This window comes from Spinacia oleracea, chromosome 4, assembly GCF_020520425.1.
Source record: "Spinacia oleracea cultivar Varoflay chromosome 4, BTI_SOV_V1, whole genome shotgun sequence".
Classification (NCBI taxonomy): domain Eukaryota; kingdom Viridiplantae; phylum Streptophyta; class Magnoliopsida; order Caryophyllales; family Amaranthaceae; genus Spinacia; species Spinacia oleracea.
This window is the reverse complement of record NC_079490.1, coordinates 166,052,379-166,124,467: the sequence shown is the minus strand read 5'-3', so window position 1 is coordinate 166,124,467 and position 72,089 is coordinate 166,052,379. Positions and strand designations below refer to the sequence as shown.

Genomic DNA, 72,089 nt, shown 5'->3' with positions numbered 1-72,089 from the left:
TTTGAGGGCATCAAGCATCATCACATTAGTTGAGCTGTCGTTGTCGACGAGGACGCGTTTGATCATGCAATTCCCAACTGGAATGGAGATCACTAGGCCATCGTGATGTTTATCCGAGATGTCCCCTGCATCAGATTCGTCAAAGGATATAGGGGTTAGATACTTGGCGGCTACGGATCGGGCCGGTCTATCTATCTCGTTCTCTCGAGCGTGTCTCTTCGCTGCGGAATAAGTTAAACCACAAATGTCAGAACCTCCAGCAATAAAATTCACAGTTTTAGTATGAGGAGGAGGTGGAGGAGGTCTAGATGGAGAGTTAGAATTGTTTTTGTTGACGACTCCACGAGCTTTGTCTGACATGACGTCCTTTAGCTGTCCGTTCTTTAATAGATAAGCCACTTCTCTCCTTAATGCGACGCAATCGTTGGTTGTGTGGCCGATGTCAGCATGGAAGTCGCACCATTTCGAGGGATCCTTCTTCGACTCAGGTTTGCTAGACTTTGGCGGCCATTGCACTGCTTTCCCCATCTTTGAAAGGTGGTTCATTAGACCTATAGTGTCAACACAAAAAGAGTATTCGTTAATTTTTGGAGGTAGATCCGGGCTGTTCTTCCAGTCGGAGTCGTCATCATCTTCCACCACTGCTACGTGCTGAGGTCGGGAATAAGGAGCAGGACGATCATTGCTTCTCTTGGGGTAGGGAAATCGTCTTTCCGTCTTCGAGTAGTCGTTGCCCCCTTTCCGAGAATAAAGAGTCTCTTCCAGTCTCACTTGGGCCATTGCTTTAGCTTGAGCATATTCGAACGTCTTGCAGGGGTATTTGATTAGATCCCTCCAGAGGTCGGTTTCTCCATATAACCCTTGTCTGAATGCTTCGATAGCTGTTGGGACATCACATTCAGGGACGGTCACTTTCTCCCTAATGAAACGGGCTATGTAGTCCTTCAGAGGTTCGTCGGGGCGTTGAATTATTTGGTACAAGTCACTTGTTTGCTTCTCTAGGCACCTGCTGCTGGCGAATTGTTGATTGAACATATTGTCGAGATGAGCAAAAGAGGTGATGCATCCATTTGGTAGGCTGGTTAACCATTTCAAGGCGGGCCCAACTAGCGTCGAACCGAACCCTTTGCAGAGGCTGGCTTCTCTCATTTGTTTTGGAACTGGAATGGTCATCATCCGTTGTTTATAGGTCAGGATATGTTCTCTTGGATCGGAAGTCCCGTCATACATAGGCATATTGGGTGGACTGAACCGTTTAGGGATGTCTATTGCATCAATGGGGTCAGCGTACGGCGAGTCGGCATAACTGTCTAGGCTGGCTTCTTTGATTGGTGTTGGTACTCCTGGAATTTTGTTTATCATGGTCATAATTTGTTAGAGTTGGTAATTGGTGTTCTCGCAGATGCTGTTGAGCACCGGCACAAGTGGGCTGAAGGTTTCGGGAATACTGGCGTGGAGATGCTGATAATAGGTATTTTGGGGGTATACGCCATGAGGCTGGTGGGGAGTAAACTGCGGTACCACTTGCTGCATATATTGGGGCGTTCCTTGATTCGCGTGGGTACCTGCAACATAAGGGAAAGGCGTTACAAAGCCATGACTAACCGGAGCGACTGACCTGTTAAGAGGAGTGTATGGAGAATAGTTTCGAGAAGAGTCAGGTCGCATTAGTGCCCTTGGCAACACTGTTTGTGGCGCCTGGCTGGCTGGGGGAGCTGTCATCAACTGGGGGAGCGTCCCTGGTGCCGAAGCGACTACGTTGACAACGGGTTGGACGACTTGCTGGGAGAGGATCTGGTCCCGTTGCATCTGAGCTACCGGCGCCAATCCTGGTGTTGGGAGTGAAACGGGTAGAGGCATCGACATGGTCACCATTGGGGGAGGTAACGGTCGGGATGCTGGAGCGGAGGTAGGGATCGACATCATGGCGGATGTCGTCGTGCCGGCCTGAGATGGGATGACCCGAGCAGCCGTCGTGGTGACGGTTGTCGTCGATGTTCCTGCGCAAAATGGTTGAGTTGGAGGTGGGGGAAGCCGACTCGGGTTAGAGCGGGGATGATTCGGTAGTGGATCGAACTCGCGGATCTGCTGGAGAACAGGACCTCCAGGTTCGCCAAAGGGTACGTGGAGGGGGTGATCCGGGGCAGCATCGAGATCCAAGCGGCGGTTCAGCCCGGAGGTGTCGCGTCGGTATTGGAACCTGGATCCGGTGGCGATGGAGACGGTAGACCTGACTTGGGATTGCAGCGCTTCGTTTTCCCTTTGGAGGATGCTGATGCGCTGCTCCATGGCTTCGAAGCGGCGAGTGATGTCGTCGGATGAACTAGCGTTTCCGGCCATGGTGATTGGAATGGTATTATCGAGCTGCTTTTGATTGTCAGCCCCACGGTGGGCGCCAAATTGTTTTGGACAAATTCAACTTAGGGATGAACTTGTCTTGATGATGGTGCTAACAATCGATCGAGCTAGATAATTGAATATGGTGAGAACAAGTTGTAAAAGCATAAGGTAATTGTAAGTTTATTGCTTGAGAGTTGCGTATATAAAACAAACACGACTAAGCCATTTTATAGGCATTTACAACATGAGTGTAACGTTTATGGAATAATTGCCCATAATTAGATAATAAATCCGTAATGAAATCCGGCTCCATCAACGGTTGTAACGTCCGTTTTGAGCCCAGCAGTTGGGAAGACCGTTCGAATAGCACCACCTCACGCCTTGTTGGCATCCACGCACACAATTTTTGCCACGTATGCCCACGTCACCAAGAGGGTATTTTCCCCCCTAACAGTAGTCATTTCCCTTCTCCTGGATAAAACAAAAGACTAACTTTAACAACTAAGGTTGAACACTGCCTTACTAACACATTGCACTAGCTAGTCATTCAATTGGTGCACATACACAAAATTTTCGGACCCTCAGTAGGATAGGCGCCTGTTTATGGGCCGCTTTTCCCTTAGTCCGCATCACAAAATTCAAGTGGTGAAAGATTGGACCACCTTGCAAGTACAATTTCATTGAAGAAATGCATAAAATTCCTTTTGCGATAATCGCTCAAAGATAGTATAGACTTAGAATTAAGGATATAAGAAGGAATTCTAGATTTTATTGCTTCAATGGAAAAATAATACATCCTTTGGATCGTACTTTATTCGGAAAACCACAAAACTGAACTACTAAAACCATAAATAGTAGTGTACTACTTTATTGCTTCACTAAATCTAGGCACTAGCTATTACAAAGCTTAAAATGCTACTCAACTATCCAGCCACCCTTACAAACAGGTGAAGAGGGCTCATTGTCTTCAAAAGTCATCAAAATCTTCCTCTAGATCAGACTCATACTCCATATCCTCGTTGTTTTGCTGTTGCACACTGTTTGCCTCATCATTGTCGACTTCAGGTTCAATTTCTGTGTCACTGGAGATCTCAATAGTGGGTTCAGGAATGATAGGGTTAGGGTTCTCAATCTCAACAACATCATCATCAATATCCTCATCCATCTGAGTCTTTGTATCATGATCTAATCCTGTAAGGTTGATGTTCTCTACCGTCTTACCATCATCAAAGCATTATTCCGCAAGTTCTATATTTGTAGTCATAATCTCCAAATCATATCTCCATCTACCATCTGGAGTACCATACTTGTAGTAATTAGGAATACCATTTTCAATATGCATATCCCGAAATCGATTCTTAAGCTCTATGTATGGGTTCTTGGAAGGTAAGAAATGAATAACCATCTCTGCCATAACATCTTTCTTTCTCAACTCAGGTAGGTTCTGCACTGAAGCAAAGTAATTGCAGGCAAACTCAATCTTCTTGACATAAATGTGTGGGGTCACACAGTCTAGCTTCTCTAGGTTTCCTAGATTTGCGTACTTTGAAATCAACATCTTAATCCTGAAAGTTAACAACTACAAAGTCTTACTAAAAGTGTTCCAAAACAAAGTAAGTTCGTTGAGCCATACAATTTTCAATGCACAAGTACATGCTTAATCATGATTCGTAATGCAATTAATCACATAAAGCAACCAAAACATGATCAAACTTTAATTAAAAGATTATAACATCAAGGCATAAACACATAAACACTTGATTAGCAATGCATACTTAACTTAAACACATACTTAGTCTAATTATACCCTTCTTAATCTACCCTTTCCTCACTTAGAGTAAATAAAAAATTTCGAAATTAATTTAAATAAATAACTTCAAATATACGCGAAATTATTGGAAATTAAAATCGAAAATTTAAAATAATTAATCGAATAATTTAATTAATTCGATTATTTTCAAAAAATACTTTAAAAGAATTAAATAAATAATTAAATAATTAATTCAGAATTTTCGAAAGAATACATTATTTTATTTTATTTTATTTTGAAATTCGGAAAATCCGAAAGAAAACTAAGAATTTTTTTTATTTTTTTTTTGAAGAATCCGAAAATATTTCGGAAATTCGAAGAATAATTCGAAATTTAAAATAATTTTCAAACACTAGAATAATTGGTATTTGGATTTTCAAAATTTTGAGTACTCATAAATAACGTTTTGACTTTAGGAAAATAGTTTTCGAAAATCCTAAAGTTCCGCAATCGTAGTTTAAGGATTTACCACTTTGCACTATTAATTAATGCAAAGCAGCTCTCAAACTAGAGCTCTGCAAATACCACTTTGTAACACCCTAATAATTCCTTGCTTTTTATAAAACATTTTCCGACTTAAAACACAGGAATTACTAAGATATTACCGCCACCGTGATAACGGCTAATGCTATTTACTAGAATTACGCAGCGGAATTAACTAACTTTCAAAACATATTAAATAAATAGTTAATGGTAATTAAAACAAGTTGGAACCGTTGAGGCCCAAATTAAACAAACCGTTTGAAAATCCATTAACTGAAAATAGTAGTATTAGTCATGACTATAAATAGAAATAGAGTTTATAAATTACGGAAGCATAAAACTCTCAACTCGAATCCCATGATAACTTCTCCCGCAAGTTATCTCTACAAACCTGCTTTATTAGAAATCTACTCCCCAACAACGCAAATGCAATTGATGGATCATCATAGGGTCATTAGGGCAAAGGCCATGACTAGAAGACATGAAGCACGAAGTCAGCGAAAGCTGAGTACGGACAAGCTAGAATAACATTCTATCCTAACATGCTTCACTCGACAATTAAATAATCCACATGCAAAAGCCATAAAATAAACAAGTAAACATGGAGACAAGACTCGACACGAGACACGACTCTTGACTCATAGTTTAATAAAAAGTAGCTTCGAACGGGTAAAGTAAAGTATCCTCAAAAGGAAAGAAAGGGTGATGGGAGCCAACCACACACCAAAAATAAGTCGGGCAACTACCGACAGTCGGGCCATACCGACAGGAATTCCAATGCACAACGGCATAAAAGAGAATGAAACAACGTCTTGTATCATTCTAGGAGTACAAGTTTTCCGGCAAGACTCCCCCCATTGTTCATACTCAAGGTATATACGTTCCAAGAGTTTTGAAGCTCTTTGGGTTACACTTTACGTTAATTAGTATATTATGTTCAAGGCGACTCGAGACTCTACTCAAGACACAACATACAAACAACTCAACAATCAAACAATTCAACAATGACTCTTTAATATTTTACTTCTTTAGGACTTGTGATCAAACAAGACTCAAGTGAAATTACTCCCATTGTTCCTTCTCAAAAACATTGTTTGAGATAACCCGACATTTCCTATTAACAAGCGGGGTGTGCCCTTAGCACGAATTGTCCTTAATTCAATTCACATAGACTCTCTAACATATTCTACCCCTTGGTAGAATATATATTGCTCACTGGCAATATTCGACTGGCTCAATAATTATGCTAGACATCCTGTACTATAGCATAATAATATTAACAACTTGCATGCGCAATACTCATGCATGCAAACCAACTTTAACAACATGCTTGACATAATTCAATGATTATAAAAGTCCATAACATGATAGTTCAACAGAATCTATAAAGCATAATTCAATTAATAACATGCTCGTTCACATAGATTCAACAATAATAATAACATGCTCGTTCTCAACATTAAACATGAATTCATAATAACATATTCATTCCCAATCATCAAACATGAATTTCCAACATATAAGTTCACATGATTCACATTTAAAACACTTCACAAAGTCCTCAAGGGATGGGTGGTCACCCTAGTCTTGTACGTACCTGGAATACCTAAGTACGGGGGCCACTGTGCGAATCACGACTCACTAGAAATCAACTCCGATAAAACAAATAAGAGAACTAAATTATTATCCATGTTTACTAAATTTTCAGCAACTATTTAAGAAACTAAAACCCTTAGTTTAATTAAAATTCATTCATTAATTGGTAATTTAATAGTCTCAAATAGTCAACTCAAGTCCTAGCATCAAAACATTGACTTTTTAGCTTTAAAACTCTTAAAAACCATCCTTTTAAAGCTAATAAACATTCTGAAAATTTTGATTGATTCCCATAATTTAAATTGTCATTAAATTATGTAAATCAATTGCTTAATTAATTTAAAACCAAAACCCTAGCAATAGTTTAATCTGAAAACATGTTTAGACTTCAAAAATCCACACTTTATAACATATAAAATCTGAAAATCATAATTTAAATCATCAAAACCAATCTCTTTAATTAAAACACAATACTAACCCAAGACGGTGTTCATAACCGTTTTAATTAATCTAAACAATCCAATAATTAAATTTAATCACAATAATTAAATCAATTTAAAACTGAAAATTAATATTTTTGAAAACATAATTTGATTGTCCCAATTCAACAACACACACGCACACAACAATTAATTGTGTTGTGTGCGTGTGCGTCGAACAATCAACGCCACAACACAACAACACACGCACACGCACCGCAGCAGTGCAGCGCGCAGCGAGGGGCGACGAGAGGGACGCACGCGAGTGCTCGGCGAGGGCAACAGCAGCAGCAACAACACAAGGCTGGGCTGCGGGCTGCGAGGTGAAGCGAGGCAGAGGCACAGCACGCGGCTGCGAGGCGAGGCGGGGCAGGGCACGACACGCGGGCAAGCCACAAGCCAAGCAACACGTTGCTTGGGGCCGAAGGCAAAGACGGGGGAGAGGGGTGTGGCGAGCGAGAGAGCAAGGGGTGTGCGGTGTGCGTGAGGCGCGGCTGGGCCACGAGCAAGGCACTCGTGCCTTAGGGCTGAAGCAAGGGCGGACGAACAAGAGAGAGGGAGGAGAGAAAATTCAGAAATTTTAGGTTGGGGATCTCATGAAGGGGAGGGGTATTTATAGGTTCTCATCCCTTCATGGGTTAGGTATTAGGGTTTAAGGTTGGGCTTGCTTTTTGGGCTTAGTTGAATTTAATCCTTGCAAGCTTTGTTGGGTTTAATTAAAACAAAACGACCGGGCTTTAGTTTATTAAATTTGTTTTTGAAATACGACCCAACAATTCCCGACAAAATAAATTCCTTGAATTTATTTAATAAAATACGGTTTTTGAAATAATTAATATTTAAATTAATTAAAAATAAAAAGCGCATTTAATTCTCATTAAATGAAATTACTTTGGTGGGTATGGAGCGGGCACTAGCGGTTATGGTGGTCGAGGTGGTGATGATGGTGATGATGGTGATGGTGTTCAAGGCCATCAGTGATGCTGAGGAGGATTGAGATGGTCCGATACCCCTTGAGCCAATGAGGACATTGTCTGATTTAGCTTGGGGGGTGTTTGTAACACCCCGGCCTCTAAATCACTTATTAAGGAATAATTAGCAGCGGAATTAACCTAATTCGGTCGGGACATTACTGCCGTAACTCCCTCTTGGGAATTACAAGGCAACTATCAATCTTAAGCTATTAAACTCCAAAATTAACATAATCATCCTTCTCAATTCCTTAATAAAAGTACGTAACTTAATCAAGAATCTTTACTTAAACTTGTTAAAACTTAACATTAACTTAGGTGAACTTTGTAATAGTGAAATCCTCGCCACTACTCGTTTCCGTGGTCCCCAGCAGTACCTAAAACGGAAAACAAAACGGTGAGCCGAAGACTGAGTAACGAGTTACCCTAGCATCGTAACATCATTTCAATTCATTTTATTTAATAAACAGGGAGAATAGAATATAGTAAAACATTTAATAAATCATCATTTCAGAAGCATCACCATTTCCGAAACATAATTTTAGAAATGTCATTTCAGAAACATCATTTCAGGAATATCATTTCAGGAACATTATTTCAGGAACATCATTTCATTAATCTTTTTCCTTTTAACAGTATTATTCTGGTCGTCAGGACTTTACAGGAAACATGGTAGGACGTCTCCTACGAACAGGGGAAGCCAGTGCTTCATAACAGGGGGAGTCAATGCTCCATAACAGGGGAAGCCAGTGCTTCATTTTAGGGGGAACCTTGGTTCCATATCAGGGGAAGCCAGTGCTTCTTATCAGGGGGAACCTTGGTTCCATATCAGGGGAAGCCAATGCTTCTTATCAGGGGGAGCCTGGGCTCCATAACAGGGGAACTTGACCAGTTCTTACACTTTCATTTATCATGTTTACATTTCTTTTAATAGAACATCAATCAGGAAAATCTCATTCATTCAGGATATTTCAGTAAAATCATTAAATCTCATTATTTCGTAAAATCATTTCTTTCAGGAATAATAATTAATTCATGAAATCAATACTTTGCATAAAGTTGCATTATCATAAAATAATTCAATCAAATCATACTTGTAATCCCGCAAAACATAAAACATCATTATAAAACATTAATCATTCATAACATCATTCATAAATACATTTCGAAGGGATTGCGGGTACTAGCAATAACCGTTACCTCAATTCCACGATTTGACAGGCCTTTTTCCTTGGTTCGTTCGTCCTGAGCTCCGAGTCCGATTTCTTTCAAATTATCAAATTATTGAATTAATTACTAAAACGATAAATTTCTTTAAAACAAATACGATTTTAAAATAATGAATATGTATTTTATAATTTCGGAATTAATGAAATATTATTTATTTCCAAAAATCTGTCAAATTATATCTTAAATCATTATTAAAAATTTATTTTATTGAAATGTTTAAGTAACTATTTATTTTCATAAAACATTTAGATTGATAAATTTATAAATAATAATTTTATAAATAGTTAATTTTGAAATGATGAATTTAATAAAAATATGAACGTTTATAATTTCTTGAAAATATTATTAAATGAAATTTCAATCAAAACATATATATACATTTCTTAAATCGATTTACATGAAATGTTATTTAATTTCATGAATCAATGAAAATATTATTTAAATCCAACTTTTCAGCCCAAAATATAAACATTTTAATTATCATTTAAAACCCTTATAATTAATATACGAGAAAATAGCAACAAATAATTAGAGCTTAAATAAATAGTAAAACTCACTTTGAAAAGAATTTGGGCCAATTTGTTTTGGGCTTGGGCGTGGGAAATAAAGGAAACAAGGTTCCAATTTGGAACCTGTTTCATTCGAAAGGGAAGCACGAAAAAAAGGGGGAAGGGGCACGAAGGAAACAGGGGAGGGAGAGGAGAGGAGAGGAGAGGAGAGGAGAGAGAGGGGGGGTTGGGGCTGCGCTCGGGTTCTGGACGGCGCACAGGCGCGGAATCGCGCCGGTAAGGTGATGGTGGTGGTGAGGTTCCGCGGCGGTGGAGAAACAAGGAAGGGGGAGAGGGAGGCCGAACAAAGCAGGGGTTGTTGAGGGTGTTTATGGGCGGCGTCTCACCGGAGATTGGGGACGTAGGGGAGTTCACACGGTGGAGAGGGTGGTTGGGTGCGGTGGTGCGACAGGCGAAAGGGAGGAGGGAGCAGGGGAGTGCGTGAGAGGGAAGAGCAGGGGAGGGGGGAGAGTTGCGACGAAGGAGGAGGAGAGCAAGGACAGAGGGTGCGATGGTGGTGCTGAGTGGGTGAGGTGTTGTCGAACGGTGAGGGACGGTGGTGGTCAATGGTGGATGCAGTGGTGGCCTAGTGGTTGCTGGTGGTTCGAACAAAGGAGCAAGGGAGTGAGAGTTTCAGTTTTTGGTAATTGATTTTTGATGTTGAATGTCTGAAATTGGAAGGGAATTTGTATACAGGAAGAGTGAAGAACAAGATGAGGTGCTTGGGGTCCAAGTATCTGAATTTGGACTGATTTGAGGGAATGAAGGAATGAAGAATTTTTCTTCATTCTTGCTTTGTACGTGGAGAGCAAGGAGAGGAAGTGAAATGGAATTTTGCTCTTCAAGGGCATTTTCGTAATTTCACAATATTAGGCCAAAATTCAGAAAATTGATTTATATTATTAGGAAATTAATTAGAATAGAAATGGTTAATTAAAACTAAGTTTCGAAATAATCTTTTTTTAAAAAATATCGTTAACAAAAAATAAATTTGTTTTCGAATAAAATAAGAACGTTTCGAAATTATTTAAAATCTGAAAATATTAAGATTAGGCTCGTAAATATGAAATTAAATTATAAAATCTAAAATTAGTAATTCGTGTAACAATATTAAAAATTCAAGCGAAATAAAACTTCGTTAATTAAAATAGAGTTCAAAATTTAGGACTTAAAACGTTTTTAAAAAAACAATTAAGCATAATTAATCGAGTTTTAAAAATTCGGGGTATTACACTCTTACCCCCTTAGAAAAAAGTTTCGTCCTCGAAACTTAAAAATTTGATTTATAAAATGTTTGTTGAAAATTGTAAACGCTCGAATAAAAGTATGTTGTTTTATTTTAAAACCAAGATCTCACAATTCCAATTCTTACAATGTCTAGCCTCCATTCCGCCATCATCTTTTAGGAATCCGCTTCAACTCGAGACCTAGAATTGAAAAGTAAAGAATACAAAAGGAGCAAAATTATATATTAATCCTTAATCGTCATTAAGGTCAATTACATTCCGCCATCGTCTTTCGTATCTCCACTTTACTTCATAAAATAGGATCGAGGAGCAAAGAACATAAAAGGGGCAAATTGTTAGCTTAGACTAGGCTCCCATTTTACTTTGTGATATCTTGTTTGAAAATATTTTCTACCAAAATAGTAACTTTTAATGAAAAATTAAATTATAGTTCTGAAAATATATGTAGATGTAGTGAAAATAAATATTTATCAACCAATTTCAAGACACGAATAATTTGTAAAAATATATCAATCTCGTACTCTGAGCTCAGGAGAACTTCCATCGGAGGCGGCTTCCATGTATAACAATTAGACTACTAGTACATGTTAGGTTATGATTCATATGACAAAACATAAATCATGCGGAAAAACCATAAAGCCAGGAAAGCATATTATTTACACATAATCATTTAGCATAGTTTAGATGCATACACTTTGTTGCGTGCCCTCCCTAGCTGCGCCCGAACCGAACAAGAACACGTCTTTAGGACTCCAAATGTCGTCCCTCCGTAGATAGTCCACAGCACGTCCGGATCCGCCTTAAGCTTGACCAACTAGGATCGCCCTTAAGGTACTTAGAATTTTCGGCTATTGTAGGCAATTATATGACTGAATTTTTGCTCTCAAAAATCACTTTGAATACTTGAATACTCTATGCAAATAATGACCCTAGGCCCTTATTTATAGAGGTATGGAAAGGGAATTGTAATCCTACTAGGATGTGGATTTGTTAATTAGAACTTCATTAGGACTCTAAATAACAAAGCAAATCTAATAGGATTAGGATTTTAATCTTCGCACGAATCCTAATAGGATTAGGATTTCCCGCACACGCATCGTACAAGCCGTGCACCCGCGCAGGCCTTGCGGCCCACGACAAGCGCACAGCCCATGTGCGGTGCTGCGCGCGCGCGCGCCCTTGGCTGGGCATGGCCTTGCGCTGGGCCTGGTCGAGGCGTGCGTTGCTGCGTGCGGCTCGCTGGGCGATGGCTTGGCTTCGTGCTGGGCCTTCGTCTAGCGGGCCTCGTCCGATGCTAATTCGTACGATACGCTTCCGATTAAATTCCCGATTCCGGAATTCATTTCCGATACGAACAACATTTAATATTTCCGATTCCGGAATTAATTTCCGTTTCGAACAAATATTTAATATTTCCGTTTCCGGAATTATTTTCCGATTCCGATAATATTTTCGATTCTGACAATATTTTCGTTTCCGGCAATATTTCCGATTCCGGCAATATTTCCATTTCCGATAATATTTTCCGATACGTACCATGTTTCCGTTTCCGGCAACATCTACGACTTGGATAATATTTATATTTCCGATACGATCCATATTTCCGTTTCCGGCAATATCATCGTTTCCGGAGTATTCATTTCTTGCCTGTGACGATCTCAGCTCCCACTGAAACCAAGATCCGTCGATTCCGAATATCCATAGATGGAGTATTTAATGCCATTAAATACTTGATCCGTTTACGTACTATTTGTGTGACCCTACGGGTTCAGTCAAGAGTAAGCTGTGGATTAATATAATTAATTCCACTTGAACTGAAGCGGCCTCTAGTCAGGCATTCAGCTCACTTGATCTCACTGAATTATTAACTTGTTAATTAATACTGAACCGCACTTATTAGACTTAATATTATATGCATACTTGGACCAAGGGCACTATTTCCTTCAGTCTCCCACTTGTCCTTAGGGACAAGTGTGCATTTCCTAATTCCTTTGTCGCTCGATGCTTGCTCTTGAACATAAGGTAAGAGTTGTCATCCTTATTATGTCCAGAGGTGTTCCTCGGTTTCAGAGTTCAACTGATCAAATAAACAGATAATCATAGCCTATGATTCATCCGAGCACGGCCATGCATTTCACAGTTTCTAGCTCTCCGAGTGGCCTTGTACAACTTTTAAGCATCTCATCCCGATTTATGGGAGGACAATCCCAATCTTGCGATCTTGAGATTAGACTTCGTTTGATAGGTGATTACCTGAGCGTTGCCTTTATAGCCTCCTTTTACGGTGCGACGGTTGGTCAACGTCAAAGCAACCAGTTCTCAAACAAGTAATCTCAAATCACTCAGGTATTGAGGATTTAGTGTCTAATAATTTTAATGAAATTTACTTATGACAGATTTTCATCTCTTACAGTAAAGTTTCATAGGTCTTGTCCGATACTAGTCTTCCCAAAGTAAGTATCTATGCAAATGATTATGACATTGCCATGTCCACATAGTTCAAGAAACAGAACTACTAGTCATCTTGCATTCTAGTCGTCTAACGTTTTCTATTCGTCCAATTTTATAGAAAACTCCGACCAGGGACCCTTTTCAACTTTTGACATTCAAGTTCACTTGATAGACATTTCTTAGTCACAGGACAGGTCCTGACAGTCTATCTTGAATATATCGTCAAATTGAAGGGACTCATCATTTAATACTAAACCAAGACTAAATGGAATATGAAAATACATTTCATATATGATAAATGTTCAACCCCATTGTTTTACAACCATGGGCCTCAAACCCATCTTTAAAACAGTTCATGGAATTCAAAGCTATGCTTGATTTCCAGTGCTACAACGTGAGTGTTGCTTCTCACTTGTTGCATAGGTTTAGTTATCACGCTTTGCCAATCTTAACATCCTTTTCATCGAATGTTCTTCGAGATATGATGATAAGAACTTTTGAGTATGTTTATTTTGTGATCTAGTTTTTCTTGCTACATTAGTGGTTCTACGCATTTTGCAATGAAGAACCATTAAGTCAACAGACATGTGATCTTCCCAAGTTCAATGAAGAACTCATATAAACAACTCTATTTTATTGCTTCTTAGGCAATAATTACTTTTACTTCAACTGTATAGGTTGCTAGTGATGCTTTGTTTGGATCTACTTATCCAAGCAGTTCACAGATATGTGGAAGACTCTCCAACTATATCTTAGAACATAGAAATTATTATTTTAATTTCCCACGCAACAACTCATGGTCTTCAATCCATGTTGCCATTTCAAAACACGATGCTCTTTAGCTCGTCCTTGTCAATGGTTAACTCCAAAGGGTCTTGCTTGATCCTTTGCCAGTGTTTATGCGTGTAGCATCAATATTTAGCATATCTTTATTTCCTTGAATCAAGAACTATTCCTATGTACCTTTTCAAGTACCATAAGTGTTCTTGATCTCAATCTAGTTGATCTTCACTTAGATCAATAGAGATTGGTATATGTTCGTCATACCTAAAGTCATACGATAGGTTTTTGGCGATCCTCATATTATATTATATACATGATAAATTCTTTTGCAGAATAATTCCCAATTGAATTCTATTCATGTAACTTTAGCTCATTCAGTTACAGTAGATACTGAATCCAACTAAATTCTTTGACATATAATATAGGTGAAGAATCTCATTAGATTCTTTGATGTTTAACTTAGTAAATGCTTATACATAGTTCAAACATTCATTACTTAGATTTATTCATATGGATCGAATATCTCCAATGGAGTCTTTCGTGTTTGATTTTAGTAAATGCCATTACTAAACAATATCATAAGATCTTTGTAAATAGATCTTAATACCCAGTATGTACTAAGTTTCGCCTTGGTCCATCATTGATGAATAATTTCAAACCTAAGTCATTAGCATTCGAATGTTATTTTACAATAGAGAGATATGTGTGATACACATAGGACCAAATAAGTTTTATGTACTCCCACTAAAATTCTTATATATCTATAAGAATCATGTACATTTTATGAAACTAAAATGCTTATTAGCTTTACTAAAATACAGTTCCAATTCCCAATTGCTTGCTTAAATCTGTACTTAGATTTCATAAGTTAGCATTCCTTTTCAAGCATTTATTTGAATCCACAAATCCTATGACATACCATGTACATAGTTTCTTCCAACATTTGACTGAGGAAGATGTTTTGTCATCCAATTGCCATATGTACCAATATGCAATCATTGCTTGAATTATAGACTTGAGCATTACGATTATGCATGAGGTTTCAACACAATCCATTCCATGAATTTGCTTGTAACCTTTAGCAACTAATCTAGCTTTGTGTGTGAACACAATTCCATGTTTGATGGTTTTTATCCTTAAAACAAACTTGCAACCAATAGGTGTGAAACTATTCTTGCAAATCAACAAAATTTCAATTTTGTCATCAAAACATTGGTTATGTTTTATGGCCTCTAACCATTTAAAACATTTGAGTCTATATATGGCCTCTAACCATTTTAGGGAATCTGGGTTTCGTCATAGCTTTCTTACAGGTTACAAACTCATTAATCTACATGATAATAGTTTGACTGTAAGTTGTAGGTTTCTTCACTATCTAATAGAAGAATTGCATAGTTTCAGTGACCTGAACTCCATGTTTCTTCACTATCTAATAGAAGAATCTCATAGTTTCAGTGATTTGAATTCTATGCCTACTTGGGTATAGAACATCAAACAATAGAATATCAACAGCCACTTGAAAGTCCTTTGAATATTCTGTTCTCCTTGAAGCACTTGTAAAGTCTTCTAAGAGATGTCTACTCTTTAAAGCCACTTCTAAAGTCCTTAAAGAATAAGTTCGGATTTTCTGAAGCACTTCGAAAAGCCTCCTGAATGTCCGTTTATGTTTGTTGTTCGCCTCGAAAACTTTCGAGGTCTATTTTCTCCCACTTGTCATTTTGGAAACGAATCTCCAAAAGGACATTATTTCGAGCAAACAAACATTATGTTCTCAAAAATTCGTGGTAGAAACAATACCCTTGTGTCTCATTTGAATAAATCACTATGAAACATATATCTATACTTGGGCCTTAGTTTGTCGAATGACAAACACTAAGCTCCCACCGAGTTTTGCAACTCTCTAGATATATTTTATGAAAAGTTATTCTGAAATTACTTTTCAATAGCTTTGACGAATTTGGTTTAGTTTGGTGGTAGTTGAGCATTTTGTTTTAGAAAGATTCATCATTAATCGAATCAAGTACTAATTGACTTCGATTATTCCAACTAAGATATGCCATATCTTATGGACCTAGATTGTGAAATTACAACACACAATCATTGATGATCATATTTGGTCTCAAGTAATCATCAACATGATCTAACCTAGATCTTTATGATTTCTTGCCAAGTGGGATTTATACTTCTGAATCTTTGAACTAGCCAAACAGATTCAAACTTATATCACATTGAGTAAATAAACCTATATTCACTCAAATCTGTGTGAAATAATAAAGTCATAAAACCTTTCTTTAGCTTTGAACTCTATCGTCTAGGCGTTCTAACAATAGTTCATATCTTTTGTTACTTTCAACAAGTAAGACTAGTTGTCTTAAATTGATCTAGGAATCAATCAACTTTCAAAAGTCCATCAAAATAGAGCTTTTGAATGTTAACTTGTTGATATGGTCTAAGCAACAATGCCAAAGATTAGTGGAACTCAAATCAAGGGGTTGATTTGAACCTAGTAAAGTTTTATTGTTAAAGAGTTGTTTGTTTTAATCAAGCATATTGACTCAACCCGTAATTGACCATTTTATTCAAATAAACAAACAAACATTGTTTTTGTTTTCTTGAATGTGAGTCTTTCTGTGTTTGAAAACAGAAATTTAGGTATGCTGATTATGGAACAAAATAGCCATTAAGTTCCAGCCTTGAAGGACTTAAAACAAACTAGATGACCCTACAACTAATGTAGCATTGCCATGCTTCATTTTTCACTTGTAGGCCATTAGTGTAGCCTAGCTTCCATTATTTGAGTTATTACCGAAGTAAGAACCTCAAGCGGTATATGATACCAAGGAAGTTTGATTGCTAGGTCACTTCTCTTTAAACATAAGTAGAAACGAAATCGTAAAATTTCTTTCATTTGTTCCTTATTTTCCTATTTCTTGTACCCTTTCTTATAGTCTTAAGAATTGAATTCTTTAGTGTTGACTTTTATACATTGTCTAGACATGTTCAATGTCACTCCAACAAAGTTCTTACCATTTTAATTTATGTTGAATATTTTGTTTCAACTAGATGATCTTACCAGAAGCTTCTAAAGTTCTCTAAGCATCGATCTATTCAAATGTCTAGGGACTAGACTCATTCGAGAATTAAATGGACAGAGATATTAGGTTGTTAACCATTGGTAAAGCTGAGCGTTTAAACTCAATGCTTTATGATCTCAAAACTACATCGTATTTTTGAATCCACAAGCACCAATCGGTTCGCCATTCGATTTTGATATTCGAAAACAACCATAAAAGTCATTAAAAGAAATGTACATTTAAATTGCTCATTTTCTCTCATTTCCGTGAATCGTTCTTGGATTCATTACCAATCAAGGAAATTTACTGTTACCTTTCTAAAAGGATTTATTGCAGTGCAAGATATTTAATTATAAACAATAATTAAAACATACATTGAAGCATGCAAAGTCTAAACATTTATCATGAGTAATAACTTGAAAATTAAAGCAATCATGCAATTTCAACAAGTTATTAGCATTTTATTCGAATTTATTGTTCCGGCAGGTGTGAATAAAATGATTCCAAGATCCTAAAATCATTGAAGAATTAAGCATAGTTTGTCGACTTAATCCTAAAACATCTTAGGTAAGCAAAAGCCTTTTGCTAATAGTCTAGAAACTATTCTTGGTTGATAGGTACGTCTAAGAACTTATTAGGTAAACCTATCGATTTTGCCACGACATAAAAGGACTCCTTACTTATATCGTTGAGTTTCACCAAAACTAACATGTACTCACAATTATTTGTGTACCTTGCCCCTTTAGGACCAATAAGTAACACCTCGCTGAGCGAAAACTATTACTAGATTGATGTAAAAGATATCCAAGCAAGTGTATATTTTGGCATGGCACCTTTTAACTCAATTTTTAAGTTTGGAACTTAAGGCTCTTACTATGTTGGTTAGATTTTAAGTGAACTAAAATCCTTAATCATGCAACATAATCAAGCTTTGATCTCATGCATTTTAAGACATATTTAAAAGCAATAAATAACTTAAAACATGCATAAGATAAATGTGATCTAGTATGGCCCGACTTCATCTTGAAGCTTTAACTTCAAAGTCCGTCTTGAAAATCTCCGTGGGAGGCACCATTTTCTTCAAATAGGATAAGCTATAATTAAAACTAATTACAACTATTTGATGGTACGCAGACCATATTTGAATTGAAAAACAACTTTGGTACTTTAGACCAATTACATTCAAATTAATGGTACGCAGACCATATTTTCTATCCTATTTGGGCCATACTAGTCACTTCATAACCTGCAAAACAGTACATATACAATATATACCATTCACCCATTCATTAACATGAATGGCCCACATAGCTGGTTAGTAAAACACATTATGCATCACATAAACATTTGCAACAATTAATCAAGGGCACCAATAATCTACAAATTATTCAGTCCTTATTAATTATAATCAAGTTGTTTTAACCTTAAGGATTTGTAGACCTAATCAAGAGTATATGACTAAAAGCGCTCCCACTTAAACCAATAAATTCATATGCTTTACTAATTTTAAACATAAAAATGTATTTCTAGTCTAACCGGAAACATACAAATTTAATTAAAATTTAAAGCTCATATAAATTTATAATTGAATCCAAAAAGTTTAATTTAATTTCAGTCGTATTTAAATTAATTCATGATTTTAATTTCAGTAAAATAATTAGAATAAATAAAATTTATTATAATTACATTATTCAAAATTAAAATCCAAGAAATTAATTTAAATTATTAATTTTAAAATTAATTAAAATTACGTAAACTGAAAATTTCAAATTAAAATTTCAAAACGATCTAATCGCATCGCAACAACCCCACGCAACGCACGCCCATGGGCCACACGCACACAGCCATCGCTGGCCATGTGCTCGCAGCCCATGCGCTGCGTCGCATCGCTGCTGCTCCCCATCGCAAGGCATCAATCGATGCACGCGAGCCAGCGCTCGCTGCGCTCGCTTTCCAGCGCTCGATCCATGCGAGCCATCGCTCGCTGCGCGCCTTCCTTTCCTGCACGCGAGCTTGCGCTCATCGCACGAGGCAGGAGTATGCGAGCTGGCGCTCGCTGCGCGCGAGCTATCGACGCTGTGCGCGAGCTATCGACGCTGTGCGTAGCGCTCGTGGCACGCGAGCTTGCGCTCGCTGCGCGCGAGGCTCCGCATGCTTGCGCGAGGCAGTGCGTGCTGTGGCGCAGCACGCTTGCTGCCCACACGCGACTGCTCGTGCCTTGCTCTTGCCCCTGCCCACACGCCCATTGCTCACAGCCCACGACACAAGGCAGGGCTGCTGCCTTGTGCTCGTGCACCATGCCCTTGCTCGCTGCATTCGTACCGCATGGGCGACGAGCTCCCTTGCTCGTCGTCGCATGCCCGCACTATACAACACCCCTTAAGGGTAACACGTAGCGTCCATTGCTTTGTGCGTGCAAGTTATATGAGCGAGTCGCATAAAAATTAAAAATTTATATTCAAAATTAATGACAAATTAATAAATAATATTAATTTCATAATTTTAGGGCGAAAAATCGAAAATTTATTATTTAATTGATTTCCGATTAACATGGATTCAAGTCTAGGTCATAAAAATTTAAAATTTAACATAAATTTACAATTTTTATGGTGGTTTTTAATCATAGGTATCTAATTAAATTATAACTAATTATGAAAATCAAATTAATTCTAAATTATTCCAATTTTCAACAAATTAATCATAATTACAAATTAGATTGCATAATTAACAAGGCTAAGCATTCAAACTTGTTAAACATATACAGTAGGTCAATCAAAAATTCAAGATTTATCAACAAGAATCGCAAATATTTAATTTAACATCTTAAATTTACGAAATTTTGCATTCGAAAAACTTAAACCTCCGAAAAGTCATAGTTAGGCTTCGAATTTGAGAATTCTGAATTTGTCAAAATTTTAGAATGCCTTTTACATGCGGAATTGACACAAAAATCACTCGATTTGGATGAGTAACGAAGAAACTGCCGAAAAACTGCGTACGTATAATTAAATAAACGCAATTTGCAATTAATTAACAATTACGAAAATTAATCACCCCTTTTTAATTCTTGCAAATTTGTAATATTTAACCATGTTTATGCAATTTAGATTATGAAAATAATAAGAGGCTCGTGATACCACTGTTAGGTTATGATTCATATGACAAAACATAAATCATGCGAAAAAACCATAAAGCCAGGAAAGCATATTATTTACACATAATCATTTAGCATAGTTTAGATGCATACACTTTGTTGCGTGCCCTCCCTACCTGCGCCCGAACCGAACAAGAACAAGTCTTTAAGACTCCAAATGTCGTCCCTCCGTAGATAGTCCACAGCACGTCCGGATCCGCCTTAAGCTTGACCAACTAGGATCGCCCTTAAGGTACTTAGAATTTTCGGCTATTGTAGGCAATTATATGACTGAATTTTTGCTCTCAAAAATCACTTTGAATACTTGAATACTCTATGCAAATAATGACCCTATGCCCTTATTTATAGAGGTATGGAAAGGGAATTGTAATCCTACTAGGATGTGGATTTGTTAATTAGAACTTCATTAGGACTCTAAATAACAAAGCAAATCTAATAGGATTAGGATTTTAATCTTCGCACGAATCCTAATAGGATTAGGATTTCCCGCACACGCATCATACAAGCCGTGCACCCGCGCAGGCCTTGCGGCCCACGACAAGCGCACAGCCCATGTGCGGTGCTGCGCGCGCGCGCGCCCTTGGCTGGGCCTGGCCTTGCGCTGGGCCTGGTCGAGGCGTGCATTGCTGCGTGCGGCTCGTTGGGCGATGGCCTGGCTTCGTGCTGGGCCTTCGTCTAGCGGGCCTCGTCCGATGCTAATTCGTACGATACGCTTCCGATTAAATTCCCGATTCCGGAATTCATTTCCGATACGAACAACATTTAATATTTCCGATTCCGGAATTAATTTCCGTTTCGAACAAATATTTAATATTTCCGTTTCCGGAATTATTTTCCGATTCCGATAATATTTTCGATTCTAACAATATTTCCGTTTCCGGCAATATTTCCGATTCCGGCAATATTTCCATTTCCGATAATATTTTCCGATACGTACCATGTTTCCGTTTCCGGCAACATCTACGACTTGGATAATATTTATATTTCCGATACGATCCATATTTCCGTTTCCGGCAATATCATCGTTTCCGGAGTATTCATTTCTTGCCTGTGACGATCTCAGCTCCCACTGAAACCAAGATCCGTCGATTCCGAATATCCATAGATGGAGTATTTAATGCCATTAAATACTTGATCCGTTTACGTACTATTTGTGTGACCCTACGGGTTCAGTCAAGAGTAAGCTGTGGATTAATATAATTAATTCCACTTGAACTGAAGCGGCCTCTAGTCAGGCATTCAGCTCACTTGATCTCACTGAATTATTAACTTGTTAATTAATACTGAACCGCACTTATTAGACTTAATATTATATGCATACTTGGACCAAGGGCACTATTTCCTTCAGTACAATCATGTGAGCATAAACATAATCCATATCATAGAGACATAATTCATATGAAAATTTCAAATTCAACATAAGCGTAACATTCATAATCATTTGATCTAACACACGAGCATGGTTGACCATAACATAATCATTAAGAGAAAACATAGTCATTCATACATCATATCATTCACGGGCGAATAATTAGAGGCATTTCACTTTCATTTGCCATTGGGCTTCTTTGCCGCAGGAATCTTGTCGTTGAATTTCGTTATTCGATTCGTTTTGATTTCGATCTCCGACCTTTTCTTATGCGTCAAATAACTTTGTGGACTACGTTCGTTGCGGGGGTTTGAGTCCAATCACGTGACAGGAACTACATCATTAGACATGCGACTTCGTTCCTTAGTATTTTAAGTCGACAGAACTTGGGTTTTGGAGGATAATTCTAAGCCATCACACGTGCCTTTATCAGAAACAATCTAGGTTCCAGAAACTTAGTTCAGACTACCTGGTTTTACAGACACGTCATTTTGTCGATTTCTTTTCTTAACTCCGTTGCATTCCTCAATCATTCATAATTCTTTTCGAACTTCATAGCATCCGTTGATATCATCAACCTCGTAGAAAGACTAATTCTCAATAACTTATTTTGGTAAGATCCTTAAAGCTTTATATGCAAACTCAATTCCATATTTTCACCATAAATCATGTTTTCCACATAACATTTTGCAAAACTTTAAATTATTTCGCTTAGCTTTCTTTATGGAGATTATCAAGCATCCTTTCATATAAATACATAAAAACAATCCTTATAAGGTATGCGGAAAGGTAATCTAAGAATCGATTTCAATCATAACTTCAATACTTTAAACCTCAATTTAATTGTTGATTCGCCACTTAGGAAATACAAACTCATGCTCTTTCGATACTCTACCATTCAACCTTTTTTCTAACTAATTCTTGATAACTCATTTTGATAACATCCTCAAGATCTTATTCATGCTTCAACTCAAACGGGGTTTTTACCATAACTCATGGGGTTCATAACATTCATGTATAACTTCTTAGCTTCCTTAATAAAGGCATATCAATCATTTTTCAGATACTAGACTTGTGTACTTATAAACACCAAAACATTCATCGGAAAGGTAACCCAAGAATCACTTTTATTCATAACTTTAACACTTTAAACTTCGAATAATCTTAACTTAATTAGCGAATCCACCAGTCATGAAATACAACCTTATGCTCGCTTGGTACTCTTAACATTTATACTATCCTTAAAAATTTCATAACCATAAAAATTCCTCGAAACGATTCATATCCACAAAATCTTGAGTTCGAGCCGTGCTTACCTTGACTTCTTCCAAGAAAACAGTAATGCTTAAACTTTGCCTTGTCTGTCTAGGGTAAAAAACTTATAACATGACATGTGACGATAAATATGAAATCAAGGGAAGTTCGATTCTAAAGCGAGAGAGAGCTAAATCAAAATAATATCAGCGTTGGCATCATCTTTGTCCTTTATCATGTAAGCTCTTGCATATGTCGTAATCGTGTTGGATTATGATTAACCCTAGAATTATTGTTGTTTCGTTCATGATTGGTCGAGGTTGACGAAATTCTCTTTCCCTCCACGTATTCGTTCCTACACGACATTAGTTTCTTATTCGTCAGGGCATTGCAAAGTCTCCCATAGTTGATCCATCTTGTTGGTCCATTCTTCAAATTCCATCGAATCGGCTTGCCGTCATAGATTGGTGGATTCCAGGGTGAATTTTCCTCAAATAGTGATGCATTTTTGTTCGATTTCGTTTTTCGAGAATATTTGACCGATTAAGTTGACATTGTACTTGCAGTTCCTAATCGTTTCATCATCTCCTCGTGGTCTTCTATAAATTGTTCGTCACAGGAATCATCAAGGAAAACATCATTGTGGAAGACGTCATCGTGAATATTGCGCTTGTTGTGAGCTTCGTTCGTGGCATCATTAGTAACCTCGATAATCGATATTTCTCATAACATATTCAATCAGGAAAACATAAATAACATGAGAATAAATCCCTTTAATCCCGTTCCTACACTCACACTCATTCCATTTTAACTTGACTTGATTTTAACATATTCTTTTTAACTTATTCCCTAACACTCTTTTCTTAAAGCCTAATGAATTCTATTTCGTGCAAAAACCCGTAAGGTTTAGCACTTATGGTCCAGAACCTTGGCTCTGATACCAAATTGTAACACCCCGACCTCTAAATCACTTATTAAGGAATAATTAGCAGCGGAATTAACCTAATTCGGTCGGGACATTACTGCCGTAACTCCCTCTTGGGAATTACAAGGCAACTATCAATCTTAAACTATTAAACTCCAAAATTAACATAATCATCCTTCTCAATTCCTTAATAAAAGTACGTAACTTAATCAAGAATCTTTACTTAAACTTGTTACAACTTAACATTAACTTAGGTGAACTTTGTAATAGTGAAATCCTCGCCACTACTCGTTTCCGTGGTCCCCAGCAGTACCTAAAACGGAAAACAAAACGGTGAGCCGAAGACTCAGTAACGAGTTACCCTAGCATCGTAACATCATTTCAATTCATTTTATTTAATAAACAGGGAGAATAGAATATAGTAAAACATTTAATAAATCATCATTTCAGAAGCATCATCATTTCAGAAACATAATTTTAGAAATGTCATTTCAGAAACATTTTTTCAGGAATATCATTTCAGGAACATTATTTCAGGAACATCATTTCATTAATCTTTTTCCTTTTAAGTATTATTCTGGTCGTCAGGACTTTACAGGAAACATGGTAGGACGTCTCCTACGAACAGGGGAAGCCAGTGCTTCATAACAGGGGGAGTCAATGCTCCATAACAGGGGAAGCCAGTGCTTCATTTCAGGGGGAACCTTGGTTCCATATCAGGGGAAGCCAGTGCTTCTTATCAGGGGGAACCTTGGTTCCATATCAGGGGAAGCCAGTGCTTCTTATCAGGGGGAGCCTGGGCTCCATAACAGGGGAACTTGACCAGTTCTTACACTTTCATTTATCATGTTTACATTTCTTTTAATAGAACATCAATCAGGAAAATCTCATTCATTTAGGATATTTCAGTAAAATCATTAAATCTCATTATTTCGTAAAATCATTTCTTTCAGGAATAATAATTCATGAAATCAATACTTTGCATAAAGCTGCATTATCATAAAATAATTCAATCAAATCATACTTGTAATCCCGCAAATCATAAAACATCATTATAAAACATCATCATTCATAACATCATTCATAAATACATTTCGAAGGGATTTCGGGTACTAGCAATAACCGTTACCTCAATTCCACGATTTGACAGGCCTTTTTCCTTGGTTCGTTCGTCCTGAGCTCCGAGTCCGATTTCTTTCAAAGTATCAAATTATTGAATTAATTACTAAAACGATATATTTCTTTAAAACTAATACGATTTTAAAATAATGAATATGTATTTTATAATTTCGGAATTAATGAAATATTATTTATTTCCAAAAATCTGTCAAATTATATCTTAAATCATTATTAATAATTTATTTTATTGAAATGTTTAAGTAACTATTTATTTTCATAAAACATTTAGATTGATAAATTTATAAATAATAATTTTATAAATAGTTAATTTTGAAATGATGAATTTAATAAAAATATGAACATTTATAATTTCTTGAAAATATTATTAAATGAAATTTCAATCAAAACATATATATACATTTCTTAAATCGATTTACATGAAATGTTATTTAATTTCATGAATCAACGAAAATATTATTTAAATCCAACTTTTCAGCCCAAAATATAAACATTTTAATTATCATTTAAAATCCTTATAATTAATATACGAGAAAATAGCAACAATTAATTAGAGCTTAAATAAATAGTAAAAATCACTTTGAAAAGAATTTGGGCCAATTTGTTTTGGGCTTGGGCGTGGGAAACAAAGGAAACAAGGTTCCAATTTGGAACCTGTTTCATTCGAAAGGGAAACACGAAAAAAAGGGGGAAGGGGCACGAAGGAAACAGGGGAGGGAGAGGAGAGGAGAGAGAGGGGGGGTTGGGGCTGCGCTCGGGTTCTAGACGGCGCACAGGCGCGGAATCGCGCCGGTAAGGTGATGGTGGTGGTGAGGTTCCGCGGTGGTGGAGAAACAAGGAAGGGGGAGAGGGAGGCCGAACAAAGCAGGGGTTGTTGAGGGTGTTTATGGGCGGCGTCTCACCGGAGATTGGGGACGTAGGGGAGTTCACACGGTGGAGAGGGTGGTTGGGTGCGGTGGTGCGACAGGCAAAAGGGAGGAGGGAGCAGGGGAGTGCGTGAGAGGGAAGAGCAGGGGAGGGGGAGAGTTGCGACGAAGGAGGAGGAGAGCAAGGACAGAGGGTGCGATGGTGGTGCTGAGTGGGTGAGGTGTTGTCGAACGGTGAGGGACGGTGGTGGTCAATGGTGGATGCAGTGGTGGCCTAGTGGTGGCTGGTGGTTCGAACAAAGGAGCAAGGGAGTGAGAGTTTCAGTTTTTGGTAATTGATTTTTGATGTTGAATGTCTGAAATTGGAAGGGAATTTGTATACAGGAAGAGTGAAGAACAAGATGAGGTGCTTGGGGTCCAAGTATTTGAATTTGGACTGATTTGAGGGAAGGAAGGAATGAAGAATTTTTCTTCATTCTTGCTTTGTACGTGGAGAGCAAGGAGAGGAAGTGAAATGGAATTTTGCTCTTCAAGGGCATTTTCGTAATTTCACAATATTAGGCCAAAATTCAGAAAATTGATTTATATTATTAGGAAATTAATTAGAATAGAAATGGTTAATTAAAACTAAGTTTCGAAATAATCTTTTTTTAAAAAATATCGTTAACGAAAAATAAATTTGTTTTCGAATAAAATAAGAACGTTTCGAAATTATTTTAAATCTGAAAATATTAAGATTAAGTTCGTAAATATGAAATTAAATTATAAAATCTAAAATTAGTAATTCGTGTAACAATATTAAAAATTCAAGCGAAATAAAACTTCGTTAATTAAAATAGAGTTCAAAATTTAGGTTTTAAAACGTTTTTAAAAAAAACAATTAAGCATAATTAATCCAGTTTTAAAAATTCGGGGTATTACAGTGTTTCACTCACTTGTACATATTAGGTATGTTTTCCTTTTATTTTTGCATTTACTTATTTTTGTGTGTTTATTTTGGTGTGTTTACTGTTTTCTAGAGTAGTTTATTGCTTTGGAAAAAAAAAATACAAAAATACGTTCCGATGAATACAAAATCATGCTTCCCTGTGCCCCTTGATTGGAAATTGTTTTGATTCTTGGTAGTTGATGATGAGCAATATAGATATGTTAGCCATGATTTGATATTCGATTGCTTTGATGCCTTAGCATGAGTCAACTCTGACTAACTATTTGTGGACTTGGTGCTTGACTAGTTAACTTGGTTAGGATGCGTGATAGCTTCCTGGTGTGTCTTTGATTGTGAGTATTGGTTTGCAACTGTTAGTAGCGTTTTATGACTCATATATATGCACATTGTGGAGGACGAAGGCATTTTTCTATTTAGGTAGCCTTCAGATGAATTTAGATACATTTGTTCCCTCCTTTTCTACCCATGTTGTTGCTTGTGCCCTTTATTCGGTGACTAGCCACATTACAAACCCGTGAATTCCCCATTGGTTACTAGTCCCAAGCCTAGCTTGGGGGAGCTAATATTAGTGAGGTGATGGAGTTGTAGTGTGGTGTATTTTGAGCATATTGAGTGTGGAAAATGGGGGTTCTCCCTATCATGAGTGTTATTGAAAATCAAAAAAAAAAAAATTGAGTCGAAAAATGAATGAGATGAGGAGAATAAAAAGAATGTGAAGGTTCCAAAAGAAAAAAGAAAAAAAAAGAGATTGAGCAAAAAGAAGGAAAAAATCGTTAATCTCAAAATAATTCAAAGCTTTTGTCACTCCGGTATTGCAATTTCTCATCTTCATGAGTGACTAGTTACAATTGTGAAAAAGGCAAGGAAGTATGGTGTTGGTTATTTGTTGTTTTGTCATGTGTTGAGTGGGAGAGTTATGGTCATTATATTGGTTGATCATGGTTGTATTTAGGATTTATGCTCCCCAAAGCCAAGGCTTTTAACTCACATTTTATCCAAATTTACCACGCCCTTACCTAAGCCTAACATTACAAGCTTTGAAGACCTTCCGACCTTTGTGCATAGAGTCGTACTTATGTGAAAATAGTTGTTTATCAATGCAAGTTATGACATGACGCATTTCGAGTCGACTACTAGGTTGAGTGTATGTTTTTTCTAGACACACGAGTGTTGTGAGTTTGGGAGGGCATTGTTCACTTATATGTTGGGAGGAGAGCGAACGGGTACATCTTTTATCCGCCACATAAATGAGTGACGAGTGTGTGGACACTAGTCTTGAATTCCATTGTGCATTTGTGGTTCGCTTTGCGTGACGATTGTTAGGGTGGATTAGTGGTTGAATGGATTTGATTGGTTGACATTGATGCATCCTCGTTGGATTTTGCCTTGAATTATGTTTTTCATTTTGAAATATGTTAGGGGTGAAGTTGGTCTTGTATTCATCGATGATTTCCTTGCTTAGGGACAAGCAAGGATCTAGCTTGGGGGAGTTTGATATGTGCGTTTTATATAGTGTTTTACCCCCGTCCCTTAGTATTTTTATGCGTCAAATGAGCTCTTAGGAGCCGTTTTTAGTACTAATATATGTTATTGAGTGTGCCTTGAGTTTCAGGTTTGATTATGAGAAATTGGTCTTTTTAGACCCGTTTCATGGTGATTTAGGCCACTACACGAGCCCGAGGAAGTTCGGGACCTCTATCGTCGACTTTCGGAATCCTTAGATGCTTATGGTTGAGCCCCGAGAGTTAGACTCGTTGATATGGGCGAAGGATATTGAAGATTGCAAATCGCCCTGTGAGCTGAGGGCGAAATGCGACCATCGGGCGGAATTAAAAAGAATTGAAGCCATCTACACGCGCCTGATCGGGCGCAGTTCGCCCGGTCCGGATCGGGCGCCCATCAGAAGCAGATATCAACCTTTCGCATTCCTCCCGATCGGGCGGAATTTGGCCCGATCGGGCCGACTGTCGAGAAAATCGCCCGATCGGGCGAAGCACCGCCCGATCGGGCGACGCCAACCTATAGCAGATATTCGCGAGTTTTATTTCTGTTTTTTTTGCATTAGTTTAGGAAAACTATATAAGCTTAACTCTTTTATTTGGAGTGACATCTATTATTCTAGTTTCTAATTACTTAGTTTATTTTAGTTCTCTCTATTTTCTCCAAACACTTAGTTTTAATTTTAATCAAAGATTCAAGCTTTATTATTCCATTGTCCTTTAATTCGGTATTATTTCTTGCTCTAATTTAATTCATTGCTTTAATAATGTTTTCCATTATGTTAATTGCGTTGTTATTTACTATCATGAGTGAGTAGTTTAATTTCTAGGGTTTAGGGGATCCATGAATGCATGATTGGGGTTATATGTGGACTTGATTAATTGATTGATTAATTATAATTTCTATAGCTTATTATCATTGCTCGTCAATTCTGTTCGGCCGGACTATTTTGATTTGAGTTTGATTAACCTTAGATTATGCGCCGAGATGTATAAATCTGATGTTTTTGGTCTGTGGCTATTAGATAGGAATTATTTCTAGTACGTAGCGAGAGCCCGCTAGTTGTTCTATCCTAAGGAATTCATAAGATTCGAGAGATGCATGTTTTCCTAGTTATGATTGTTAATTGATTGTTATTGTCCGTTGTCCAATCCCGGTCTGCATTTATGGTGAACCGCTGCCCTAGATTCCTTTAATATTGTTATTTTCCGATTTGATTACTTGTTTTAGTTTAATACACAAACCAATCCAACTCTTGTTACCAGTAGTCTAGATTAGTAATTTAATAGTAGAAAGAACGCCTGTTTCCCTGTGGATACGATCCCTGCTTCCCTTGCTGTATTTTTAGTTGGTGAACGTTAGGTTTATCTTTCATAGGAGTGCGATTTAGCCTGTCAAGCAGCTCGGCCCACAGCGCTGCGCAGCCCACTGCCTTGGGTGCGCCAGTGGCCTTGCGCGTTGGGCCTGGCCTTGCGTGCTGCTTGGCTGGGCCTGCGTGCCTTGGCTGCTGTGTTGCGCGCATGGGCTTGCTAGGCGCAGGCCTGGCTTCGTGATGGTCCTTGCGTCTAGCAAGCTCGTCCGATGTTTATTTCGTACGACGCGCTTCCGATTAATTTTCCGATTTCGGATTCATTTCCGATTCGAACAATATTTAATATTTCCGATTCCGGAATTAATTTTCGTTTCGAACAAATATTTAATATTTCCGATTCCGGAATTATTTTCCGATTCCGATAATATTTCGGATTCTAATATTTCCGTTTCCGGCAATATTTCCGATTCCGGCAATATTTCCATTTCTGATAATATTTTCCGACACGTACCATGTTTCCGTTTCCGGCAACATCTACGACTTGGATAATATTTATATTTCCGATACGATCCATATTTTCGTTTCCGGCAATATCATCGTTTCCGGAGTATTCATAATTTGCCTTTGACGATTTCAGCTCCCACTGGAACCGAGATCCGTCGATTCCGAATATCCATAAATGGAGTATTTAATTCTTTTAAATACTTGATCCATTCACGTAGTATTTGTGTGACCCTACGGGTTCAGTCAAGAGTAAGTTGTGGATTAATATTATTAAGTCCACTTGAACTGAAGCGGCCTCTAGCTAGGCATACAGTTCACTTGATCTCACTGAATTATTAACTTGTTTAATTAATTAATACTGAACCGCATTTATTAGACTTAGCATTGAATGCATATTTGGACCAAGGGCATTATTTCCTTTAGCAAGATGGGCGCCCGATGGGCACCGGGCGACGGCCGCCCGATCGGGCGCGTGCTGAAGGAGTTATTCTCCTTTTTGCTCGCCCGATTAGTCTCCATTCGCCCTCCAGTCGTAGGGCGACCAGCTCGACGCATCCAACGTCATGAATAACACCAAGTCTAACCCTTGGGGCTCAAATCTAAGCATCTTAGGCTCCCAAGAATCGACAATAATCGTCCCGAACTTCCTCGGGATCGTGTAGTGGCCATTAATAACACGAAACGAGCCTAAAAAGGCTAATTTCCCATTAAACAAACCTGAAACTCAAGGCACACTCAATAACACATATTAGTACTAAAAATGGCTCCCAATAGCTCATTTAACATAGAAAAGTACTAAAGGACGGGGTTGAAAACTCTATATAAAACGCATAATACATTGACACATTTTATTGCGAGATGAAATGTTAATGACTCAAAATTTGTGTGGCTAGACGATTTCCTCCAAAGTCTACTAATTTTAGTGGAGCTTGATTTGATATAATAAAATTATCCGCCTAACGTTTCTTTCAAAAAAAAGAGTCATGGTTTTGATAAAAGTGAAAAATTTACAATAAACATAATTTGCATTATTTAAATAACATAATTTTCATTATTAATACACCGTTTATCTCTTTTTGTCCTTTACGTTTTCCTTTTTGGGAGTCCCGAAATGTTCTTTACATTTCCTTTTTTATTATCACATATTTTATCAAAATTTGTGTCCAATCTATCTATACTATTATTAAAACTTCAAGGCAAGAAATGTCATCTCGCCACATGTCGCTTCACGTCAATTTTGACATGTCATCTCATGTAATATTCTTGATCATGAAAAAAAAATTAGTTATAGGTTTTTGAACCTATAACCTATCATTTGGTAAACACATACTTTAACCACTATGCCACAACTCATTTTGATATTTCTTATACGTTCAAAATTATATTTCAATATAATTAGAAAAATTGTCTAAATTATTTTTTAATAGTCTCACATCACTAATTAGTCATTACTTTTACAAGTTACTAATTCTTACATGATAAAATTTATTAAAGCATACTCAAAGCAAGATATATTGTAATGTAAAAATTAAATTAGACTCAAAACGAGTTATATAGTTATCTAATTGATCCATATTTCTACTATCCGAGGCATCGCCCGGGACACTAACTAGTTATTATTTAAACCAAATAAATTCATTGGGTGATTTAATCTCTCACACTTTTCCATTAAGCCATTAAAATTTTCTCATTTTACCCAATATCACAATTTTGATAAAAGTGAAAACGTTATATATAAACGTGATTTGCCTTGTTCAAATAAAAAAATAGAGAAATCGCAATACACATTAATTAGTCGTTAAAACGCGTGTAAAATACCAAACGTAAAGAACAAAAAGAGACGGAAGAAATATTAATCTATACTAATATATTAAAAGGCGTTGTGAAAAATGTATGGGCATGTGCCACGTAACATTGAGGTTCAAACACTAGACCTCAAGTGTGGATGATAACTCTCATTACCATCTTAACCAACCACCTATCGTGATGTATCTCTTCACATTAATTTAATTTATAAATAAATGTTAACATAAGTCTAAAATAATTAAATTTTTATGTGACTTTTTAATAACTATGAACTATTTTGGAAAAAAAAAATTAATTAAAGCATTATGACAAGTTAACAAAAATGAAGAAACATGATGTCATAAGTCTCATAAGAAGCAACTATAGGATTGTCCTACATAGCTGCATATATATCTAATTTGGTATTTACTAATTTGACGCACTTAGTTACACTGAATACATATTATATAAATTGTAAGATGATATGTTTGAAAAATTATTTGCCATGATAAATGACATAGCGTGTCTGTGCAGTTGACGAACTTAACAGATGTGTTTTATTCTATAGAATACAAATATTTTGGTCAAATATTGAAATTCAAGACAAATCTGAAATTTTGATTATTTAATGTAGTAACCGGAGTATCGTCCGGGCCACACACTAATTAGTTGTTAAATTTCCTATATAATACAAAAGTAAAAGAATAAAAAAGGAACAAAAGAAATACTCACTCCGTCCCGGAATAACGAAACGTTTGACCGACACAAAGTTTAATGCATTGTAATTGACTTATTATTTAATTAGATTGTAGTTGGTAGTGAGGTATTTTTTTAATATAGGCAGTGAGATGTGTGTCAAACTTTTAAAGGGATTGAGGGTGGTGTAACACCCCGACAATTCTCTCTTTTCTAAAACAACATTTTAATATAAAACGTAGAGAATTATCAAGGCATTATCGCCCGTGTGAAAACGTAACGGCTTATTCAGAATTTTGCAGCGGAAAACATAAAACTAACTTTAGGTTTATAAATAATCGATTACAGGTTTACTCCCAAAAATCATCCAACGAAAATAAGGAAATATAAATAGTACGACAAGTTTAAAGTCCCAATTAACAAACCCAAGTTAACTTAGCAAACCAAAACTAAATACAAGCTCTCTATTCCCGATCCCAATGATGCAACATCTTCAAACCTGCAGATGGACAATGCTTATTGATCCTTAGAGACTGCTCACCAAAGATTGGGTCATCACAGGATCAATAAGGCATAGCCATGATCAACATGCACAAGCAAAAGCACGTAATCAGCAAAGCTGAGTACTACATACTAAATCAATAATAATCCTAACATGATTCTATTAAACGATCAATCATAACATGATACTAATGAACATAAATAAGGGCAGACAAAGCATGAATATCTGACGACCATACTTAACTAGACTAGGCTAGACTGGACTAGACTTTTATAGCAATAATATTATTTTAATTGAAATAGGCAATGGACCGAGTTTTCTAGCTAGGCGAGGTACGGGCGCGACTCCGTAACCTCAGTGACCTGCGATATCGAGGAACGTTTGACTGAAAATAGGACGCGGTGATCAATCCGGTCCGAATGAAAGGCCATGGGCTACCACCTTGAACCCCAACTCCTGTTTGTCCGTCACTTTAGACGTGCACAGTCTAAAGCTATTGCTACTTAGTTTCACTTTACATGATTTACAAATTGACACCCTGTTATGACTCAACAATCACATAAGGCATGCAACTCACATTTATTTATAACTGTTTTTATCTTGGAATTGAGTAAGTGATCACAAAGGCATCAAACAAGACTCATTCCAATTAACTCCAATCTTTTCTTTAATACTGATCAACCCCTGAATATGGGTATAAGGTTTCAACTTACTAAATGAGGTCCTCCGCCCTCATAAAGTAGTGAAAAGCTAAAAAGGGAACAACAATTAACTGATCTGAATTATATACTAAATAATCTAGTGTTCCTAATCAAACATGTTTGCATCAATCTTCCATACTAACATGTTATAATCCTCAAAATGCAATAAAGGTTTAATATGTTCATCCAACAGTATCAAACATGCAATTTCAACCTGACTAAGTTCATCAACAACATTAACATAACCAAGTTCATCAATAATACACATGGTTTCAACAATTAGCACACATTCCAAGCACACAGGTATGTACGTACCTTGTGTAAACAAACTGCAAGACCACTTTAATAATTCAAAAGTCGCCTACAAAGAATTCTCCGCCTAAAAACAACCAACAAGGATTCCCAATCAACTTCTAATCGTTCACAGCTATAATAACACATTCTAACTACATCCTAAACATATTTAGAATTCTTTTTCAATAACAAAACTTGAATATTTGATTTCCTAGCATCATAATTATTGAACTAGTGACTGAAATTCGTTGAAAGCTTTTTGCAAACATCGTACTTTAAATTTTCAGCAATATAGATTCATTTAAAAGCTTCACCATGGTCAATCTACGTCCCTAGTACATTGAAACAATAAATTTAATAATCCATACTCAACCTACCATGATTTACAATCATAAAAACCTTGAATTTCATACTTTAAACAATCAAAAACTAATATTTCAATGCATTTATATAATCTGAAAATAAAATAATATTGTTTAAATTATAATATACAAATCTGAAAATTAATAATTCAATTACGCAAGTGTAAAATTCTGAAATTTGCAAATTAAATCATGAGACTTATAATCTAAATTCAAGAATCATAATTTAAGCTAAAAATATATATAATTAAGACATTCAATTAGCCTAGGGTTTAAGGGTTTAACCGAATAAGGGAAAGGAGAGAACTGCCGGCGACGAGGAAGGCTGGGCGGCACACGGCGGTGCGGCGAGGTGGTGTTGCTGGCAAAACAATCAAAGCATGGTTTGAGAGCCATGAAAAGGAAACGAAAGAAAAGGAAAAGCACGACGGGAGAACGGAAATAAGGAGGAGGAATCTACCGTGCAAGGGTGGACGACGAGGACGGCGGTTATTGCAGAACCACGAGCGCTCAGCGTGGTGGTGGTGCTGTGCGAGAACAAGAACCGGTTGAGGAGGAGATCAAGAAAAACGAACAAGAGAAAAAGAAATAATGAAAAAGAGAACGACAAGAGGGGAGGTGAGCGTTACCAGCGGCGACGGGATGCCGGTGACGTGCTGGTGGGTCCGGCGGCGTGAGCAGCGGCAGCAAGGAGGAGGGTGTTGAGGGTTTGGTGCTTGTTACGTGAACAGTGAAGGAGCAAGAGGAGGCTTTCTCTTCTTTTTTTTTTGTTTCTTTGGGTTCACGTGCATTAGAAAAGGGGAGGGAGTATTTGTTTTGGGTTTTATTGGTTTGGGCTTTACCCAATTGGGCTAGGAGTAGGATTTAGGTTATTGAATCCAAAATGGTTAGGATTGCTTGCTAATTTCAATCGAACGTGATTTCGAAATTCGAATTCGTTTTAACGTAAAATTCAAAAATACATTTTGATTTCATAAATCATTAAAATTATTCAAAATGAAATAAAATAATTATATTTTAATTACATATTCATTTCTGAAATCCGTAAATTATATTTAAATGTATTAATATACGTTAAAATATATAAACAAAATATATAAAATTACGGGGGATTACAATCTACCCCTCTTAAAAGAAGTTTCGTCCCGAAACTTGACACGAAAATTCACATATCTTTCCAAACTTTTCAACTTATTCTTATTGTAGAAGCACTTTGTGCCACTCTTGTTCACTCTTTTGCCAACTAAGAGTTACTTGTAATATTCAAGAACACATTTTCTTATGCGGAGAATCTATTTACTTGCATCAACATGTAAAAGTGGCTAAAAATAAGCATAAAATGCATAAAAACACCATAAAAATAGGTAAAAAGCGCGAATTCATATCGCATTCTACCCCTCTTAAAGAAAACGAGTTACGCCCTCGTAACTCATCTCAGGGAATAACTTTGGATATTTCTCCTCAACGAATTATGTCCTCAATACAATATTCTCACTAAACTCATTCCAACAAGTAAGACTTCTACAATTCTTTCCATACAATGCCTCAACATGTGTCATCGTAATGCTTGCATGGTGACTATTGACGCACGAAAATTCAATCGAACCTAGGTGGCCTTCCCAATTACCCTTAAAATCCATAACACACGTTCTCAACATATATTCCGTTAGTAATCTTAGTCTGTCTATCGTTTGCAGGGTGGAAAGAAATACTCATTTTCAATGTTGTCCCCAAGATTCAACTGGACCTTATTGCCAAAATTTCGGACTTTTGTTCTCCGTAAGGATCTTACAAGTTGCCCTATAAAGGTAATGTCTCCAAATATTCGTAGATAACACCATATCAGTTAACTCTAGGTCATGGGTTTGGTAATTAGCCTTATAAGGTTTCAATTGACGCGACAACAGCTAAATCTAGAAAGCTTCCTCACATTTCTCACTTCACTTGAAATTCGATTCCTTTTTCATCAAGTTGGTCATTGGTTTTGCTTACTTCGAAAAGTCTTTCACAACCTCCTATAATGGTCATCTAGGCTTAGAAAACTTCAAGTATCGGACACGTTCATTTGAGTAGGTCACTCATTCACAGCTTGAATCTTGGCATGTTCTACAAAAACTGCTTTTGTTCAAATTTTCCTTGTTACCGAACCTCATTACACTTTTCATGGGTGTATAACTTTTGGGCTTAACTCTTAGCTCTTGCATCAATTCATGTATTTCTTTTCATCCTTTCCAGACAACAATGATTTCTAACGATCCTGGACCACTCAAATCTTCTCTTAAATTTATTCCCTTACGTAACATAGTTCTCAATCAATTTAGCCCTTCACTTTTCTGTCGGTGTCACTTATACACATATGACTTCAAGATTTGTATACTTCATTTAATAAAACTACATTCTTCCTAAGCGTCTCCAAGTAATCCTCAAGTGTTTGTCATGCTCTTTCTCATTCCTTGAATAAATAGGGATATCATCAATAACATCATAACGAACTTAATTCGAAATTCTTAGAAAATCTCATTCATCAAATCCATAATTAATGCAGGTGCATTGGTTAACCCGAAGGACGTTACTCTAAACCCTAATGACAATGACGAATCCTAATGAGGTCTTAGGCCCTTATCAGCTATTCTCAATTGGTGGTACTTCAAACACAAATTAGTCTTCGAGAACACTCGCCCAATTCAATTGATCCAATATGTCATCTATCCCATGCAAAGGATACTTGTTCTTGATGGTTACATTGCTTAGCTCCCTAAAATCGATACACAATCTCACACTCTCATCTTTCTTCTTAATAAACAACACCAGAGCTCCCCGTGGTGATGCATTAGGCCTAATATAACCCTCATCGAACAATTCTTGAAACTATGTCTTCAATTCACTCATTCCAAGAGGTGTCTATCAAGTGCTCTGGATATAGGTGTCGGCCCGGGATTCGACTCTATTGTGAACTCAAGGGCTCTAGCTGGTGACGTACTCGCAATTTCACTCGGAAACACATCAAAGAATTCATTCACCATGGGAACATCCTCGATCTTCACTCCAACTTCTTTACTCCCATCTAGCACCCTACAGAAAAATAGTTCACGCTCCCTATTCATCAATTTCCTCACTCGCATTACAGAAATAACCAAAGGTTCTTGGACTACCCAAAACATCTATACGAGGTCAATCTTCCAATATGGTTCCTTACATTTACTTTCTGAATTTCACAGTATGTCTATCTTAGACTTGTACAAACTTAGTCAATTCCATCCTAAGGTTTATGAATTCTTGTGCCTTTTGCTTTCTCATAAAAGGAGGATAAAACTTTTTCCTTAGGGCATTAACAAATGAATCTCAATTGAATCTTTCAACCGCGCTAAGTCTAGCCCCATTTTTTTCTCAACCATAATTCAGCTTCATCTTTCAAGTACAGTACAACTTGACCCACTCTCATGTTCTCAAGACAGTTCACAGCCCCAAACCGTTTCTCAAACTCTCTAACCCAGTTCTCTAAAAAGGTAAGATCAGTTTTCCCCTTAAAGTATAGTGACTTAACTTTGGCTAGTCTCTCGAACACGTCCCTAGCAGAATCGGAACGCTCAGTTCTCTCTTGGATCAGCTATTCCGCCAAGAGGCGAATAGCAACAACTAAGTCATTATTGTTGGTCATTCTATAACACGACCTGAAATTAATATACTCTATCTTAGGTTCTAAACACTACTTACACGTCATTCTATACAAGCAATATTTGATTTGACCATAGAGATCGCCTCAATAAACAATATTCACATAAAATCATTTACGAAAGTGCAAAAATCATTTACGAAGGTGCAATAATCATTGCAAAATAATCCTCCTCGATCATTCGTGAACGACATTCACATAAAGGACATCCGATCGAGGGAAAACAAATCAAATTCAATCATCACAAATAATAATAATAATAAAAGAAATTATTCCTCTTCGCGTGCCCAAACTAAATCATTAACCATTTGGATAATTAAATATTTAACTTTTATTCCTCAAAAGAAACTTGTATTCCTCAAAAGAAACTTTTATTCCTCAAAAGAATATTGTTAACAATTTCTAAACCATAGTAATGTACTTGTCCCAAAATAAAATAAAAGCGCTATGCAATAAATTTAAACTACTGTTAGGCGACTTGTCCCACATTATTCCCAACATAAATAAATAATGAAACAATCTTAGAGGGAAACATTATCAATCTTGTTCTTTGATTTCTTATAGCTTTCTCGAGTAAAAGGGCTCGTATTTAAATTAATCCTCATCCTCAGTATTAAAATATTAAGCTAGTTTTCTCTACCTTGTGGATCTTCGTAGTCTCTGAGACTGAGGTCATCCTCTATCTTAGTATCACTACATTATAAATATCAACTCTAGTATGCCCTCTAGCACGGTCAAACTCACGAAGGGTTTCCTCATCCCTATCACGGTCTCCTGTTCTTAATATATGACGCATTGTGCGTTCAAAGCTGGTGTAACTATTAATGTCAGACTCATAATCTATTTCATTCTCATGATCACTTAGTACAATTGGGTTTCTCTTGAATCCTAGCAAGATATTCACATTTAAACACCACTTTCTCACAAAAATATCAGTGGTCTCTATATCGATCTTTCTCGAAGGATCCTATGTTGGTATACTTGGAAAGAAATATTTTATTCCTGAAATAAACAATTCCATGTCTCACTAACGATTTTCCAGCCAAATCATAAACAAGGTTCAATAATGCAATAAGTTTGGTGGAAGCAAACAATTCTTTATGCACATTTAAATGTAACATTAAACAATTAGCACACGCACGCACATAACAATCAATTTCTTATGCTAGCATTGACTAGCTACTAATGCACATATAATTCTATCTTATATGCCCTTCTTATACTACCCATCTCTCATAAACTAAAGCATTGAAATAGTTTAAATAACAAAGTAAAAGGACGATAATATAATAAAATTATAACATAGAATAAAAATATAAAATAAATAAAGTAAAATAAATTAAGGAAATGCGTAGCGAATAAATTCGAAAATAAAGTTATTAATTCGAAGAAGATTTATATATGCCTTGATAACGAATTCTAACTCTTGAAACAATTTTAAAAAAATTTGAACTTCTAAAAAAAATTGTACTCATTTTTGAATAATAAATAATAAGAAAAAGAATAAAAATTTCGAAAGTCACTTTAATTCGAATAAATAATTTGATTTCGAACTTAAATAAGAAATATTATATACTTTCAAACAAGATAAAAGGAAATCTGCCCCCCAAAAAAAAGTACCAATTTTTTTTTCACTATAATACGTAGAATCTCGATTTTTAAGAAATTTATTTTAAATAACTAGATAGTTAGGCGCCTAAAAATTTATTAAAGTAAAACCTTAGCTTCTAGATACCACTTTGTAACACCCCGACAATTCTCTCTTTTCTAAAACAACATTTTAATATAAAACGTAGAGAATTATCAAGGCATTATCGCCCGTGTGAAAACGTAACGGCTTATTCAGAATTTTGCAGCGGAAAACATAAAACTAACTTTAGGTTTATAAATAATCGATTACAGGTTTACTCCCAAAAATCATCCAACGAAAATAAGGAAATATAAATAGTACGACAAGTTTAAAGTCCCAATTAACAAACCCAAGTTAACTTAGCAAACCAAAACTAAATACAAGCTCTCTATTCCCGATCCCAATGATGCAACATCTTCAAACCTGCAGATGGACAATGCTTATTGATCCTTAGAGACTGCTCACCAAAGATTGGGTCATCACAGGATCAATAAGGCATAGCCATGATCAACATGCACAAGCAAAAGCACGTAATCAGCAAAGCTGAGTACTACATACTAAATCAATAATAATCCTAACATGATTCTATTAAACGATCAATCATAACATGATACTAATGAACATAAATAAGGGCAGACAAAGCATGAATATCTGACGACCATACTTAACTAGACTAGGCTAGACTGGACTAGACTTTTATAGCAATAATATTATTTTAATTGAAATAGGCAATGGACCGAGTTTTCTAGCTAGGCGAGGTACGGGCGCGACTCCGTAACCTCAGTGACCTGCGATATCGAGGAACGTTTGACTGAAAATAGGACGCGGTGATCAATCCGGTCCGAATGAAAGGCCATGGGCTACCACCATGAACCCCAACTCCTGTTTGTCCGTCACTTTACATGTGCACAGTCTAAAGCTATTGCTACTTAGTTTCACTTTACATGATTTACAAATTGACACCCTGTTATGACTCAACAATCACATAAGGCATGCAACTCACATTTATTTATAACTGTTTTTATCTTGGAATTGAGTAAGTGATCACAAAGGCATCAAACAAGACTCATTCCAATTAACTCCAATCTTTTCTTTAATACTGATCAACCCCTGAATATGGGTATAAGGTTTCAACTTACTAAATGAGGTCCTCCGCCCTCATAAAGTAGTGAAAAGCTAAAAAGGGAACAACAATTAACTGATCTGAATTATATACTAAATAATCTAGTGTTCCCAATCAAACATGTTTGCATCAATCTTCCATACTAACATGTTATAATCCTCAAAATGCAATAAAGGTTTAATATGTTCATCCAACAGTATCAAACATGCAATTTCAACCTGACTAAGTTCATCAACAACATTAACATAACCAAGTTCATCAATAATACACATGGTTTCAACAATTAGCACACATTCCAAGCACACAGGTATGTACGTACCTTGTGTAAACAAACTGCAAGACCACTTTAATAATTCAAAAGTCGCCTACAAAGAATTCTCCGCCTAAAAACAACCAACAAGGATTCCCAATCAACTTCTAATCGTTCACAGCTATAATAACACATTCTAACTACATCCTAAACATATTTAGAATTCTTTTTCAATAACAAAACTTGAATATTTGATTTCCTAGCATCATAATTATTGAACTAGTGACTGAAATTCGTTGAAAGCTTTTTGCAAACATCGTACTTTAAATTTTCAGCAATATAGATTCATTTAAAAGCTTCACCATGGTCAATCTACGTCCCTAGTACATTGAAACAATAAATTTAATAATCCATACTCAACCTACCATGATTTACAATCATAAAAACCTTGAATTTCATACTTTAAACAATCAAAAACTAATATTTCAATGCATTTATATAATCTGAAAATAAAATAATATTGTTTAAATTATAATATACAAATCTGAAAATTAATAATTCAATTACGCAAGTGTAAAAATCTGAAATTTGCAAATTAAATCATGAGACTTATAATCTAAATTCAAGAATCATAATTTAAGCTAAAAATATATATAATTAAGACATTCAATTAGTCTAGGGTTTAAGGGTTTAACCGAATAAGGGAAAGGAGAGAACTGCCGGCGACGAGGAAGGCTGGGCGGCACACGGCGGTGCGGCGAGGTGGTGTTGCTGGCAAAACAATCAAAGCATGGTTTGAGAGCCATGAAAAGGAAACGAAAGAAAAGGAAAAGCACGACGGGAGAACGGAAATAAGGAGGAGGAATCTACCGTGCAAGGGTGGACGACGAGGACGGCGGTTATTGCAGAACCACGAGCGCTCAGCGTGGTGGTGGTGCTGTGCGAGAACAAGAACCGGTTGAGGAGGAGATCAAGAAAAACGAACAAGAGAAAAAGAAATAATGAAAAAGAGAACGACAAGAGGGGAGGTGAGCGTTACCAGCGGCGACGGGATGCCGGTGACGTGCTGGTGGGTCCGGCGGCGTGAGCAGCGGCAGCAAGGAGGAGGGTGTTGAGGGTTTGGTGCTTGTTACGTGAACAGTGAAGGAGCAAGAGGAGGCTTTCTCTCTTTTTTTTTTTTGTTTCTTTGGGTTCACGTGCATTAGAAAAGGGGAGGGAGTATTTGTTTTGGGTTTTATTGGTTTGGGCTTTACCCAATTGGGCTAGGAGTAGGATTTAGGTTATTGAATCCAAAATGGTTAGGATTGCTTGCTAATTTCAATCGAACGTGATTTCGAAATTCGAATTCGTTTTAACGTAAAATTCAAAAATACATTTTGATTTCATAAATCATTAAAATTATTCAAAATGAAATAAAATAATTATATTTTAATTACATATTCATTTCTGAAATCCGTAAATTATATTTAAATGTATTAATATACGTTAAAATATATAAACAAAATATATAAAATTACGGGGGATTACAGTGGGGGTGGAGGTAGTGGAACTTTTTAATGTTATTTTGTTTTAGAGAGTAGAGATGTAGGTGATCTTTGGGTAGGTGAGAAATTGATATAATATTAATAAAAGCTTCCATTTTTAGAAACTTTGCAAGTAATCTAAGACGACCTTATAAGAAAAGCGTTTCGAGTAATGCGGGACGGAGGGAGTAATAAGTAGGGGTGAGCAAAAATTCAGGGTACCCTGAATCGGAACCGGAACCTGTTGTGTAGGTTCCGGTTTCGGATAACAAAATTGGGAACCTGTTGCAACATGTTTCAGTTCCGTTTCTCAATTTTCTGGAACGGTTACCCAGTTGGGTACCCTGTACACACTAATTCGAACATGGAGTACCCAAAATAAGGAACTGGACCATATAAAAATGTTTCATAATGCCAAATATATAAAACAACCCTAACTAATTTTGAAAAATATAAATATAGAGTTACAACTTAAGCCTAAACTATAAAACAATCAATGCCCAAACCATAAAATATACTTCAATTTTTTCCAATAAATTAGCAATAATTTATCTAAAATTTTAAATTGATAGGGTACCCTGAATCGGAACCAGACTGGTTCCGGCTCTCATTTTCAGGAACACTAGATTAGGTCCCGTGCACGCACGGATTTTCTAAAATTATTTAGCCTTTTTTTTTTAATAATATACGGAGTATTTGACTGAAATATTTCTCTCCCATAAGTTACCGCATAATTAATAAATCTTGAACATTACTCATTTAACCATCTTGTAATTTCGGTCCGATTACATATTGCATATTTTATATATTAATATGCTAATTTGACCAAAATATTAAGTAAATATATTTTTTCACTATTAACATATTGATTTGACTAAAATATTGCCAAAAAAAAAAACCAATATTTATGTGACATCTATTATTTCCATAAACATTTATCCCAAATTCTTATATGAGACTGTCCTCACCATCAACTGATGGTGAGACCAGTTCACACTTGCGAATTTAGGTATGTTACTTCTATAGTTTAGACATGTTACTTTTTTTTTTTTTTTAATAATTTTAGAGGAGGTACTTTGTTTAATGTGAGGAAAAATAAAGAAAATTCATGGAAGAAAAGGAAGCAGAGAAAGGGAAGGGATGTAAAAAGATTAAATCGTGGAATAAGAGAAGATATCAAAGATATTACCGATGTTGTGGTTCCTCACATAAACAATTTTATTTAATTTTTATTTTGAGGTGGTAAAAAACATGTTTTAAATTTTTACGTGGTAAAAAATAAATTTTCGATTTTTGTAGATGGTAAAAAATAAATTGTCTTTTTTTTATGACACGGAAAGAATTATTGAGTAAAAGCATTTTTTTAGTTTAGGTATGTTACTTCTATAGTTTATACATGTTACTTTTTTTATACGGAGTAGTTTTAGGGGAGATACCTTCTTAGTTTAGGTATGTTACTTTTATAGTTTAGATATGTTAATTTTTTTTTATAATTTTCAAGGAAGTACTTTTTTTAGTTTAGGTATGTTACTTCTATAGTTTATACATGTTACTTTTTTATACGGAGTAGTTTTAGGGAGATACATTCTTAGTTTAGGTATGTTACTTTTATAGTTTAGACATGTTACTTTTTTTTTAATAATTTTAGAGGAGGTATTTTTTTTAGTTTAGGTATGTTACTTCTATAGTTTAGACATGTTACTTTTTTTTATACGAAGTAGTTTTAGGGGAGGTACCTTTTTAGTTTAGGTATGTTACTTCTATAGTTTAGACATGTTACTTTTTTTTATACGGATTAGTTTTAGGGGAGGTACCTTTTTAGTTTAGGTATGTTACTTCTATAGTTTAGACATGTTACTTTTTTTTATATGTAATTTTAGAGGAAGTACTTTTTTAGTTTAGGTATGTTACTTCTATAGTTTAGATCTGTTACTTTTTTTTTTTTTTTTTTTTTTATAGTTTTAGGGGAGGTACGCTATTGGTTTCGCGCTTGTCACACCATCAAGTTGATGGTGTGATTGGTCTCACACGAGACGCGCTGAACATTTATTCATGTTTCTATACAAAAATAGTTAATAAAAATGATAGAAAAATTAAACAGTAAATAAAGTAAATACTTTTTAGGAATTTTTTTTTGGAGGGAAAATTTTACACCAGAAAATAACATGTGTCATTTCTGGTGTTTGTTTTAGTATAAAGTAATAGATAGATAATAGATAGATGTTATAATAGATTTTGAATCCGATTCTCATTTTAAGAAACTTGTTATAAGAGGTTCCAAATCCTGAAATTTTAACAGGGGACTATGTTAACGAGGGAAGGACCGACGGATTTAAAATAGAATACGTGTGCAAACAGGGAGTATTTGATAAAAAAAAGTTCCTTAACTCGGACCACCTTGAGGCTCAGAATGATTTTCAATTTCCCATATACCACCTTGAGGCCATGAACAAATTACTCGAAGAATCCAAGAGGATTCCGGCTGCCGGTGATCTCGCTGCTGCTCAAAAAAAGCCTTCCGTTGAAAACATTGCAGAGAGAGGAGAGAGAAAGTGTTTCCGGTAAGTTCTTCCCCTATAAAATTAGGATTACGATTCGGTACTCAATTATTAGGGAAATTGATCGAATTTTGGGACAGGAATAGGTTATTGGTGACCTATTGATCTTGTATTTATGTCTAATTTAAAAGGTATTACTGGAAATGATTCCAATTTGCAAATTTTGTGTATTGTGATTGAGGCTAAATAATACAAGTACCTGTATTATAGCAATTGAATTGAGGCAACTTTTATGTAGCTCAGTTGGAGGTTGAGGAACTCTGAAACTCTGAACCATAGTATACTAGAGGGGTAAACGAGATTACGGAGTTGGAAATTAACTAATTCTTGTTACAATTTTGCAATAAAGTCATACGAAGAGAAATTCATGGTTTCCAAACCTGAAATGCGTCAGGAATTTGGTCCATTGTTATTTGTTAATCTCTAGACAAGGCATTATCATTTCAGAAACAGTGAAAACAGAAGAAATTCTCAACTGCATTGTCTATAATTCTGCATATAACTCTGATATTCTGAATTTTTTATCAGGTGTTAATGAATACGGATTACTAGCTTTCGTCCCTCAGTGCATCAGAATGAAGATCAGTGGCAGTTTGGCAGTCATATATCACACACATTTTAAGAGGTTGAGAATCAAACTGAAGGGCTTTAAGATCAGGTGTTAATGAAGACTAGATATCAAGATTGTATAATACCCCCTCAATACATGTAAATGAGTTTGGTGAAGCTTGCTCATGATCAATAATAGCTTGGCAGCTGGTTATATCACACACATTTCAACAGGTCCAACTATTTTTCATGAAGAATAGCTGGATAAAAGTTACCGAAATTACAGGACTCACTCGTCAAACTGGAATTAAACTTTTGGTTGTAGCTAGCACATGCTGCTGAAGTACTGAATGACAGGACTCACTAATTTGCTGCATTGCTGCTGCTGAAGTACTGCTTTCTTTGGGAGTTGACAGACTGCTAAATAAAGGTTCATCTTCTTAACTATACCACTTAAAAAGCACTGTTTATAATGCTTTCCTATCCTGTTTCTACTCATTGTGCTTTAGCTGCAATTATTATACAAGGATATGCCTGTTAAGTTTATGTTTATTTGTTCGAATGATGGGGATATTTCCTTTTCAGAGTTCTGATCTTGGAACATTTTATCATGTGCTGTAGAATAGTATGTCGAAATAAATGAATGCTGCATATTTTTGGTCTTCCTATTCCACTAGATTAGATGTCTGTTTCTATGTCTATTTCATAGGTGGATGGACTTGGAAAGACGCTGATAAATACCTCGTGGGCTAGAAGCCACAACCATAAGGAACAAATTTACATTTAGTAAAAGTTTTTTCTGCATTAAGATCCTGTGTATTTCCATTATAGTCACCATAGTGAGAAAGGCGCTAGTAGAATCTTTACCTGCTGGGATTTTCTACCATTGTTGTAAACGGGTTCTATAGACCTTATTGACGAGGGCCTTGCATATGCATTACATATATCCGACCTACTGACATACTGCATAAGTAGTAAGATACGGACACACAGTCAAAGCCGTATCCTCTTTAATATTTAGCATAAATGTTAATTTTGTTGTTAAGTGTTATTGAAAGCCTTTAACAAGAGATGGTAATGTGTCTATTTATAATCCTCATCAATATGTTGGTCTTACAGCTATCATATAATGGTATTTCTAAAGTGAGAAACAGAGCTTCGGCCAGTTTGTTCGTCTGCACCATTAAAGCTAAAATTTCATTCTGATAAGCTAAATTTTGATCATTTTAAGACCACATTGGAAACAAAACATAGAACTTGAAAAAGTTGTTCCATTGGGTAATGGGTATCTCAACAAAATACTTTTATCCTCAAACACCTAATACAATTATACAACTAAGGGTTTAGAAATACTCATTGTATTACACCTGAGCTTAATAAAAGCTTCAAAATAATTTAGAGACTAATTCTGAAATAGATAGCTGTTCTGATATTCTGATCCTGAGTCGGTACTGTTAATAAGTGCTATTTAGAAGAAGAAAAAAAAGTTAAAAAAATATGAAGCTTTTGAAATGAAGTAACTGAAGCATATGGAGCTAATCTTATTCTTCAGGCCAGAAAATCACAAGCATGCTCATGGAAGATGAAATTGGTTAAACATTGATCACCCTCGTGTTTCTGCACCCAGAAAGAGAAGTAAATAGAATAAAACAACCGAAGAAGTAAATAGAATCAAATAGAAAATTTAAAAACTTGCAGAAATAATCATTCCAGTCATTCCTGAGGGAAAAGAAGTTGTTGAAACACTACCTGCTTGAATTCTCCTGCTTTGTTGTAAACAAGTTCCAAGGAGCTTGTTTCTGATTGATGATAGTTTTGCAGAAACATCATGTCCAACCTTTCTCGTGGGAGTATTTTTTTTTTACTTGCAAGTTGAGATGGGTTCCATGGACTTTAAAATATCTCCACTATCAACTGTTAATCTGTTATCTTGTGAGTGATAGTTTGGAAATGAATGGAGCGCGAATTTAACAGGTCCACATTTTGTACTTCAGCTGAACATGCTCTAAACCAACTAGGCTGAACTGCTGAAGCAATTAGTAACAATGTGCTATGTACATTTACTTCTGAAAATATCTCTTTGCTGAATTTAACTTCCTTGTTCTTACAAATTTGTAATCAGGCAGTTTAAGGCATTTTCAATAATGACATTCAATTTGTTTATAGTGATGCTTGCAGTAATGGATTGGAATTAGTTGTGAATTTGGGATATCATGCAATGTATTGTTTGGTTGTTCAGATAATGGCATGCTGTTGCTTATTTTGTTTAGATTAATTGTGAAAGATTTTTCAAATTCCTGATTATATGCTTGATTGCATAACTTATGTGTTATACATAATAGAATAGCCAAATTCAGTTAGTGATATGTATCATCCATCTCCCTTCAGGCAATCGGGTTGCAAGAAGCTTGTTACTGATCGGATGTAGCTTGGCAGCAACATACAGAAAAAAGACAGCTGAGTGTTGGTTATGCCTTGCTTCAAAAATGTGCAGATTGCTTAGAAATTAAAGGTTAGTTCCTCTCACATGTTCATGTTCTGAGCAATGTCTTCAGACTTCTGAACCGTGTACCTTGTCCTTCTGGAAAACTCTAATGAACTGGTTGTTCTTTTAGCTGTGCCTAACAAGGTTGGGGACTTGGGTTAACGAGTAACATTAGGCGGGAAAATTGGGCAAAATAGTTGGTAAATTTTCAGTCGGTAAATATTCATTTCTCATGGAATATTTAAATTGTACGGGATCATCTTAATATACTCCTCAAGTCCAAAAGGTACAAAAATAACAACCATGAAGTAGAAGGTTTAACAATAGTTTCCGGGAAATAAATCCAGATTGTTTTTATCATCCTCTAGAAAGCGTACTTTCTGGGCTGCTAGATGTTTCCTCTGTCTTGTACATAGTCCCAAAGAGCTTCTTGCTAATTGATGATAGCTGTGCAGCTACATCACTCATGTCCAACCTTTCTCTTGAGACTTCAGTAGAGCAGTGAAGTGCTATTTCTAGTATAGGATTCATGGCATTTAATTTTGCACTTCTACCGGCATACTCCATGTCGTCTATGTCCTGAAGAAGAGCATGATCTAGAATCTGGGTCACATGTTTAGGCAGAGCCTTCTTCACAAAACCGTGCAAGTACGGACTACCTTTAAATATGTCAGTAGTTGGTCTCTTTCCTGTAAACAATTCCAGTAAAAGGATCCCGAAACTATAGACATCACCGCAGGTGGACACCTCATTTCCCAATCCATACTCTGCATGTCACATATACATCGAATGTATTATGACCGAAACATAGTAAATACTATATACTTAAAGATGGTTGATACAAAATTAATACTATTATAGGACCACTACAAATTACTATATAGTATGTGGGAATGGGTAGTATTTAGTTACCTGGAGGCACATAACCAATTGTTCCTCTAGCTTCAAGAGACTGGATTGAATCACATGCGAGGTGCTTATTCCGTTTGATAGGAACTTAGCAAGCCCAAAATCACTTACATGTGCGATTTTATCATTATCGAGGAGAACATTGCTCGGCTTGAGGTCACAATGAACCACAGGGGCACCAGAGTGATGGTGAAGATAATCCAACGCAAATGCAATATCAACGGCAATATCAAGTCTTTGGTGAAAACTCAAGTTCGTAGTGATATGATTTACACCCTTAACCGTACTAAATACCTCTGTTGGATGCAGCCAATCTTCTAAACTCCCATTTGACATGTACTCGTAAACCAAAGCTTTGAATTCTCTACCCTGATAATCAACACTTGAACAAGTTGTCATCACTTTGACAAGATTTCGATGCCTGATATTTCGGACGATCTCACATTCAGTTGTGAAGCTCTTGAAAGCACCGCAGTACTCTTGGTTAAATATCTTGATGGCAACAGTTGATCCATCCTTTTCAAGGATTCCCTTACATAGAAACCCAAATGAACCACTGCCTATTAAGTATTCTGAGGAGAACCCGTTTGTGGCTTTATAAAGGGTTTGGTAAGACAAATTTGGAAAATTTTATTTAACACCGTAAATGGTGGTCTCCTTGGTCCTCTCCCTCTTTCTTAACCTGTATAATGACACAAGTAAAGCCACTAGCAAAGTAACTCCAAAAAGCACAGAAAGAATTGCAATTGTCAATTTCTCTCTGTGCTCTAATCTTGTTTTTTTGGTGTTGCGGCTCAGTTTACAGCGGGGCAGCTTTAACTCGGGTATGCCTCCACATAGCCTGTTGTTTCCAGTTATCAAGACACCAGTTGCATTGTTGAAGACTCCACCTGTAGGTACATCACCTTCAAGATTGTTGTGTGACAAATCTAACCAGAGGAGACCCTTTAATGTTTTTAATGCACCAGGAATGGTGCCCCTGAAATTATTTTCTTGCATGTATAGGAACTCTAACGACTCGCAACTACCAAGAGAGCTTGGTATATGACCTGATATCATGTTATGTGAAACATCAAGGCTGTCAAGATTCTTCAATTGTCCGACTTCTTCAGGTAGGGATCCAGTCAGATGATTTCCAGAAAGATTGAGTATGATGGACATGCTGGGGAGATTAAATAGTTGTGACGGTATCGTACCGTTAAGCTTGTTATTTGAAAGATCTAATCTTATTAGTGATCTACAATTTCCAAGAGTTGCAGGTATTTGGCCTTCAATACTGTTATTTGGCAGGGAAAAACTAGACAACTTGGTTAAGTTTCCAATTGAAGGTGGAATGACCCCTGAAAATTGGTTGCGTTTTGAATGTAAACTAATGATGTTTTGGAGCTTGCCTATGCCTTGAGGAATGACCCCTGCAAGTCTGTTGTTACTAACCGTAAAAACTTGCAGTTTTGCTAAGTTCATTATGCAATTTGGAATTTCACCAGCGAAGTTATTGTTGCCTAATGTCAAAAAAGTAAGAGATGAGAAAGCACAGATGATTCTTGGAAAAGTTCCTTTGAAGTTATTGTCACTTAACTGTAGCCATTTTAAATTGGTGGCATTGGGCAAGGAAGAAACAAAGTTCAAATCCCCGGCTTTGTTAAGCCCAAGGGAGTTATTGTAGAGGACAAAGTGAGAAAGCCTTAGTAAGTTGTGCAGAGAAGGAACTTGTCCATAGAGGTTGTTCACTGACAAATCGAGAAATTCTAGATTTGAGGAATTGGATATCGAATGTGGAATATGTCCGGTGAATAGATTGTTGTGTATTGAGAACCACCTAAGACGTGGAAGAGTGTTACCTAAATATGAAGGAAGTTCTCCTTCCAAGTCATTCCGGGCTAAACTTAAATGTGTCAATGAAGAGAGGTTAAAGATCGAGGGAGGGACTCTCCCGGAAAACTTATTGCCCTCTAATACCAGAATGGTCAAATTTCTGAGTTTGCCTAGCCATTCTGGAATCCTTCCAACCAAATTGTTTTCAGCTATATGGAGCTCTAACAGGGATGATAAGTTCCCCAAGGACGAAGGGATATCGCCTGTCAACTTGTTTCTTGTCAAATAGAGATATCTTAAACGTGACAGAGAACCAAGCGTGGGTGGGATTTTCCCCACCAACCTGTTATGGTATAAATGTACATCAACAAGGTTGTAGCAACTTGATATACTTGATAAAATTTCCCCTCCAATGGAGTTATTATACAGCCAAAGAGTTCACAACCTATGTAAACGACTAATTTCTTGTGGTATTGTCCCTCCAAATCTGTTGTTTTGAAGGGATATCTGTTGGAGGAAGCTCAAATTACCAAGATGAGGGGAGAGAATACCTGTGAGTTTCGAGTCATTCAGGTGAAGTGCTGTCACTCTCTGATGCCTACGGCCACAAATAACCCCAGTCCACTCACAGAAGTGGTGAGAGTCATTCCATGAGCTTATGACACCCAGTGGGTCATCGGGTATCTTGGCTTTGATATCAAGCAATGCTAGCCTGTCTCTGTTGTTGTTTCCGGTTACTGAGAACTGATGACAGCAAAACAAAGTCGCAGCAGAAATGATCTGGATAAATAAAGAAGATGAGTAAAACATGTTTAGTTTTGTGGATTGGTAAGAGCTGTATAGTGACATTAATTATTTCTCACAGACTAACTAGCCAGTTTATAAAGAGTGAAAGTTCGCAGAAGAAGTCACTAAAGATATAAAATGACTTGCAGATGCGGCACATCACGGAAGAAATTAGTGGCAGGAGCCTGGAAATTGTTGAAGACTATTTGAATATTGCAAATTGCTTGGATTATATACTTTAATTTAATACCCTCTTGTGTCTTCAAGTATATAACAAAGGACTGATGATTAATCAAGGTTATATTATATTATGACCCAGATGGGAGTCGTCACTATACAGCCAGTACAATCAAGGCTGTTATCTTTCTGAGTTGCTCATTTTAAGCTCTAAATGAGCAAATATTTATACTTTAATAGCCTTAGATGTATTTTGTAAGGTATAACTGTTTGTAGGTAAAATTGTCTGACTTTGATGATTGTCGTCAAAGCCAAAGTCTGTCTTCATTTCCTCGTTCGTTTTCGGAAGAGACTAACTTATTAGTGCACGTGGAAGTTGAGGAACTTCAAGTCATTGTAGTATACTAATGGAATAAACGAGATTACAGAGTTGGAAATTATTTCTTGTTACAATTTTGCAACAAAAATCATAAGAAGAAGAAGAATTCATGGTTAACAAGCGTGAAATGCTTCAGAAATTTGGTCCATTTGTTATCTATGTCAAAATTGTCAATTGCATTTTCAACAGTTCTGCATATTACTCAGGGTTCTGATATTCTGATTTTTTTTTATCAGCAGGTTCTTAATGAATACGGATTACTAGATAGCTGTCAAGGATCATTCAATCCTCCCTCAGTGCCTTTGTGATCAGTGACAGTTTGGCAGTTATGTTGGGCCCGTTGATGCTGCTCAAATACTGCTTTATTTAGGAGTCGAAAAAATCATCTGTATTTCTGAAATGACGGACTGCTAAATAAAGGTTTTTCTTCTTAACTATACCACTTCAAAGCACTATTTGTAATGCTTTCGTGTCCTATTTCTGCTTATTGAGCTTTAGCTGCAATTATTATAGGATATATATGCCAGTTAAGTTGTTCAAATGAAGGCGAGATTTCTTTTCAGAGTTTCTGATTCTAGAACATTCTAGCTATCATTCTCAAACACCTAATACAGCTAAGATTTAGAAATGCTCATGTAACACATCTAAGCTTAATGAAAGCATCAAAATAATTAAGAGACTATATTCTGAAATAGATAGTTGCTCTGATGTTCTGATCCTGAGTCGATACTGCTCATGAGCATATGAAAAAAATATTAACCTTTTAAAGTGAAGTAACTGAAGCATATGAGCTAATCTTTCTTCAGAGCCACCATGTCACAATCATGCTCATGGAAGCTGAAATTGGTTAAACATTGATCACCCTCGTGTTCCTGCACCAAGAAGAAGTAAATAGAATAAAATAACAACCGAAGCCTTAATCCCAAAAGAAGTAATTACGATCTAAAAGAAAATTACAAAACTTCAACTGTTGCAAAGAAATAATCATTCTTGAGGAAAAAGTAGTAATCATTCTTGAGGGAAAAGAAGTAGTTGAAACATTACCTGCTTGAATTCTCCTCCTTTGTTGTAAACGAGTTCCAAGGAGCTTGTTTCTGATTGATGATAGCTTTGCAGCAACATCACTCATTTCCAACCTTTCTCGTGGGAACTCAGTTGAGCAGGAGAGTGCTAATCCAAGTATAGAAATCAGTGCCTCAAACATTAAGTTGCTATCCGTCTCCTCACTATCTATGTCTTCAAGAAGTACATGATCTAGAATCTCCATTACATTTCCAGGCAGAGCTTCTTTGACAAAGCCATGTAAGCTTAGCCCACCCTTGAACATGTCATTAGTAGGCCTCTTTCCTGTTATCATTTCCAGTAATAGGATCCCGAAACTATACACATTGCCGCTGGTAGACACCTCATTCCCCAAACCATACTCTGCATATAATTCCTCTTTTGTTAAACTAATTATGAAATTAACATGGAATTTATACAGTATAGTTAGAGATTAGATATAAATTAATTAGTTGGGTACCTGGAGGAGCATAACCGATTGTACCTCTCACTCCAACAGAGCTAGACTGATTGGAGTTTGAGTCGCCACTGTTGAATTTCAAGAGGAACTTGGCTAGGCCAAAGTCACCAACATGTGCCACCATTTCATCATCAAGAAGTATATTGCTCGGCTTGAGGTCACAATGAACTATGGAGGCACCACAATGGTAGTGTAGATAATCCAACGCAAATGCAACATCAACTGCTATATCAATTCTTTTGAGAAGATTTAAGTGCCTTGACATATTATTTGCTTCCTCTATTCCAGTGATTGAATATGCAGGATGCAACCAATCATCCAAACTCCCATTCACCATGTACTCATAAACTAAAGCCTTGAAATCTCTGCCTTGATAATCCACACTTGAACAAGCTGTTCCAACTTTCAGAAGATTCCGGTGCCGGATGCTGCGGAGGACCCCACATTCAGCCATAAAACTCTTGGTAGCACCATGATTTTGAAGTTTAAACACCTTGATGGCAACAGTAGATTCATCCTCATCAAGTACCCCCTTGTACACAACACCAAATGTACCACTGCCAATCAAACATTCGGAGGAAAACCCATTTGTGGCTTTAAGAAGGGTTTGATAAGACAAACTTGGAAAATTTTCTGAATCATCCGAAGCTGTCGGTTTCTTAGTCCTCTTTCTGTGTCTGAAAGTATATAATAACACAAGAACAACCAGTAGCAGTATAACTCCAAAACACCCAGAAAGAATTGCAACTGCCAATATTTTCTTCCTGTTCTCTGATTTTCTTCTTTGGGTGTTGCTGCTTAAACTACATCGGGGCAACTTTAGTTCAGGCATGCCTCCACAAAGCCTAGTGTTTCTACTTATGTAAATACCACTTCCATTACTAAAGACTCCATCACCAGGTACTTCACCTTCAAGGTTATTGTTGGATAAATCTAGGCTTTGCAACTTGAAGCTCTGTAAATAGTTTGGGATTCCTCCGGAGAAATTGTTGTATGACAAATTTAATACAAGGAGACCCTTTAATGCCTGCAATGAATCAGGAATGGTGCCCTGGAAATGGTTTCCCCCCATGTGTAAGAACTCTAACGACACACAACCACCAAGAGAGCTTGGTATCTGACCTGATAACATGTTTTGAGAAAGATCAAGGGCGTCAAGATTAGTCAGTCTCCCAACTTCTTCAGGCAGAGACCCAGTCAGGTGGTTTCCAGATAAATCGAGTGTGATAGATAAGACAGGTAGATTAAAAAGTTGTGGGGGTATGCTCTTCCTAAGACTGTTATTAGAAAGATATAGTTCATTTAACGATATACAATTTCCAAGAGATGATGGTATTTGGCCTTCTAATCTATTGTTTGAAAGCGTTAAAACAGATATCTTAGTTAAGTTTCCAACTGAGGTTGGAATGACCCCGGATATTTGGTTCCCATCTAGATATAAGTTCTGAAGGTTTTGGAGCTTCCCAATGCCTTGAGGAATGACGCCAGAAAGTGCATTGTTACCAGCATCAAGGAATTGCAATGTTGCTAAATTTTCAACGCAACCTGGAATTTCTCCAGCTATGTTGTTATTCCTTAGTTGGAAATCGGCTAGAGAAGAAAAATTGCAAATGGTTTTAGGGAAGACTCCTTTGAAGTTATTTTCACCTATCTCAAGGGCTCGAAAATTGGTGGCGTTAGGCAAGGATAAAACAAAGTTCAAATCTTGAGCTTGGCCATACCCAAGGGAGTTAGTGTGTAGGACAAGGCAAGTAAGCCTTGTTAACTTGTGCAAAGAAGGAACTTGTCCTCGGAGATTGTTCTCGGGCAACCTAAGAATTACTAGGTTTGAAGAATTGGATATCGAAGCTGGAATATGTCCAGTGAACCTATTTGAAGCTATAGAGAACCTTTGAAGTTTTGGAAGTGTGTTGCCTAAATCTGAAGGTAGGTTTCCTTTCAAGTCATTCTGACCTAAATCTAAGTGTGTTAGTAAAGAGAGGTTAAAGATTGAGGGTGGGGTTACTCCAGATAACTTATTGACAGATAAATACAATTCGATCATATTACTTAGTTTCCCCAGGTTATCAGGAATTCTTCCTGCCAATCTGTTTTCACTTAAGGAGAGTGTAGACAAAGATGATAAGTTCCCCAAAGATGAAGGAATATTACCAATCAAGTTGTTCCCTCCTATAGAAAGATGTTGCAAATATGCCAGGGAACCAAGCGTTGGTGGTATTTCTCCCATCAACCTATTATTTTCAAGACCTATCTGAATAAGGCTATAGCAACTTGATATGTTTGACGGAATTTCCCCTGTAATGGAATTATTAAACAGCCATAGAGTTTGTAACCTATGCAAACGATTGATTTGAAGAGGAATTGTGCCACCAAAACTGTTATTTTGAAGGTGTAACTTCGTGAGGAAGCTCAAGTTACCAAGATGAGGAGAAATGATACCTGTCAGTTTTGAGGATTGTAGGTCAAGTATCGTCACTCTCTGGTGCCTGCGGCCACAAGTAACACCGTACCACTCGCAAAAGTGGAGGGTGTCATTCCATGAGCTCATCACGCCGAGAGGGTCGAGTGTTATTTTGGCCTTAATTTCGAGCAACGCTAACCTGTCTGTTTCGTTGTTCCCGGCTACGGAGAACGGGAGGCAGCACAACAGAAAATTAGCACAAAGGATGCAGTAAAGAAAGGAGGATATGTTAAAGTTTTTGGAGAAAGAAGACATAGCTTAGCTTATATATAAAGTTATGGTTATGGGGAATTGAGAATAAATGTTTTGCAACCATATGTAACGCTATTTATACTGCAGCAATGATAGAATTAAGTGTAGGACGTAACCAAAGAAATGAACGTTATTCTATCCTTCAACTCTGTCTTCTTGACCAATAGAAGACTTGGAAACTATCTTTAATACTTAATCAGAGATCGAGCCGCGGTCAGAATGAAGGTTCTTCATGTTGAAAGATACCACGACCACCTGATAATTAGTTTCAACATCATGTCTAAATCGTGTACATGATGTCAAACGTAAAGAACAAACAGGGACATAAGGCGTAGTACGTTTGAAACTTCTTCTCTAATCTCCTACATTGATTTAATATTGGAATTTTATAGTGTGAATTCTCCACAGAGGTCACGTACGGTCGGATGTAAATGCCGTTAAGTCTATGCTACATTGCTACGGCATTGGGCATCTGACAATAAAGTATGATTATTTAGGAGGATATGAAGCAGTATTCCTAGATTATGGACTGTACAATAAAGTATTGGCCGTATATCACTATATCATACTCCCTCCTTTCTAGATTATGTATGTCAACATATGCTTTCCTTTTTAGTCTGTATGTCAACCCTTCTTCTTTTCTTTCTAGATTATGTATTTGAACCCTTCCTCTTTTGTATGTGAACATACTCCCTTCTTTCTAGATTATGTATGTGAACCCTTCCTCTTTTTTTTGGTAACTTTTCCATGGACCTTCTTCATTGTCAACGATCTGGAATTAATTATCATACGAAGTATGAATTTTCCATGGAGGCCGGACAAGTAGCTAATGTCTAATTACTGGAAGATAAAACTGTTGTCCATGAAAATGGTTATGTGCAATGATGTATAATTTGGGTTATGGCGTTAATGCGTTATGAAATTGTCAAATGTCATATTCCCTTGGTTCCAGAACATACATACGCTTTCTTTTTTAGTCCGTTTTTTTAACTCTTCTTATCTTTGGTAACTTTTGCTTGTGTTCAAAATTCAATGAGTTCATATATACTATAGGCTCAATTTACATTCTGTTTTGAGTGTATGTTCAAAGACGGAGAGTCATTCTTTCACCTGACAGACTGATTTTACAAACATAAATCCAAGTCACATGATCGAGCTACATATTGTTCATTTAGGTAATCCAAGTTTGGTCCACAGACTGAATGTTTTGGAAAATACAAAAGATGAAGAACAAGATATATCTGAAAATCCATCTACTGGCTTTTGAATTGGATAAATTAGATAATCGGATACTGAGTTGATTATTGCCCTCCAACATCTTCCTCCTATTTTCCCCATCTTCCTCCTATTTTCAAATATAGATTATCAGCAATGTAAAAGCTTGTTTAATTTTTCGAGTGAAGGAACTTGTCCTTGGAGTTTGTTATGGCCAAGTTGGAGAACACTTAAATTGGAAATTCCTTGTAACCACATTTTATACAGATGCAATAGTCAAAATTTGAACAACAAAATCATTTGTCTCATCCTCATCACTTGTTTTATGGCTGTTTTATTTTGACTTATTCACAATAATAATACAAGGATCACAAATTCTATTTACAAGTGGTGCACCGGAATAAAAGTTGACTCAAAATTCTTATATAAGTAAACATTATCTACTTTTTAGAAATAAATTTTTTCATTTTAATAAAAATTATTTCTTCAAAATCACTAATAATGTACTCCCTCTGTATTTATTTAAGAGATACAATTTCCTTTTCCGGCCGTATTTATTTAAGAGATACACTTGCCATTTTTAGTAACTTATCAACTCCACCATCTAATTAAATAATACATCTAATGTACCCTATGACCCACCATCCTATTAAACAAATAATTTCATAAATCCACCCCACCTCCCACCCCCGAAAATGACATGGTCCCCACTTGTTTACTTATTAAAATATCTATCTAACCCCACTTGGTATATTATTTTATTTCATTCAATTATTTTTCTTAATACCCGTGTCCGTCCAAGTATATCTTTTAAATAAATACGGAGTATAGAATTAATCATTTAACCCTTTAAAATGTTTATCTATCAACTTCTTTTTATAATATAAAAATTATAAAAACTAGGTTAAAGTTACAAAAAACTGCATAAGAGTTATCACAGTGTACAATAAATTTATTATACACCTTATGCGCACAAAACTTTTTGTACAAGGATATATGCTTCACATGCTTGGCCTACGGATCGACTAAAGTTACAAGCAAGGATGCTACCTGGTCTTTTTTGTGAATAAAAGCATTACAAGAATCACACATGTATTATATATTATGTGGATCAGATGTCAAATTGTTAACTAGCTTTAGTTGGTTAAAATCATAAAGGATCATGTTAGAATTGAATCTCGTCTGTATCATTTTGTGTATTATAATCTCTACAACACGAACATTATATTGGATTACATTACGTGTATTTTTTTTTTATTTTTTTTGGCAACACGTGTATTTTTTTTCAAGGAGAAGTTGTTTAATCATTTTATTGGCTAAAATAGATGCTTAATAGATGACCCATGTTTAGCTTCTACGGAGCACTTCATTTTTTAGGAAGGTGATCATATTTTAGCCTACGCACCCATATATGCCTTTTAATAAAAGTATTTGTGGCTTTGTTTCTTTTTAATCTATAGCAACTTTTTACCTAGGAAGTACGGACACACTGTCTATCTCGTGTCGGACATTTATTGGACATGGATACTCCGTGCACACACGAAAATATGTGTTCGACACGCGAAATTAAGTGTTCGACTTTTTTGGAGATATTTGGATCAGGGGCACGGACCGGATACACGGTGGACACACTTGTTGGACACATATTTCAATATTAGTCAAATTTTTAAATTTTTACTTTCTTTTCTCAATTCTTTTAAAGGTCCAATGCGTTTTTAGGAGTCATATGCTGACCGACATAAATAAAGAAATATAGTTGAATTTGATATTAATTATGATGTAATTGAGGTAATTGACAATAAAGAAATATAAAAAAACAAGTGTTGTAAAAGTTACAAAAAATGAAATTATTTATGATTTGAGATGGGGAGTGTAAAAGTTACCAAAAATGAAATTGGGACTCCTGAAGCTCATAGAAAAGTACTCCGTAATAAATAGTTGGGGAGTGGGTGTAAAAGTTACCAAAAATGAAATTGGGACTCCTGAAAAAAATACGGCCAGAAGTAGTAATTTTGACTCCTAAAAAAGACGGAGGGAGTATCTGGTTTTTTCCTGGCTTTTTCATTGATTTTTGGCTTTTTAACGTGGAATAGCCGAAAATGTGTTTGGAGCTGGCTTGTTGGTTAGCTGAAAAACCGACTTTTCCGCCAGAAATGAAAAGCTAATGTTACTAGCTTTTTCGGGTTGGTTTTTGGCTCTCACTACCTAAATTACTTTTCTATCCTTGTTTTTCACTAATTAATAATAATAAATAATTTAATACTCCATAATTTAATAATTAATAACTAATTAAATAAGAATTAACTAAATAAAAAAATAATTAATAATTCATGATTAAAAATGAATTTTGATGATTTCAGTTAACTTCAAATGAAGTCAAGTTAAAAAAAAAAAGTTACGAAACAGGTGAATGCAATGCACCATATCCTCTCTACAATAAAAAGCAGCAACAAAATACAATACTTGCTTTTGCGTAAGTTTTTTGGAATATTGTGTTTGTTGAACGAATGAACATAAGACCGATTAAGCCTACAAACCCACACATCGCACACCCCAAGATCCCGAAGTTCGAGCCCGGCCCGGCTGACACTCGTCTTACATATCCACCCATACCACTCTCATACTTTCTCAATCAAGAGTTACATCACTTTCAACCTGGGATATAAACAAGACGGAAAAGAAAAATTCTGTCAACCTGAGACAATATTAACATTCACCTTTTACACTATTTTCTTTTGTTTACACAGACAATAAGGTCCTGTTCTGTTCGACTTATTTTGACTTATTTCAGACAAAATAAGTTCAGATAATATAAGTTTAGCAAAATTAAGTTTTTCTCAAATATTTTCACACACAAATAAGTCTATTTCAGGCAAAATAAGTTAATTTTAGATAAAATAAGTTCAGATAATTTCAGTTTAGTTCAGATAATATAAGTTCAGTCAAAATAAGTCCAATAGAACGGAGCCTTATGTTATAGTTATGGTATATCTAGCGCAATTTTTTGGCTGCCCTCGGGTACAGCCAAGCTGGTTGTACCCCTAACCAAACTACGTCGTGTGATGCGGGTACAGCCAGCGCTAGCTGTATCCCCCCCCCCCCCAAAACGACGTCGTTCAGCATCTTTTTATCCCCTTCCTAAGTTTCCTAACTTTTTTTTTTGTTACTTCTTCTTCAAGTTGCGCAATTTTTGTTTTTAGGGTTTATTTCGATTTTTTCTCTCTCCTATTTTCTCTCTCCTCTGTTTCGATGGAGCTCGCAGTTATGGAAAATTCTGAAGCTCTTTTCGAATCTAATTCTGGAATTTTAAGTACATTTATGTCAGAATGTAAGTTTATATTTTTATTATTTTCATTTATTTGTTTTGATTTCAATGTTTTTGGTTTTGATTGTTTTTTATTTTATATTTTGATTTTGGATAAAATGTGTTTAGAATTTTGTTATTTTTCGTGTTTTCGCTGGATATTTCGATTTTGATTTGTATCTTTGTTTTTGTTTTCTGCAGAATTTCTTATTTTTTTGCAATTGTACGTTAGTTTTTGTTCGATTTTTATTCATAATTTTATTTATTATCAATGTATATAATGTTAATGAATTTTTAGCTCAGATCTTATGAACGTTATATATTTTGATAAAATACATATTATGTTATGATTTTTTGAATTGTTCTGTCCCAAAAGAAAAAATTGTTCATTGTTTAGTTATGACATTCTTAACAAACATATGAATATTCAGTTCAAGGAAATTGAACATTGTCTACAATAATAATGAACATTTTATTTAATGACTTTGAATGTTACGTACTTTAGTAATGAACATTGCATTGAAATATATTGTATCTTTTTTATTTAGATAATGAATATTCTATTGTATTAAATTGAACTTTCTATTAAGAGTTATTGATCATTACCTATGTTACAATGAACATTTTATTCAAGTATTTTATCATTATTTATATTTTACAATGAACATTTTATTTAATGATTTTGAATATTACCTATGTTCGTAATGAACATTTTATTTAAGTACATTGAACAACACCTATTTAAACAATGGACATTCTATTTTAATATTTTTAACATTACTATTTTAATATTGATCATTTTATTTAAGGATATTGAACATTTCAAATTTCAAAATGTTAGTTATTATTGAAATTGATCATTCACTATCTTCACGTTGAACAATCACTATTTTAACATTGAATATTTCTTCCATTCGCAGTGAATAAGGAAGTAAGTCTTTTTGTTGAAGGGTCAGAATCTATGTTAATGATGAAGGAAGCTAAAAATGAAGATGAAGCTTATGATTTATATAATGAATATGCTTTTAGTAAAGGTTTTGGTATTAGGGTTGGGAAAGGTCGGAAGCGTCAAAACAGTGAACTTTATACTATGAAACGGTTCTTGTGTAGCTGCGAAGGGGTTAAAGATGAAAAAAAGGAAGAGAACAAGATCTTATGCTAGATTGGATACGCGTACTGGGTGTACTGCTTTTGTTCAGTTTTCTATTGGTAAAGATGGTGTGTGGACGGTTGTGAATCATAATATGATTCATAACCATGCTATGGTTCCTCTAAATAAGAGGCATTTGATAAGATCACAAAGGAAGGTTAGTAAGGAGGCTCTTTACTTTATGTCTACTTTAAAAGCTAGTGGTGTTAAAGTGTCTGATACCTTGAGGGTTTTGAGGAAAGAAGTAGGCGGATCACCTATGGTCGGTTTTACAGCTAGTGGTGCTTATAATGCTTTATCACGTGCAAAAGCTAATAAACTTGAAGGTCATGACTGTCATCAGTTAATCAAGTATTTTGCTCAGAGAAATTCCAGTGAAGAAGGTTTTTATTATGACTTTGAGCTTAGTGAAGAAGAGGGACTTTTAAGTTTCGTTTGGCGTGATGGTAGGATGAAGAGAGATTATGATTATTTTGGGGATTTATTGGTTTTTGATACTACTTATAGGACCAATAAATATGATATGATTTGTGCTCCTTTTGTTGGTATGAACCATCATTCTAATAATGTTATGTTTGGAATGGGTTTTGTTATCAATGAAAAAACAGAATCTTTTAATTGGCTTTTTCAAACTTTCCTTACATCAATGGGTGGAAATCCCCCAATAACCATTATGACAGACCAAGCTCCATCCATTGTTGTCGGGATAAGGAATATTTTTCCAGATGCTAGACATAGATTATGTACGTGGCATATTGGGGAAAATTCAAAGAAGCATATTGGGCAGTATAGAGCTTTAGATGGTTTTTGTGACATATTCAATTATCTTCTGAAGTATTGTGAAATTGCTGCTGAATTTGAATATCATTGGCCAAGGTAATTAATTTGGATTACTTATTTACTTCAAATTAATAAATAATATGTACTTGTAACCTTATGAACATCTACTTATAAAGAAATGAACATTTTAGTAATTCATGTTATTACTAAATTATATGCTTTTCTTACTCTGAACAAACAGGTATATTCTAATGAACAAATTTGATTTTTATAGTGAACATTTTGTTTTTCAGAATGTTGACTCACTATAAATGCGTTGAAAATCCATGGTTGAAGAATTTATATATAATCAGAGAGATGTGGTGTCCTTCTTATTCTAAGAACTATTGGTCTGGTGGTGTGTTATCATCACAGCGTTGTGAAACTACCAACAAGTCAGTTTCCCATCGACTTGATAAGACACAAGGATTATATGATTTTTATCATGTTTTTTTGGATGTTATTTCTGAGTGGAGGAGCAAAGAGAATGGTCATGACTACAGAAATTGGAAAGGTAGACCAGAAGTTGCAGCTGCAATTTGCGGAATTCTTCTTCATGCGAGAAAGATTTACACTATAGAAGCATATGTTTTGTTTGAAGAACAATTTCTTAAATGGATGGCATGTTCTCAAGAAGAAAAACGCGGAAACACAGCTACAGAGAAAAGTTATTATGTGTGAAGGCCTAAAAAAGACTTGATTAAACATGAAGTTTGGTTTAACCAAGAGACTTTTGCAGTGGATTGTACTTGTCAGTACTTTACTGAAATGGGTTTTTTATGTTCTCATGCGCTTCGTGTTTATCATGTGCATTGTGTCCCAGAGATTCCCAATCTTTATATATTGAAGAGGTGGACAAAAGCGGCTATGTGCAGTCATTTGGTTGAAGATGATGGTGAAAAGTCCAATATAGTTGCGGCTTCTGTTTGGAGGGCACAAACCCTTAGGAATTTTGTTAAGCTTGTTATGTCTAGTCAAGGTTCTCTTCAAGCTAGGGCTGAGGTTGATTCTGCCTTTGGTCTTTTAAAAGAAAAAGTGGAGAGTATTAGGGGTACTATTGATTTTTCTGATCCTAAAGAGGGGGAAGATATCTTTGTGCCCTTAGTAAAAAAAACCACAGAATTTAAGTAAAAAGGGTGAGAGGAATGACAGATTGAAGAGTACAGTTGAGAAAAATCTACAATAAAGCTAAAGGGAATTGGAGGAGAAGAAAAGCAAAATTTACAGATGCAACAAGGTTTAAGGCTCAATCTACAGTCATGGTAAATATTTATTAATATTGAACATATATGTTTTATAAATTGATCATTTGCTTATAACTAATTGAACATTATTTTTTTTTTTTTTTTTGCTTGGTTTTTGCAGGAGTTGGATGAAGTTGGTGCCCCTGTGCTTTTCTCTAATTCTCTTAATGACTCATCTGATCTAGTTGTACTAGATCCTTCACTATTTCAGGTTGATTTTCTTGCGAAGTTAGAACATTTAGTTATAAATATATTAACATTATTATCTGATAAATGATCACTATATTATTTCAGGTTGATGCTTCTTTTCCGAAGCCACCTCCAAAATATTTTAGAAGAGGTGCAGCTGTTGATAAAAATGTAGAATCATCGGACAAGGTAGATATTAATATTTAATTCTTTAAAATGAATATTTAAATTTCTGTTTTTGAATGTCTTTACATTTTGTGTCAATTTTAGGAAAATAATTCAACAAATGAAACCTCAAATGATTCATATGTTCATGGAAGTACTAAAACCGATGCATGTACAAAAGTTAATGCACCATCGGCTACTAAAGCACCATCGGCTACTAAAGCACCATTGGCTACTAAAGAAACATCAGCTACTAAAGCAAAAAAGGATAAGCAGAGATATGAGTATGATATCAGGAATGCATTTGACTTGGGACTTTCACCATCACCGATGGTTACTAAAGCTCCATCTTGTACTGAAGCTAAAGTTCAAGGACCTATTCGTGCTTCAAAAATTATTCACGTAGTACCTAAAGTTCAAGGATCTATTCAGGCTGAAAAAATTACTCAAGTTGGACCTAAGGTTCAAGGACCTAAAGTTTCATTGGTTACTAAACCTCCGTTAGGTACTAAAGGATCTCATCAATCTGCTATTGATCAAGCTTATTTGAAATTTAAGTATGATGCATTTTTAGCTCTTTTTGATGAATCAATGGCTGCTGAAAAAACCATTAAAAGTCAAGGATTTAGTAACTTGATTATTGAGTTGAAAATTTGTACGTGCATTTATTTGTACTGAATCTTTTTGTGTTTGAACATTTAGTTTTAATAGATTGAACATTGAGGTCAAACATTTTGAACATCACTATTTTTCATAATATTTTATGTTTGAATTTATTTTATGTTTTTTTAAGACATCCTTCTGAAGTTTATGAACATTTTAGTCAAATATATTCAACATTATCTACTTTTGTTTCCACTTGATTTCGAAAAATACGTATTTGTCAATGTGTTTTCTGTTTAAAGATTTTGAACAATACGTATTTGAAAGTGAATATTCTATATGAAAATTTTGAGCATTAAGTATTTTAGAAATGAACATTTTATTGAAATACAATGAATATTAGTAATTTAATAATTGAACGTTCTATGAATCATATTGATTATTACCTATTTTTACAATGAACATTGTTTAACGATATTAATCATTATATATAACTTTCATAAAATCAAGCAGTTAATAAATATTTATTTTGTATGCATTAAATATTTTTGCGCATTTGATTTAATACTGCAAAGGAAACTGAATATTAAACATAAAAGGAATGAACACCAAGTTATATGTTTTTGAACAAACCACCAAAATACCAAAATATTTACTTTACATTGTACTAAAAATCTATCTTTGTTTGTTAACCTTCTTACTATCTGCTTAATTTTTCATTAACTCCTCCATGCTTCATTTATGTTTGACTCATGCTTTTCATTTTGCTTTGAAAGCATTAGGAGACCACAGAAAGTGACACGAAGCTTCCTTTTTTGATTTGTCTGTATATCAAAAATTAAAAAAAAATTAAAAATGTTTTATAAAATCCAAATACTAAATTATAAAATGAGGAATATAAAAGAAATTCAACAGACAAAACAATAAAACAGAAAAGACCAAAACAATAAAAATAAATGAACAAAATACAAAAGAAGAATGAACAAAATTCAACTTACATCATTTGCCTTCAAGTCACAGATCCATTCATGTTCTGGATCACCAGTATAGGTCTCCATGTGCTTCATGACATACACACCGCAGTTTGTATAGTCTTTCATGCTTCTCCATTTCATCTTGAGCAAATTCATTTCATACTTTTGCATTGGTTCTATTTCATAACCAAATGTGCCCATATATTTTGCAAAAGCATCCATCTGGAATTTATGTTCATAATAGTAAGATAATTATCTTTGATTTTACAATATACATTTAAGAATGATTTATTTCTTACCACAACTTCTGGGTGGCCCTGATAAAGGGAAAAACTAGGTCGTTACTAGTCTTACACCTAAATCAACTTAAATACCTAAACTAACCACAAGAATCAAGTAGAGTGGCAAGCAAAGGGTCGATATCCACAGGGAATTGCGAGTTCCGTAGCTAGATACGCTAACATAAGCTAATTCGAAAAGGGATTGGTTGTTGAAAAAGAAAGAAAATTCAAACTAAGCGATTAAAATGTTAAACAAGGATTGAAAACGCTAGGGGATTGGGATTCACCAAGGGATACATGCAATGGGAGAAATAAGGATTTGGGAATTAACTAAACTTGCAAAGACAAATTGAAAGGGGAATCTATCTTTAAAATTCTCAAGCAACGAATCATGCTTCCGCAATCAACCCAAAGCCTAAGAACTAATCAAAATAAATCCGATCGAAATCATACAATGCAATGACTTACAATCCCTTGCCAAATCAATGCATCGCGTTCCATTGACCAAGCAAAGTTACGTCTAACCAAGCAAGCAACGAAGACCCCCCAACTTATGCATTTAATTGCAAAACTAGCAAATCTACCTTAAAACCCCATACATGAAAACCCTAGGCTACACCCAAACCCCTAGATGAGAACTACTCACTCATGGACTTGACTACAAATTTCAACATGATGAATTCAATGGAAGTATGCATTTCCGAATAATCAAAGCAAAAATCCCTAACCAAAGAGTTCAAGCTAGTCTCATCATGGCAATCAAATCTATAGGCAAAACCATCATCCACAATACAATCAAAATCACCAAATCTCAAGAGATTAGCAAGGAAACTAATAAGTCTAATCATAAAGGATTAGGAAAAGCTAAACAATCAAACAAGTAGGAAGGAAAAATATAAAAGTGCCTATTTTTGGGGTTTTTGATTAATGAGAAAAATAAGAGACAGAGTAAGAAAAATCAGAAATTAAGGACATTAAATAGAAATAAGAGTTGAGGATTTTTACAATGAATCTTCCAAATCCAAGATTAGGGAGAATCCCAAGCAATACAATGAGCAATGAATGAAGTTTTCCTCCTTTCTCTCTTTAAAATTAATTTCAAACTACTTTTGTAAAAAACTAGGTTTTCTAAAAGCTCCTAAAATGCTTTAAATAGTCCCGAAAAGTGGCTCAGCGCTGGCAGCAGGTTCGGCCGAACATAAATGAAGTTCGGCCGAACTAAGAGGCAAGTTCGGCCGAACTAAGAGGCAAGTTCGGCCGAACATAAGGCAGGTTCGGCCGAACTTGGGAAGAAACAGGAGCTACTGATTGCGATGTTCGGTCGAACAATTGGGGAGGTTCGGCCGAACATAGGTAAGTTCGGCCGAACTTTTGTGAATGTTCGGCCGAACTCTGGGCTTAATTCTTCAGGCTGTTCTGCTTTGGTTCGGCCGAACACATCTGAAGTTCGGCCGAACATCTTGAGTTCTTGACTCCTTCCTTCCACTTCGAGCTTTCCTTGGATACCGTTGACTTCCATTGACTATTCCGTCCATTTTACTTGTTTTCCTACACATTAACAAACCCGTGAAAAGCAAAAACTTGACAAAAATTAAGAAAAACAAGGCGAAAGGGCGGTAATTAGGAGAAACCGAGTCAACTAGCATGTAAGAGCAAAAGGACTAAAATGAGCATAAAAGGGGAGGAAAACAAACAAAAACAAGAATAAAAAGATGCAAAATACTATCCTAGGAGTGACATAAATGTCACTCATCAGGCCCTCGTATTTAGCTTCAAATTTTACATTTCTTGGTAGAGGCCTGTTGTCAATTACATCCACAGTTTCAGTGTAATGGTTGATGACTAGGAGAAAGAAGTGTTTTACAGCAAGAACGGGGATGAATATCTGAAAAAGAGGTAATTATTTAAGTTAAAAACAATGAATAATTATATACATTAAAATGAACATTAAAGTTTGAGGAATGGTTTAGAAGTTATATAGGTTTACCTGTTTAAATTGATGAATGTTTTTGAAATTATAGTTATCCAGTTCTTCGTTAATCCTGCTTTTAAAATCATCAAGCCTTTTTTCGTAGGAGGATCCTGCTGGACATACCTTGTTTGTGCACATTATATGCTGCATTTAAAGATAATGAACATTCAATTATAAAGATATGTAAAATTAGTTACAATGATGATGAACATTTCAATTTAATTATTCGTACTTGTTATCTTAACTTTGTTAAACATTAATTATTTCAATAATGAATATTCCATTTCAAAATTTTGAACATTATGTATTGTAATTATGAACATTCTATTTAAATATATTAAACATTAGTTGTTTTAATATTGAACATTCTTTTTAGGAAAATGTTCATTTTATATAAACAAAATGAACATTTTAAATAACATCAATTATTATACTTACATATGGAACTGTTGAAAGGAAGAGTTTATCTTTATGGCCCTTTGCATTTAGATACTTTGACCATGAATCAATCACACAGCCAACCACTTCCGCTTCATCAACCAGTGTTTTCATGTCCTCTCTATTAATGTAGTTATATCCATCAAAATAAAGAACCTCACTACAAACAGGAAGTAAATTAGGAGAAAGTATAAGAATTTAAATTTTAAATTATTTTTACGTGAAATTAAAGAAAATACATGTTGTCCTGACCACTTAAGACATAATCTGCTAGACTTTGATGCATTGTGTCCAGATTTTTGAACAAGTCTCGATACTTGACCAAATATGGAGAAGAGAAGGCAGCCGGTAGTTTGTGAATCCTGTGAGGTCTTTTTCCTTTGTCACCTTTCTCATTTCTGTATATACGAAAAATTTAACAAAAAATCAACATAATTATAAAAATGAACATATAAGATTAAGAGTATGGACATATAAGATTAAGAGTATGAACATATAAGATAAATAAAGAGAATAAAAAATTCAACAAGAAAGAATATAAAATTCCAGAAGAAGAACCAAGAAGTTAACAGGTTTGAACAAGAAAGAACAAAAAAATTTAAAGTATGAACATATAAAGTAAAAGAATGAACAAAAAGTACAAAAAGAAAGAACATAACATTCCAGAAGAATGATCCAAGAATTTAACAAGTTTGAAAAAGAAAGAACAAAAAATAGAAGAGTCTGAACATATTTAACACGTTTGAACAAAACGTATAAAAAGAATGAATATTAACGAAAAACAAAAAGATTAAAAAATTAAATCATGACATTTTAAATAACCAAAACATTATTATGTCTTTAAAATAGTTTTCATAATATAACCAAAGTTTCACAAATACAAATTCAGTCTAAATACAGTTAAAATTTACCCTTCTCCTTCATCTTCTTTTTCTCCTTTGTCTTCAAAAATTTCGTCCAATTTCAAATCTGTTTTTGTGCTTGAAATTAATGTTGATATTGAGACTTCATTCAATGGAGTTTTTGGTGAAGAAAGAGAAGATTGTTCAACACCAACAGATAGTTCAGCTTCCACTGCTTGTTGCACCTGCACCTATGTAATGAGGTTCTGCTGGCTCCTCAACCATTTGTGGTGCAACCTTGTTCTCAAGAACTTGTGGTTCAGCATTTTCATTTGTCTTATTTGTTGCAGGCTGCTCCTCAACCCCATCTAGTGTAACCTTCTTCTCAATCATTTCTGGTGCAGGATCCTTTTCATTTCTCACTTCTGGTGCAGGCTCCTCTTGAATTACATTAGTTGCAGGCATCATTTCTGATACATGCAACTCAGGCTCCACTGTAGCTGCATCCAAGCTCACAATCTCCTCTGGTTGTACAACAATATGCTCCATTGTTGTTTTTGGTTCTTCTGAAGCTGGTTCACTCACTTCTGATTCTGCTTGCATCATTTTCTTAGCTTTTGCAATTCATTTTCTTTTTTCTCTTCCTCCCTTCTTTGTTTTAGATTCAGCATAGCAGAAGCCAAAGATTCATCTATTTCTTCCAATGAAAAACTTGGCGTAGAGGTGGATGTACCAGCTTTCTTACCTTTCAACTTGTCATCATCTACCATCGGTGATGGTGAAAGTCCCAAGTCAAATGCATTCTTGATATCATGGTCATATCTATGCTTATCCTTTTTTGCTTTCTTTTTCTCCAAACTAATTGCATCTAACAACTCTTTTTCTTTCTCCAATAGAGCCTTAATGAAGTCATCAGACCACTCATCTTGGCTTAATGATGGTTCTTTTGCCATTTTTGACAAGAACTCTTCCACTTTAGATACCAACTCATTTCCTGGGAAGAATTCTTGCGCCTTCTTCAGTAAATCAGAAAGCTTTGACAAATTGTCACCAACAGCTTGAATTATACCCACAAACTCATCCATAAACTCCTGTGTTTTAAAACCAATTGACAAACATTAGAGAATAGTAAACTTTTAGGTGTTTCAGTTTGAACATTTAGAAGTAAAAGTATGAACAACTATATATACTGAATGACACTTGTGCACATACACAATATATAAGTAAAGAGGCTTGAACACTTATTTTTATCATTTATTGATACAGTTTGAATAAATAACTAAAGAGGTTTGAACATTTTATTACTTTCTGTATATAATGCAATAATTCTTCATTATGTTATTATATGTCTTAGAGAGGTATGAACATTATATGCAAAAATAAAGAACATTTAAGCAAAGGGTTATGACCATTTATTTATATATGTTCTAAAAATATTATTTAACATATTAAAGGAAGGAACATAAAATTAATATTACACATATTTATATTTTGCAGAAGAATTAACTTTAATCTATTAGAATGTGATGCATTTAGCAATACCTTGCGAGTTTGTTTTTCTTCAATATTGATTTTGGGTAACACCTTCCCCAATCCAAAGCCACTTTCCTCCAATTTATTCCGTTTGTGTCCTATTTCCTTTGTCCAGCAGGACACAAGTGGAATTCATCTTGGAGGAAAAAAGTTCATTCTTTGAACTCTGTCAAAATAGAAAATCTGACATACAAAGTATAAGTGTTAGAAAAACCCTAAGATTGATCAAGTACATTAAAATCATAAATTTAGAAGGTGTAAATGATATTATACCGTCAATAACGGCAATGATCCTGTGAAAAATGGTACTTTGTCCTTTTGTTTCAGGTTTTTTTTATAATGTGCAGTAGTTGAGAGCAGTGCCTCCCACACATACTTGCACCAGTTCAAGTTCCGGATCTGCTCATGATTCATCATTGAGAACAAAAATTTGAAGTATGCTTGGTTTGACAATGTGCTCTTGATCAACGTGTTGACAGTCACCACCAAGAAGCTTGTAATGAAATATGCATCCGGTCCAGCCTCAATTTGGTCTTCTCGACTGTAGTACTTCAAATTTTCTGAACTGATGGGAACTTATTCCCAAGAGGATTCCACTTTGTATCTATAAAGATCTTTTTCCAACTGTTTCTTTTAATGAACAAAATTTAATTAAGATAAACATTCACAAACAGAAAGAACAGCCAATATAAAAAGAAAGAACAAACGCAACAACAACTTTGAACAATTATGAACAATTATGAACAATTATATGAATCAGGGTTATAGAAAAAGAACAAGCATAGACATATGAACAAAATTTAATTAAGAAAAACAAAATTTCATTAAATATGAACAAAATTTAATTAGGATTCCACTTTTCATGTATTAATGTCTTCTTCCATCTGTTTTTGTTAATGAACAAAATTTAATTAAGGAAAACATTTTGAACATATGACTAAAAACT

The 72,089-nt window shown here is 35.6% G+C and overlaps 4 protein-coding genes, 1 long non-coding RNA gene and 1 pseudogene across 14 annotated transcripts; 1 reads left to right on the top strand and 5 right to left on the bottom strand.

Moving 5' to 3' along the window:
- Nucleotides 1-34,606: 34,606 nt before the first annotated feature.
- On the bottom strand, nucleotides 34,607-35,515 carry LOC110788561 (uncharacterized). The gene is made up of 3 exons (XR_002533401.2): nucleotides 34,952-35,515; nucleotides 34,783-34,849; nucleotides 34,607-34,683 (listed from the first exon to the last, which is right to left on the bottom strand). It is a non-coding gene; the product is annotated as an uncharacterized lncRNA (long non-coding RNA).
- A 9,310-nt stretch (nucleotides 35,516-44,825) lies between these two features.
- LOC110806246 (uncharacterized) lies at nucleotides 44,826-65,221 on the top strand. 10 transcript variants are annotated; one of them, XR_008932163.1, is made up of 10 exons: nucleotides 44,836-45,082; nucleotides 45,608-46,058; nucleotides 48,017-48,140; nucleotides 49,821-49,914; nucleotides 50,028-50,134; nucleotides 52,419-52,599; nucleotides 61,854-64,164; nucleotides 64,268-64,357; nucleotides 64,441-64,524; nucleotides 64,606-65,221. XR_008932163.1 is itself a non-coding variant. In XM_056842246.1 (8 exons), exons 5-8 carry the CDS (start codon nucleotides 64,162-64,164, stop codon nucleotides 65,176-65,178), a joined length of 750 nt encoding a protein of 249 aa, XP_056698224.1. In that variant the 5' UTR covers nucleotides 44,826-45,082; nucleotides 45,608-46,058; nucleotides 48,017-48,140; nucleotides 52,416-52,599; nucleotides 61,854-64,161; the 3' UTR covers nucleotides 65,179-65,221. The 10 variants fall into 10 exon arrangements, 1 of the variants encoding a protein (XP_056698224.1); XR_008932162.1 differs by having other exon boundaries at nucleotides 52,416-52,599; XR_008932161.1 differs by having other exon boundaries at nucleotides 49,821-49,918.
- Nucleotides 48,471-49,649, bottom strand: LOC110806251 (probable LRR receptor-like serine/threonine-protein kinase At3g47570; annotated as a pseudogene).
- LOC110806234 (probable LRR receptor-like serine/threonine-protein kinase At3g47570) lies at nucleotides 49,653-51,783 on the bottom strand. Its single transcript, XM_022011877.2, has 3 exons — nucleotides 51,709-51,783; nucleotides 51,283-51,617; nucleotides 49,653-51,180 (listed from the first exon to the last, which is right to left on the bottom strand). The coding sequence occupies exons 1-3, from the start codon at nucleotides 51,781-51,783 to the stop codon at nucleotides 49,653-49,655; spliced, it is 1,938 nt and encodes a 645-aa protein (XP_021867569.2).
- On the bottom strand, nucleotides 52,916-56,417 carry LOC110806243 (probable LRR receptor-like serine/threonine-protein kinase At3g47570). The gene is made up of 3 exons (XM_056842582.1): nucleotides 53,702-56,417; nucleotides 53,224-53,604; nucleotides 52,916-53,051 (listed from the first exon to the last, which is right to left on the bottom strand). The coding sequence occupies exons 1-3, from the start codon at nucleotides 56,415-56,417 to the stop codon at nucleotides 53,038-53,040; spliced, it is 3,111 nt and encodes a 1,036-aa protein (XP_056698560.1). The 3' UTR covers nucleotides 52,916-53,037.
- Nucleotides 65,222-69,023: 3,802 nt separating the features above from the next.
- Nucleotides 69,024-70,683, bottom strand: LOC130471894 (uncharacterized). Its single transcript, XM_056842245.1, has 2 exons — nucleotides 69,680-70,683; nucleotides 69,024-69,166 (listed from the first exon to the last, which is right to left on the bottom strand). The coding sequence occupies exon 1, from the start codon at nucleotides 70,214-70,216 to the stop codon at nucleotides 69,833-69,835; it is 384 nt and encodes a 127-aa protein (XP_056698223.1). The 5' UTR covers nucleotides 70,217-70,683; the 3' UTR covers nucleotides 69,024-69,166; nucleotides 69,680-69,832.
- Between the last annotated feature and the right edge of the window lie 1,406 nt (nucleotides 70,684-72,089).

What these genes read in the sequence shown, in the direction of transcription:
- LOC110806246 (XM_056842246.1), top strand. An exon ending in TAGATCCTTCACTATTTCAG is followed by an intron (nt 64,358 to 64,440) that starts GTTGATTTTCTT and finishes ATATTATTTCAG; the next exon opens with GTTGATGCTTCTTTTCCGAA. An exon ending in ATGTAGAATCATCGGACAAG is followed by an intron (nt 64,525 to 64,605) that starts GTAGATATTAAT and finishes TGTCAATTTTAG; the next exon opens with GAAAATAATTCAACAAATGA.
- LOC130471894 (XM_056842245.1), bottom strand. Translation starts at nt 70,216, where the DNA reads ATGATGCAAGCAGAATCAGAAGTGAGTGAACCAGCTTCAGAAGAACCA.
- LOC110806234 (XM_022011877.2), bottom strand. Translation starts at nt 51,783, where the DNA reads ATGTGCCGCATCTGCAAGTCATTTTATATCTTTAGTGACTTCTTCTGC. An exon ending in CACTCTTTATAAACTGGCTA is followed by an intron (nt 51,618 to 51,708) that starts GTTAGTCTGTGA and finishes TTATTTATCCAG; the next exon opens with ATCATTTCTGCTGCGACTTT. An exon ending in GAAATTAGTCGTTTACATAG is followed by an intron (nt 51,181 to 51,282) that starts GTTGTGAACTCT and finishes ATACCATAACAG; the next exon opens with GTTGGTGGGGAAAATCCCAC.
- LOC110806243 (XM_056842582.1), bottom strand. Translation starts at nt 56,417, where the DNA reads ATGTCTTCTTTCTCCAAAAACTTTAACATATCCTCCTTTCTTTACTGC. An exon ending in AATCGGTTATGCTCCTCCAG is followed by an intron (nt 53,605 to 53,701) that starts GTACCCAACTAA and finishes AATTATATGCAG; the next exon opens with AGTATGGTTTGGGGAATGAG.